The sequence below is a fragment of the Aythya ferina genome (genome assembly GCF_964211825.1).
Source record: "Aythya ferina genome assembly, chromosome: 3".
Lineage (NCBI taxonomy): Eukaryota > Metazoa > Chordata > Aves > Anseriformes > Anatidae > Aythya > Aythya ferina.
The window spans coordinates 66,883,748-66,944,695 of NC_140298.1; the positions used below are offsets into that span (position 1 = coordinate 66,883,748).

A 60,948-nucleotide genomic window follows, 5' to 3' on the forward strand; every position below is an offset into this window, starting at 1 on the left:
CGATGTAATGAGCCTGCACACATGTTTTGGGTCATGGGCTAACACTGATGATGTAAATTATACTCAGTGGTAGTCTTCTGGTACTGTACGAATACTAATGGATTTTATTCTTATGTTTGTTGCTAGACCCTGTATATATGCAGTGTAACTTGATGATGCTATTTGAATGATGTTGGCAAGACCAAATGTGTTGTAAACTCGTGTTACTTTTGCACTTTCCAGCAATATATTATTTTAATTTGTCCAAGGAATGGTATCAATGTGTTCCTTTTTTCTCTCTGAAGCATGAAATCTTGTAATGCATTCAGAGCTTTAAAAGTCTGAAATTGTGTGGAACTAAGCCATAACTCAGTCTTTGGAAGTGGATTTCTTGTCAGTATTCCAGAGCTGCTAAGGCAGTTTGCTGGTGAGTCACATTTGTATTTTTTTTTTTTTCGAAATCTTGCAGACTTAAAAGTGGCTATTATGAAGCTTTCTAAGAAAGAAAAAAGAAAACAACAAACCCTTTTGCCAGCACTGTAAGAGGCAGTTATATTGCTAGACAAATGAATGTAAATTAGAGAAGAGCAAAAGGGGGCATGAGAGACAGAATATGGCACAGATAGAATCTGGAATAAACTCAAACAAGAAAAAATGAGACAGAAGAATCATGAAAGCAACATTCATGATAATGTAGTGAAGGGAAAGAACAAAATTTGAAGTGACAAGTCTCTGTATATCCAAAATGGCTTTCCTCTCACATTTTTCAGCCTGTCTAGTGGCCCACTGCTGTGAGTCACACTTACTGCCTTCTTGCAATTCCCTGAAGTGCTATCAGCTATGGTTACTGCATGCAGTGGTTTATTCTGTAACCTTGAGCCTTGTCCCTTTAACTTTCACTGGTATATGAATCATTAGACTTGCTGAACTGCTGTCCTGGATTTAGGTACTTAAGCTCTGCCTCCTCTCCAAATGAGGCAGTTCAAATCCTGTCACCCAGTTTCTGAAGTGAGATTTGGGTGAGTCATAGGTGCTGAAGTAAAAAACTGGGGAAGCATAAGAAAATCCACACTCTTTTCAGCTGTTGCCTATCTTTAGAGCATTGGAAACCCACAAACCCATCACTTTGTTACTGACGTTATGGTTGCACCTCTACGTGCACCCAAAACTGCCCACCAGAATGCCTCATTCAAACCCATGCCTAATCATAATACATTTAAAAAAAAATTCAAATTCTTAATTAAATTCAAGTTCATCTTCACTTTGGTCCTCTGTTGGGCTTGTTTGCAGAACAAACTGGACACCTACTGGACGACTACAACAAGACCCTGAGTAAAATGCTATTGTAGTCAGTTCTTTTAAAATTATTATTGGAAAAGGAGGTAGTGTTCCATATTTATACAGTGGTCAGACTACTCTGGCTCAATGACTCATGATTTTCTTTCTTTATTTTCTCTGCAGTGATACAGCTCCAATAAGAAGGATGGAGAACATTTAATCCACATAGCGTAGCTTGGCAGTTAGGGCACCCTCTTAGCAGGAGTCTTGTGCCCCACAGGCTGTGGGAAGAACTGATTCCAGGTTTTGCTTCCTAGACAAGTGCTTGAACTCCAGTCCTGGAAGATGAGACATCTGTGGAAAGATTTTTAGAACAGAAAAAGACCTCTGCTTCTTCCTTTCCCTTTCATAACTCTAATGGCTGAAAAAGGCATCTCTTACAATGGAGATATGTATTTAGAACACAAATGATGATTCACACAGAACCTGAAGGGAAAAGAGGTGAAATAAAAGCAATCAGCCAACAAACCTCTGTGTGCATCCAATACCAGCTTGCTTTTCTCACCTAACAGTGTTCCACCTGAAAGCCAAAATAAAACAGGACAGATGGGAGCATATGAAGCACCTAGATTGTCATGTATAAATTCATATTCGAGCCCTTCACAAAGCATCACAATATGGCAAATAAAGCCATTCTTAAAATGAGTTGAAGACAGCAATTTGACTATAAATACATGTACCGCAAACAGAAGTAGAGGAAATAAATAGAAGACATTGTAATTTAGTAGTTATGCACAAAATTGTTAAGAATATAGCAGATAATAAAAATGGTTGTTCTGGTTCAGATGAAGGCTCACATAGTCCAGTTTCCTTGCATTGGTTTAAAGATATAATGTAAAGAACAGAGCATCTATACTGATGTTTTTCACACTATATCATTCTTGCTTGGCTATAGGAAACTAAGGATTTAATGGAAAAAAAAAAAGCAAAAGCAAAAGAGATATTGGAAGTTTACCACTGCTATTGAGGTTACTTTACTTGTGTTTTTTTTTTTTTTTTTTTTTTTTTTTTTTTTTTTTTTTTTTTTTCAGGGTTCCAGATTTAGAGTTTTTCTGTGTTGAATTTTATGAGTTGCACTTTGTCTAACCCCATAAGAAAACAATGTCACCAACAGTTGAATGGTCTGATGGTATCACTTTGTCCTTGTTTTCCAATATAATTGCCAAGTCAATAGCACCCTGTGTTTGCCTTCCCCATAAGGTGTTATTCACTTGTAGTTCCACAATGCAGTTTAATTATGTATTAGAAGCAACAAGGTACCTACATTAGTCAATTATATGGCACCCTCATGCCCCTGAACTAGCAGTCACTGTGATTTACACTTTAATTGATAGGTTATTTGGCAGAGAAATTACCAACATAGTCTCTGAAATTAAGCAAGTATTTAATTCTCCAGAAAGGTTAACAATCTTTCTCTCCCAGGAGCCTGAAAAACCTATATCTGTACAACAAATCCGGTGGTAATGTGCAATCCATATGCATGTCAAATCAGTAAGACATTTGAGCCTCTGTGAATGTAAACACATATGCCATTCTTTTTCCTCTTGACCCTGGGGGCCTGTACTGAAGAGAGAAGTACTCTCTAGTTGAGGATATTGGCTAAAGCATCCCGAAACTCCAGGCTCACTTCCATGAGACTGCTTCAGAAATGCACAGTGAGAAAATCCCTCATTTTGTGTTAGGAAGAGGACCATGCATGTTTATTTGCATCCAGTGTTGTGTAGAGAGCTCTCTCTTGTGTTTAGCTTTTCCAGGCTGTCTTTTCATTGCCAGTACATTGTTAACAAGTATGAGAATTTTCTGAATCACCCCATGTTTAAATTTAGTTTCAGAATCCATGGCAAGAGAGGGGAGTTCCCCAAAATAAAAAAAGTTTCTTCTTTCCATCCATAGCAATGCAGCTGTGTGGAAAGAGAGTCTCTGCTTGCCTAAGCATAGGAATTATAATGACATAAATGTGCCTGGCACTTTACACACTCCAGCTTGTGCTTGTCCACTGTAAGTAATAACTAAAGGCAGACCCCTAACAGCAGACCATGTTAAGCTCTCTATTTTGGGGAACTAGTGACAGGCTAGTTCCTATGTTCAATTATATTCTTTACCTTTCTTGCTCTCCCATTGTCCCTCTCCCATCATATTACTTCTGTACATATGTAGAAGGAATTTTGCAAAGGCATAGTACATTTTTAAGCACCATATTTACCATGTGCATGAAGACTGCCTGCGATGCATATGTACCAATACTTCTTTGCTGTGTGTGTATAATGAATCCATTATGACTGGGAAACACAGCATGTGCTGTATATGTACAGAGCTGTTGTGTCATACTTCTGCACTGATCCATTGTTTTTGGAAACCACTGGCTCTGCTGAGCAGTCACGGTGCATTTCTTTTTCTCAGCATGCACAATAAATATGGTGGCCTTAGGAGTAAGTAGACCTACCACTGGCAATCCCAGTCTGTGAAAGCCAGTTATCATTAGAGGTACATTTTTTGTTTGCAGAACCCTTGAGGAAACAGCTTTGGGAATGGTACTGACAGCCTGCAGCTTGGCATTTTTCTAGTCTATTTGATGCAAATGTTAGAGACACAGCTCATCAGTATGGTCTTGCCAGAGAATGAGAACAAAAAGCTTTTATTTTGTTGATGAACTCGGATCTCTACTGTGGGACCACAGAGTTAGAACAAGCTCTTCATATGGCTCAGTAAATCTCCAGTCCCTCATATAGGAAGTTCTGGTGTTACCAGAAGTCATCCCCTCACCCCAAGATGCTATGGTTACTCCATTCTGTGATAGGTCTCCTGCTCCAGAAAGATCTGTGTGTGCACCTGCACAAGAGTCGGGGAGCATTTGACATTTGCCACATCTGTCTTTAATGTTTTTTCCTAGGTCTCCATGTTGAGTGTTCTTTTGTAATATAGGTGAGGCTTTCAGAACTCTTTCTGAGGCAGCCACTGCCCATGTTTGATTTGCCTGAAGACACAAAAAAGAGGGTGGATGGGTATGTGCTTGTGTGCAATATAGACCATTAAGCTAAGTGAAGTTGTTCCACAACACAGTGCCACAGAAGTCCTACAATTCTCTGCACAGGCCTAAAAAAAGCTGAGCAGTTCACCACAAATCTTTGCATCTCATAGAAATCCAAGAGAAACAGTTTGACATATTTTGGCAAATCAATGTTGGCTGTGGAGGCAGGTTTATTTGCTTCTGGCTTATAAGATATATGTTTATAGTGTGGACTGAGAGAACCAGTCAATCCAAGATATAGGGCACAATTTGAGGGTTTCTGGGTAAAATTTAATAGTCTGTGATATACAAGAGTTTAGACTAGATCAGTCAGTTTTTAGTTCTGGCCTTGAATCCAACTGTAAATCACTAACTGATGTGCATAAACCTTAACCTGCAGTGATTTCCCCAGTGGCTGAATATTTAGGCTTTGTCTCCTGTCGATCTTCAGCTTCACTGCTGGTATGACCACCAAGGGAGCTGATTTGTGCCAAATGCCAGAATTATTGTGAGCATTCACCTGGGCAATAACAGAAATAAGGTCAAAAATATTTAGAACTTTTCAGCAGATTGGAGTGTAGTTTCTCTCAGTTGTTTTCATCATTGCTTCTTTCACAGCAGAAAACCATACTTTCTATTTTTTTCTCTGACAAACATTTAAACAACTCTCGAGCTCTCAGCAACATAGAGACTAACATCACTCCTGGATTCTCTTTCCTCCGAGTCTTACTCAGAACTGCAGTGTTTTGTCATGTAATATTTTGTCCATTTGTGAAGGAGCCTACTGCATACAGATTCAACAGGATAACCTCCTAATAAACTTTTGCTCCCTCTTTCTATTTTGATATTTAGATGACAATTTAATAAATGTATCAAAGAAAAAATGCTTAAGTTAAGCAAATAAAGTATCAAGAGAAGACACCAGACAGAAATCTACCTCAGAAGAGTCTACCTGCCTCATTCTGAATTCTGCTCTTGATTTCATATGCGTACACACACACATGCATATATATAAATCACTTGGGGAAACTGGTGTGCTTCTTTTTGTCTCATACACATATACACGTGCATATGCCCTTTCATAAGTGATGAGACAAAATTCTCTTCCAGTCCTGCCTGAGAACTCCTTGTGTTTCTGTGATATCAATGTAAAGAAAACAGAGCTGTATGAAGAAACGTTCCCACAAAAGACTTTGGTGTTTTGACATTTTGTTTCAATGTGGTTTTAAGGTCTCCTAGTGTTCCAGAAGTGCTGTTCTCCTAATCCTAGAGGAAGCTGATGAAGGCTGAACTACATACGTGCCTATTCTGCTCAACACACATAAGAGCCCAGCAGATCTTTTCTTTTACACTTTCTAGTCCACAAGACTTATGACAAAACAGTGAATTATTGTCCTTAGTGAAAGCAGAGCTCTACAATGATCTGTAGAAGTTATTACTAGTCTAATGGTAGATACAATTGTTCTCATTCCCCATGTAGCCATTTGCAGAGAAAAACAGATACCTTCACTGGTCTTCACAGAAAAATAAAAAAAGTAATTATATGAAGCTGCTGACGGGATGATTCACATTGAGAAAAAAAAAAAAAAAAAGACAAAATTACCACTTTCCTGTAAACTCTACTGCTTCTGTATGGTCTGTTAGTAAAAATTTCTGATCTTGCTTTACCGTGACAGCCTGTAAAGTCCAGCAGTTCAGGAGTTGCTTCAGAAGAGGAAAAGCAGTTCAGGCAGTTGAAGAGAGATGCACAACAAGGATTATGCTTACCAGCTGTCCCCTGCTTAGAAGTACACAGAAGTCCAAACTCTATTGCTCTGTTTTTTGCTTCCTCACTGCTTAACAGATACAGAGCATTTATCTCCATTTAAATATATCAGATCAGAACCATTTATCTGTTTTTTTTTCCTTTTTTTTTTTTTTTTTAGAAAATTTAGATATTTATTTATAAAATTAGTCTTTAAATTGAAATAATTTATTTGAAATGCCAAACTTATGCTGAAGCACAATTATTGTATTTTCATACAGCAAAATGTTTTGTATAATTTCAGTAGCCAATAGGCAAATAATGAGACAGACTATTGAAGCAACAGCCCTACTGGCATAATGAGAGTTGTCTATTTGAAATCAGTGGGATTACTTCTGTTTTTAAAGTGAACAGCTATTTAGGAGTCTGACCCAGAATCCATTAAAATTCTGTGTGAGCATTATATTGATTTTTGAGTAAATCCTTAAGTACTTTGCTAAATGGGAGGGCTCAGTACCTATAACCTGGTTTGCAACTCATAACATTACTACTTGCTGCTATTAAATTCTTACTCGTCATCATGTTCCACTACTGATAACTCATTGGGAGATCATTATTGCCATTCCCTATCTTTTCTTTTTTTTGGTCCTGTCTCAATCATGCATTACAAAATGTTCATCTTGTGATTTTCCAATTGAGTCTGCAGTCCAACTTGCTTTATTGAGAAGTGAGCCTTGCCAAAAGCTTGTCTGTACATGAAAAATTGCTTCCATAAAGTTTGAAATAATTACCAGCTGTGTCTTCTGAAATTCACAGAGGCTACTATTTATCATTATTCAAACTGGACTTTGGATTCTTGTACTTTGTGTTTTTATACCAAATTTATCTATTCTTCTGAGACTTTAAAAGTGCAATTTCTTTTTAAAGTCATTGGACTTCATGAAAATGATGAAAATCAAATGACCTTTTTGATGTGAGTTTAATTTATTTGAGTTTCCTGATCAAAAACTACTGGCCTGGATACATACTTGTGGCATACAAATTCATTTAAACTTTTTGTATCCTCGAGTTACAGAACACAGTAGGGAACATTCTCCAATATTCAACAGAAAGCTTCTAATACAACATTCTTATTTTTACATATATATTAAAAGTTATGCATGTTACATATGAAACGTAGCTGCTAGTTTGCCTTATTTACGCATACTGATGTGAATTCAATGTTAAATACTAACACTGGTTGCAATGTTTACTAGACAAGATACTGGACAAAAATTTCTCATGTGTACATGTTAGGACAGCTCCTTGCAATTTCTGAATCATCAGTTGATACTCAGTCCCCATACAGCTTGCACCTCCAATCTTTAAAGAACTTTTTTGCTCTAAGTCATCACATAGTGATTTATAGTCATAAATACATACACATATATATAGCCTCCCTTATTAGCCTTTATTAGCTTATTAGCCTTTCTGCTAATAAGCAGAAAACAATTGTGGAAGTAATCAAAAGTTATACATTATGAAATATAGAAAATTGATAAGGGAAGCTGCAAAGCTCAGGAAACATACATGGTCGGCAAGGTTCCCAGGAGTAAAAGGATGGGGATATGAGTTGAAAGAGCCATGGAAGGTGGAACAAAGTTCTGTAGTTTATTAGAAGTGATAAGGGATATTCTCAAGAAAGACTATGGGGGATAAAACTGCTGATGATAAGAGCCCTTAAGAGCAGAAACTGTGTTAGACCTATTTCTAACTTTGGAAAAAAAAAAAAAAAAAAAAAAAAAGAAAGAAAAGTCTGTCTAGATTTGCCATTGCCTTTACCATATAGGTCCTCCTGTTCTTAAGAAAGCTGAAAAGCTTAAAAAGTCTTTAAGTTCACAGAATCACAGAATCACACAGAATTTTCTAGGTTGGAAGAGACCTCAAGATCATCGAGTCCAACCTCTGACCTAACGCTAACAGTCCCCACTAAACCATTTCCCTCTCTACATCTAAACGTCTTTTGAAGACTTCCAGGGATGGTGACTCCACCACTTCCCTGGGCAGCCTGTTCCAGTGCCTCACAACCCTTTCAGTGAAGAAGTTCTTCCTAACATCTAACCTAAAACTCCCCTGGCTCAACTTAAGCCCATTCCCCCTCGTCCTGTCACCAGGCACGTGGGAGAACAGGCCAACCCCCACCTCGCTACAGCCTCCCTTGAGGTACCCATAGAGAGCGATAAGGTCGCCCCTGAGCCTCCTTTTCTCCAGGCTGAACAAGCCCAGCTCCCTCAGCCGCTCCTTGTAGGACTTGTTCTCCAGGCCCCTCACCAGCTTTGTCGCCCTTCTCTGAACCCGCTCAAGCATCTCCACGTCCTTCTTGTAGCGAGGGGCCCAAAACTGAACATAGTACTCGAGGTGCGGCCTCACCAGAGCTGAGTACAGGGGGACGATCACCTTCCTAGCCCTGCTGGTCACACTGTTCCTGATACAAGCCAGGATGCCGTTGGCCTTCTTGGCCACCTGAGCACACTGTTGGCTCATATTCAGCCGACTATCCACCATCACTCCCAGGTCCTTCTCTGCCTGGCAGCTCTCCAACCATTCCTCTCCCAGTCTGTAGCTCTGCTTGGGGTTATTGCGCCCCAGGTGCAGGACCCTGCACTTGGCCTTGTTGAACTTCATGCAGTTGACCTCAGCCCATCAGTGCAGCCTATCCAGATCCTCCTGCAGAGCTTTCCTACCCTCAAGCAGATCGACACACGCACCTAACTTGGTGTCATCTGCGAACTTACTGAGGTTGATTTAGGCCAATATCTACTGCTCACAGAAGGAGAGCCATCAGTCTCTGACACCGCTAAGACACACAGATATGAAAAGCACTGTTGATCCACAAGTTCTGTACAGGCTTGAAGGAGGCTGCCTGGGGAACTGATGATAGGTGAGAGTGGGATAAATGAAGACACGTTCAGAGAGGTAAGGAAAGGGTCAGAGATGTGTAATTCTGTCTTGAGTTAATGCTCTCTGTACTAGTCTGCACCACCTCTTTATTTCTCTTCTGAATTGTTCTCACTGATGACAATTAGCAAGTCATTGATGATCATTATCTTAATTCACTAGTTTATCTATACGTTTCACATACGTAACACTCTTTACTAAACAATCAAAACAAGCACAATTGTAAACAAAATATCGTTCAAATGCAACGGCTAAGCTTGACCTTTCTCAGCACTTTATTTTCTGTTAATTCCCTCTTAGAACTTGTGTGAAAAAGCTTAAACTACTAATCCTGGAAATCCATGGAAGATCTTCATGTCTTCCATGAATTTCTAGGGACACTAATGGAGTAAAGTAGTATATAATAATATCAATAGTAGCAATAGACTAATAAAAGTGGCAAGTATAGTAAAAGAGACCCATGGATAACAGACAACCTTAAGGGGACGGCACATATTGTAAGGATTTAGTTTTCTCCTCTTCAGGTACTTTTGTAATCACAGCAGGAAAGAAGATTGGGCTCTGATGTTTTATAGAGCTATATAAAGGCAGTGAATCCCAGCTACTAACAACAACAGTCTGAAAAACAGATAGATTTTCTTTTTCTCATAACTAACTTTGGAGTACTTAAAAGCAAGAACATGTCAATATTTGCATCCTTTGCTTACATTGTGTTTCTTTACCTTATTCTGTTAGCATCTGCTTTTTCCTTTAAAATCTTTCCTTTAAAGCCAGTTACCAAAAGAGGTAGGAAGATTTCACCACTGCATAACAGCACAACAGCAACTTAAGCGTATTAAAAAGGGAAGGTGTTCCAGTTCCTTCAAAGTGTGCATGTGAATGAAAATCTAAGATTGAAAGCCTTTTGCATGGTTCTGAATGTCTGAGATAAGTTTGTCTAGTTAAAAATAACTGAAACATAATTAAAGAGGGATGTTTGCAGCAGATGTCTGCATTTCAGACGCCACTGGGGACCCTATAGAAATAGATGGTCAAAACTTTTTTTTTCCAGTTTCAAATGAAACCCTGATAGCTTTTCATTCAACTTTTCCAGTTTCCCCTCCCCTCCACCTCCTTTTTTTTTTTTTTTTATATATATATATATATATATATGAAACCAGCAGGGTATTTCTGTCTCTTCTTTTGAAAACTGAAAATTATTTGTAATGTTTTTATTTAAACATCCTCCTCTCTTCTTCCTGCAGAAAGTGATAATAATTGAGGCTTTTTTTTTTTTTTGTCTGAAAAGTTACAATTCCCCACAGCCATTTAGAAAGAGAATTTGCACTAAAAATAACAGATATGTAACAATTATTTTTATACCATAAAATAAAAATAGAGCTAATTCACAGGTATAAAGCTAAACCAAAGCAAGACCTAAAAAAATAGGTGTCTATGGGATGCAGATAGCACTAAAATATTACATTTGTTTCCTGCTGCCAGAGAAAATCTTTACTGCTTTGATTTTACTTAGCAGCTTGAAGAACTATAAGAAAGAATCACTGCCATAAAATTGGCAAACTTTTTGTCAGATGTATAACAAAGAACAAGGTATGTTCCACACCTGTAATTTTCAGCCATGGAGATTTTAATCATATGAGATTTAATTGTTTTGGCTTCCAGAAAAAAGAGTTTGCAAATCTACTCAGTTAAGGCTGCTATGCAGGCTTGTATAATAAATCCTTCAAATTTTCTGCTCTGACCCAGGTCAGTGGTTTGCTCTTTGAAGCTGAAGATGCCTTCAATGCAGGTGTTCAAAAAATTCTTCGTAAAGAGATGTCTGTTTTAGAGCAAGCAGTATGCATTGTTACCAGGAATTTGTGCTTTATGGAAATACAAATTCAACGAAAGACATGCCACCAACTTTTAAGCACGTTGGAACAGAAGTTGCAGTAGGTCCTGAAATTCCTTCAAGGAGACTTTTTTTTTTTTTCCTCAGCATTAACTGTGTTTTAGCATTTATTTTATCTAGATCCCACTTTGATTGCATTTGAAAATTGAAAAGATGTTGTAACATCTCTGTATGATGCCTTGTTTTAAAAGGGTGACTAAGGAAGCTTCCAGACAAAGTATCACAAATCATGCCAGCATCATTCAAGAAACTATGATCCCATAATTTGCCTTCCTTTGCAGAGGGACAGGAAACAGATATGTGTCAATGCCTAATGCTCCATGGGTCTCAGCCTGATAGTGATGAAAATACTGAGAAGCATGGCATCAAAGGACTGAGCATAGATCTGTTTTTGCTGATTCTGCAACGGTTGAGGGGAAACCTTCTGGCAGAAGGGTGGTAGACACCACATTGGAGTGTCTTCTTTAATTAACTTGACTTGACAGGTGGCACAGTTTTAGCTGCCAAAGAAAATATCCACAAATCAGGGTAAATAAAGCTTCAAATTACTATAAGCAGAATCTCTCATTTGGCTACAGAGTTTTGGCACATGGACTTCCCACAGCTTTCACAAAAGTAGTGCTGGGGACTTCAGTGGGAAGAGGAAAACCCCCAGATTTTTTTTTTTTTAATTGTTTATACTTTCTCATGTTAGATCACAATCCTGGATAGGAAGAATTTTGATCTCTTTTCACTTTTAGAGTTTTATTTTTTTCTTTTCTTTTTTAATTGACTCATCAAAAAAGAAAACAGGAATCATCTTGCTAACTTCCACTGTCTTGCATATGATTGTCACATGTTGTGTATGATATTTTTGTTAATATATATCACAGTCATATAATAAATGACTATCTTACAGGGTCTGGTAGCTATTCCATGGATTACGAGTTCCGCTTCTGATCTCATATGGGTAGGAATTTTCAGGCATAATGTTTTACTCTTTGAAAACGCTGATTCAACAAAACTAGAAAAGATCTTGCAGGAACTTAATGACGGGATAAGCGATATCTCAGAGAAACTTTTTAGATGTGCTGTTCCTGTTGGAAAGAAATTGCATCTTTCAGATGTTCCCTTCCTGAGCAGAGGCCCTATTATTCTTTGTATTGCTTTTGGCAATTTACTTTTGCTAATTATTTCAACATTTATGAAATCTTAATATACTCAGTCCTAAGTTGGCTAACCTTGAACAACTAATTTTACTGTTTTCTAGAAAAATTCAGGCAAATTTGGGTAATTTTAGACCACTAAGTGAATTAGCTATAGACAGATAAAGTCCAAAGCTAATAATTTAATAACTTAGTAACTTAAGCACACTGAGCTGAAAAATCAGAGATATCAAACTAAGGGAACCAACTTTGAAAAACAGATCATGAATCTTTCCGTATGTAAAAGTGGAGCACGGACTTCAATATTTCAAAGAAAAGTAGTGTATGTTTTTGAACGATTATTGTTTTGTTTATTAGATATTAACATTTTTTTAAATTATTTTTAAGAAAAAGGTAACTTAGGGAAAATAAAGAAAAGCAATTTTTATTATTTCATAGATAAATGTTTGGACTTTATATTGTGCCTGAATGGAGCATGTATAATATGTTACTTCAGAAACCGTGTATTCTAAACAAGTGAAGACTCCCCATGTTCGGAAGCCAGTGGAAGTCCTGTAGGTCCTTAACTTGCTGTTAAAAACCTCATTTTTAAATTACGTGTGCTTCTATACTTTGTACAGGAACGAGTTTTACCCTTTATAAGCAGTTTTAAGGTGAGTGGAAAGTCATTTTGTGTGTGAAATCATAATGTCATAATAAATGCATGAGAAAACATGAAACTAGGATGCATATTAAGATAAAAGTGTAATATTAATTTTCCCTAAACTTTGGTTTACAATATGTCTTTATGTTAAATATTAAAAAATATAGAATATATAAAAACATTAATGCAGATTCTTTTTTTGCTATAACCTTTGTACAGCAGTCTGTATTTTGTATTCACTTGTGGTTGAAGGGAAGAATATATCCTGTTTAAAATGCTTAGAGAGTGAAAAATATTGAGTATTAAAATAATAATTACATTTTCAGAGCTTAGCAGAATTGGGACATCATGCATCACATGAGATTTAAAGGCAGCCACTGGAACAATTGGTCAATTAAAAGTAATCCCATACTTATGTTGTTTGTAGACACTAACAGAGCATTTCAGGGAAGTTAGTCAGAGAATGTACTGTTTTTGCTTGCATTTTAAACAGATCTGTAAGCTGAGAGAGTTTACAGTAACAATGAATTTAGAATGATGTCATAAACTGTGTGAACTTGAATACATCTGTGAAGGACTGAATGTCTATACTAAGAAAAATTAGTTGTCTGTGTTTTTTCTTGTCCCTACACCCCTGCATGTCAGTGACATATTGAGAATGCACCTCCCAGTATGAACACAGCTTGCTCTCAGTCCATGTCCTGAAGCAAGTCAGCGAGATGTCTCTGAGGAAAAAGGCTAGGGACACGGTAGTCCTGTGCTGGAGAACAGTATAGGCTGTGTGATTCCCTTCATCTTTTCCTGCATTATCCCCAAAGCCTCCCTCACACAACCCATGCTCAGACATGCCATGTCCAAACACTTGGAACATCTAACTGTGTTATTATCCTGTATAAGTGTGGTGTGCAGCCTCTGTGTTACTTAAGGGACACCTACCAACAAAAAGTATTCTATGGAAGAAGAATGAGTACCACACATGCTCAAGAGGCACACGGGTGATGTGCTGCACTGTGTGTGCACAGCTACTCAGCTCAGAAGGGCATGGTGGACTTGAGCAATGCAGGCACCAGCTCCTCTTCTGCACCTAACTGGGGGCCAGTGCTTGCCAGGGGGGTGATTCTGGCATAACCTGAATGAATTTCTCCCATAAAAGTTTGTAGCACTATTTCCTCCACTAATTCTTCTACTAGTAATTGCATTCATTCATGCAAAGTCAGAAAAAAACATACCCAGATAAATATTTTACCAGTTTCTACCCTCATATTTTTTGAGAGGCAAAGATTGTTCAGATAAAATTGTCATTCTGTTGAAGTAATTGGCAAAGCCAGCATTATTTTTATATGTTGAATGAAAACAACTTCAGTTGTATAAACTTGTTCTGCTTTGTATCTATCTGTCTTCTCATGTCACTTCTAATATTTCAGACATTTATTTTTTTCAGATAGAATTGTATTAATTCTGATAAAGAAGCCAAACTGAGCCCTGAACAAAAGAAGATTCTAGCTCTGACTAGATTCTCTTTATCATTGCTTTGGAACTGGTTCTCGTGGAAGATAAACTAATGTGAGGAAAAACGCAGTGCGCTATTGTTAATTTGTTCTTTTATCACCAGAAGATTAGTATAGCACTTCTTTTTATTTGTCATTTTTAAACATATTATTAAAACCCTCTAGAGGCATACACACACAAAAATAAACAAACAAACAAAAAAACCAAACAATTTTGGGCTTTCAATTTTTAAATTTCGGGATATAATTTAGGACATTTTTCTCAGTCATGTTTTTCCAAATTTAATAGTTTGTCTTTTTGTTAAGCTACATTTATTTATTCATTTATTAGAATACAGAGCAGACTGGGTATGTTCTTAAGACGACATAATATTAAATGACTCTGCAACTTAACATTTTTTTGGAATTCCTGTACACTTCTGACATGAGCATTTTAAACAATAGGAAAGGTCTGAGACCAGATTCCTTTATAAAAGTAGTCTTTTATTTTTATTTTTATTTTTATTTTTATTTTTATTTTTATTTTTATTTTTATTTTTATTTTTATTTTTATTTTTATTTTTATTTTTTAAAGTATTCTTAACCATATCCTGGGGTGATTCAAGCACGTCACTGCTAGCTGGTGGATGGAAGGGATCATACTGCTCTGTTCTGCCTTGATGTGGCCTCACTTTGAGTACTGTGTGCAGTTTTGGGCACCACAGTATAAAAAGGACGTAGAGCTATTAGAGAGCCCAAAGGAGGGCTACAAAGATGGTGAAGAGCCTACAGGGTAAGACCTGTGAGGAGTGGCTGAGGTCCCTTGGTATGTTCAGCCCAGAGCAGAGCAGGCTGAGAGCAGCCTGCAGCTCCCTTACTAGGGGAACAGAAGGGCAGGTGCTGAGCTCTGCTCTCTGGGGACAGTGACAGGACCCGAGGGAACGGCATGGAGCTGGGACAGGGGAGGGTCAAACTGGGGGTTGGGAAAAGGTTCTGCACCCAGAGGGTGGTTGGGCACTGGGACAGGCACCCCAGGGCAGTGGTCACAGCACTGAGCCTGCTGGAGTTCAAGAAGTGTTTGGACAATGCTCTTAGACACATGGCCTGGTTTTTGGGTGGGCCTGTCTGGAGCCAGGGCTTGGACTCAGTGAGCCTTGTGGGTCCCTTCCAACTTGGGATATTCCGTGATTCCATGATTCTAACACACTTATGAGATTAAAAAAAAAAAAAAAAAAAAAAAAAAAGGATTTCTGAAGGCAATATTTTAACTATTTTTGGATAGCCCAGACTGCATGCAGGCCATTTGGATGGAAATCCTGCCTTTCTTTGTTATAGGTCTTGGTAAATTCTATTGTTTCAGTCTGTAGCCATTCACTGTTTTTGGGTAGGGTGGAGAAGCATTTGGGAAGGGTGGAGAAGAATTTTTGGGAAGCGCGATTGTTTAAACTGCTTGCACATTTAGGAAGCATAGTTTTATCCTAATTAAAAAAAAAAAAAAAAAGTGTTGCAAGACCCATGATGTCAACTTTAACATTAAGCCCATCTGCCACCCCACTCTTAGTAAGAATGATAGGAATTCTGCCAGACTGAGATTAAAACAAAGATGATTTTAAAGATAAGTGCAAAACCACTTTGCAGTGATTCATTAAACTGTTAAATATATACTTATACTTACTTTCTGGGAGAAGGTGTTGCTGACATGAAATCTCAGTCTTGCTCAGTGATCTGCATATTCCAAGGGTATATGCCAAATCCATCATGTATCAATATTATGCTTTAAAAATCAGGCAGAGAGATCTGTACCCCTTTTCCTCTCCAATAAGAGAATTTTGGAGAGTAATCTCAAGAAATCCCTTGTTGGCACTTGTCCTTTGATATCTTCCTGGTAAAGGTGGAATGTTTGTGTCTGTAAAGAAGTCATACAGCTCATTCATAATGCTGTATCCCCTTCAAATGCCCTCTATGGTGGTTGGTCTGTGCCAGAATACAATATAATAATCTGATTCACTGACATAAGTGTTTCCTCACCAATATGCTCAGTAGGCAGACATTTTGAAGAAATTATCTGAAAAGTTACAGGATCTAATCCAATAAAGCACACACTGATAGTTGATGACCAGCTACCCATATACAAGTTGGGGAATGGCTAGCTAGGTAGCAGCTCTTCCACTGAGATTTTGATGTTTGCCAAATATGCATCAGCAATATTGTACTGTTCTGAAGAGAGCTGACATCATTCTCCAGTGCATAAACAAGAGTGTAACTTGCAAGGCGTCAGAAATAATACTTTCATTGCTCTCAGCAATGGAGACTGCAGTCCAAGAAAAATCTGAGCCAAATGGAAAGAGTCCTGAGGAAATCAGAATCAACAGAAGCCTAGAAAAATGTAATTATATGGTGTTCAGCCAAAGCAGTAAAGCCCAAGAGGGAACATGAGAGCAGTTTTCAATTACGTAACACTGTTGTAAAGACAAAGGGAATAATCTGTTTTCCATGTTTGAGAAGGAGGTGACAAGAAGTAATGTTTTTAAATTGTAGCAGATTAGATATTAGGAATATGAAGTAGCAGTAAGAATAATGAAGTAGAAAATAAGGTTCCTTAAGAAGTTGCAGATTATTACTACATGGCTCCCAACCAATACCTGTCAGGCATGACATAAGCTTTTACATTATCCTGAGGAGAGTGGGTGTGTTGATGTCTCAAGAACTCTTTTGAAGCCTCTATGTCTGTTATTCTGTGAATCTATGAGGTTTCTGAAAACAAAAGTCAAATGTTCTTATGTTCTTAGATTTTTCTCACTTCCATTTCTTTCTTTTTGTTCCTTGCCCCTTCCCTCCCCTGCCCCCCCCAAAATTTATCATCCTCATCTGCATGATGAGGCAAAACATGTTGCATGTGTCTTCCAGAATTATATTTATTAGTATGCAAGAAACTTTGAGTAAGAGGGGAAGCAACATAAAGGGTGTAATAAATATACAGCAGTTGACACAGCTCAGAGAGCTCTAGCTGATTGGTAAGTAGCGGACTTTAAATGTTCATATTCATGCTGTGGAAGACTCCAGGCAGGATTTCACACCCAGTTTGTCTTCAGTAGATATCCGTGTTGTCAGTCAACCTGATGGATCACTGAAGTGCCACTCAGTCAAACAAAATGAAGTCAGATCTTCTGTGCTGTAATGCTTGGGTTACTGTGATCACTGGAAAGAGAATCAAAGTTTCTACGTGCAGTGCCAAATATCTAAAAAGCATTATAAATAAAGAAGCATTGTTTGTTAGAAGGCAAAAAATAAATCTATAATTGCCCTCCAAAATGGCAGCTGAGGACTCAGTGTATGGCATGTATTCCAGCAGGGGTGAAGACCTCTGAAACATGATTTGACACAAAATGATTTGCACTTTGAGTGAGGTGACTGTCACCAGTATGAATGTGGGTAGAGATGACTGATTCAGGTGGGGTAACAAAGTCTAGCAGAACATTACTGGTCCCAGCAAAGAGACTAGTACCAACTGATATAGCTACTAATGAAATCCAGGAGAACTGGGAAGAGTTCAGAACAGTGTTGGGGCCAGGAAAATCCTAACTGAATTTGGCAATAATGCAATGGTCCTTGTATGTTGAAGAAGACAAATGCCACACAATTCCATTATGTGCAGAATGTGTATAACCCCAAGCTTTTTTTTTTTTTTTTTTTTCACTGAAGAACAAAAACAAATGCTAAAACTTTGCAGTTTCCTTGCCAGTTCTAAGGGTATTAGCTTGGAACATAAAGCTCATGCCAGTTTTCTTATGGATAAACACTGTGTCAAGGTGTTTATCTGGTGTTTATACATCTGGCGAAAGTAACAACTTAGGGCTTGCTAAAAGCATAGTTACACCACTGTCACAGTATTTGCAGTATTAATGTTCTCAAATAGCTGCTGTAAGCATTTGGTAGAGACTTGATGATTGTTCAGTTCTGGTCATAGAGCAGTTCTTGTACATCTTTTGTGATGATAGCCATGCTGGTATTGTAGGCAGAAATGATTTTGGTTGTGCAGATTCTGTTCCCACATGAGTGTTGGTTGGAAGAATGTGCTTCAATGTGCTTATTATAGTGTGTAGGAAATCCTAGACTGAAAACTAGAATAACATTTAAACAGACAACTTTGTTTTTGAAATGCTTCTTGGTCACAGTGTTATAGACACAAGTCACAGTAATTTCTTCCAGGTGTTTTGTCCCCAGTCCATTTTTATAACAACTTATGGAAGTATATAACTAAACTTATCATTATAAGAGAGGAATTTGCTACCTACTTCACCTTCCTATTAAGCTGTCAGCAGAGACAAATGGTTAATTTATTTTTTAAAACAGTTTTATTTTCAAAACAAATTTCTGTATCTAAAAAATTGTATTATTCTTAAAGTTAGTGTTTTTGGCCCTGAGGGTATGAATATGAAGCAAATATGCTGTTTTGCTGCAGTTGATTTCAAGGCAGTCTTTCTAGGTTATGACTGTTTGGCATGTAACCCTTCCCTTAGGCTGTGAAAACATTCCTCTGTAACCTTGTCAAACTAAGCTGAAAGCAGTTTAAATATATAGCAGGTAACAATTTGCTTCTTTTGCTTTGTTTTTTAAAATATTTTTCCATAAAATAATGATTTCAGGTCTTTAAAAATATGACAAATGATATTTGGCTAGCTCTTCAGTGCAAAGCTCAGGCTAACTGAGGTCTTGACATAAAAATTATTGCTTTTAATGTACTTTCAGTGCTTCACAATTATTTTTTTCCTCATACTTGTGCCTCTGAAATGCTGATCTGTTCTGCAAAATAATTTTTCAAAAATTGAGTTCTTCCAGAAGAAGTGATCATGATTGAATAGTATTTAGGTCTACCACTTCAGAGCTCTACTACCATACAGCACTGTTTGGTTGAGGTTGAGGGGCATTATGAATGCCATAAAACTAGGCCAGGCAGCACAGTGTCAAAATTTGTGCATCCTATCTAAAACTTTATTTAATCACTATGGAAAAACATCACTATGCAGTTATAACCAGACAAAGTGAGATTTAATTACAAGTTTTCTTTAAAAAAAGAAAGTGCCAGCAAAAGTTGTTTTATTTTAGAAAGGCTGAGCATATCTGTTTCTTTCCAAGAGGTATCTGCTCATGAGCCTCTCTACGCACATAGTACACGAGAGACAAGAATTGAAATTCTTGTGCTTGAGATCTGTCAAACTTCCCTCAAAGGAAATGCCATAATCATGAAGTATTAGGTGAGAGGAGGAGAAAGTGAAGCTTTAGAATTAATCACGTCAGAGAGAAAGAAAATGAACACAAGCACCAAATTTGGTAGCTTTAGAACAGCTTAGGGATGATGTATTTCTAAATCCATCTTAGACAAAATGCATTGACAGTCCCAGAAATCTATGCTAGAATCTAAGATTCCCCTTCCAATACAGGTCCCTAAACACCTGACCCCACTTTTCTTTTTGTTGGATGGTAGCATTAACTGTGCCATACAAGTGGAATATCCGGTTGGAATGACTGAGTCAGCAGCTTCCTTGACTTCATTTTTTGCATGGAAGTTTCCAAACATCTCTTCTGTACATGTCCATTGATGCTTAATTCCTAAGCAAGCTGAGCTGTGCAGAACTTGCCTGGTGCCCTGTCACCCCAGCAATGTTTAGGGCACTCTCCTGGCACACTGGACATGACCCATGTACTCCTGTCAACGGACTGCACTTAAAGGGGAATTTAAGGAAAATTAAAGTCAACTAGGAGCTAAGGCACACTGTAGGAAGAGGATACTGTAGGTTGGGTTCCCTCAGACAGAGAAAAAACATGCTTTTAACTTCCTAGCAGGTGAGCATTTTTAAGAGTGTGCTAGTGAGTAATAGCATCAATATTTTAAAGGGAGAGAATGACCGTTGATAAATGTTGTGCAAAAAACTTTGAATATTTTCAAAATGAGATTTTCAAATATTATACACAGAAATATGCCTAAATATCACAGAATCACAGAATTGTCTAGGTTGGAAGAGACCTCAAGATCATCTAGTCCAACCTCTGACCTAACACTAAGAAGTCCTCCACTAAACCATATCACTAAGTTCAACATCTAAATTTTGTTCAACATCTAAGTTCAACTAAGTTCAACATCTATTTTAAAGACCTCCGGGTTTGGTGACTGCACCACTTCCCTGGGCAGCCCATTCCAATGCCTAAGAACCCTCTCAGTAAAGAAGTTCTTCCTAATATCTAACCTAAACCTCCCCTGGCACAACTTCAGCACATTCCCCCTTGTCCTGTCACCAGGCACATGGGAGAATAGACCAACCCCCACCTCGCTACAGCCTCCTTTAATGTACTTATAAAGAGCGATAAGGTCGCCCCTGAGCCTCCTTTTCTCCAGGCTGAACAAGCCCAGCTCCCTCAGCCGCTCCTTGTAGGACTTGTTCTCCAGACCCCTCACCAGCTTCGTCGACCTTCTCTGGACTTGCTCAAGACGTCCTTCTTGTAGCGAGGGGCCCAAAACTGAACACAGTACTCGAGGTGTGGCCTCACCAGAGCTGAGTACAGGGGGACAATCACTTCCCTAGACCTGCCCGCCACACTGCTTCTTATGCAAGCCAGGATGCTGTTGGCCTTCTTTGGCCACCTGAGCACACTGCTGGCTCATATTCAGCCGACTATCCACCAATACTCTCAGGTCCTTCTCCGCCAGGCAGCTTTCCAATCACTCATCTCCCAGCCTGTAGCTCAGCTTGGGGTTATTGCACCCCAGGTGAAGGACCCGGCACTTGGCCTTGTTGAACTTCATACAGTTGACTTCATACAGCCCATCGGTCCAGCTTATCTAGATCCTCCTGCAGGGCCTTCCTACCCTTGAGCAGATCGACACACGCACCTAACTTGGTGTCATTTGCGAACTTACTGAGGCTGCACTTGATCCCCACATCCAGATCATCGATCAAGACTGAGGCAAAGAAGGCATTAAGCATCTCCGCCTTTTCCTCATCTTTTGTAACTAAGTTCCCCCCCCACATCCAGTAAAGGCTGGAGATTCTCCTTCATCCTCCATTTAGCATTGATGTATTTGTAAAAACATTTTTTGTTATCTTTAACGGCAGTAGCCAGATTGAGCTCCAGATGAGCTTTGGCCTTTCTAATTTTGTCCCTGCACTGCCTCGCAACATCTTTACAGTCCTCCCGAGTGGCCCGCCCTCTTTTCCAAAGAATGTAAACCCTGTTTTTTTCTCCCAAGCTCAAGCCACAATTCTCTTTTCAGCCAGGCCAGTCTTCTTCCCCGACGACTTGTCTTTGGGCACGTGGGGACAGACCACTCCTGTGCCATTAAGATTTCCTTCTTGAAGAGCGCCCAACCTTCCTGAATTCCTCTACCCTTCAGAACCGCCTCCCAAGGGACTCTACCAACCAGTGTCCTGAGCAGTTCAAAGTCAGCCCTCCGGAAGCCCAATACAGCGGTTTTACTGGTCCCCTTCCTGGCTTCTCCAAGAATGGAGAACTCTACCATTTCATGGTCACTCTGCCCAAGACAGTTTCCAACCACCACATCTCCCACCAGTCCTTCTCTGTTTGTGAAGGGAAGGTCTAGCGGGGCACTTCCCCTGGTAGGCTCACTAACCAGCTGCATCAGGAAGCTATCTTCCACGCTCTCCAGAAACCTCCTAGACTGCTTTCTCTGGGCTGTGTTGTGCTTCCAGGATATATCTGGGAAGTTGAAGTCCCCCACAAGAACAAGCGCTGACAATTTCACAACTTTTGTCAGCTGCCTGTAGAACTCCTCATCAGTCTCCTCATCCTGGTTCGGCGGTCTATAACAGACCCCCACCAGAATGCTTCCCTTGTTGGCCTTCCTGCTGATCCTAACCCATAGGGACTCAACCTTATCATTCCCAGCCTCAAGTTCCATGACATCAAAACTCTCTCTGATATAGAGAGCCACACCACCACCCCTTCTGTGTTGCCTGTCCCTTCTGAAGAGCCTATAGCCAGACATTGCAGCACTCCAGTCATGAGAGTGGTCCCACCATGTTTCTGTGATGACAACCAAGTCGTAGCCTGCCTGCTGCACAATGGCTTCCAGCTCCTCCTGTTTGTTACCCATGCTGCGTGCATTAGTGTAGATGTATTTCAGTTGGGCCATTGCCTTCTCTCCCAGCCTTGCCATTGTTCCCCCAGCACAGCTCTAACAAGCCTTGTTTCAGCCCTGTCCCCCTTCTCACCTAGTTTAAAGCCTTCTCAATGAGCCCTGCCAGCTCCTGGCCTAGGATCCATTTTCCCCTTAGTGATTGGTCTATGAAATGTGGAAAAAGGGCCTGTCCTCTTGGGAGGAGTATAGATGTGTTGTCAGGGCCTGCAGGGACACGACGAGGAAGGCTAAAGCCCACCTAAAGATGAGGCTTGCGAAAGTGATAAAGGATAATAAGAAGGGTTTTTTCAAGTACATGTATTTAAACAGCAAGAGGAAGACTAGGGATAATGTGGGTCCCTTGCTGAATGAGGGAGGAGTCCTGGTCATGGGAGACGCTGAGAAGGCAGATATACTGAATGCTTTCTTTGCTTCAGTCTTTGCTCCAAGGACACTCCCCTGGGACTCCTTGCCCCTGACAATAGGACAAAGGGTCTGGGAAATGAAGGGCTCCCCCCTGGTGGATGTGGGAGTGCTAGAATGCTAGAGTAAATGATTAGCTCTTTAAAGTCAATATATTTTTAAGTAGTTATCCACTTAAAAGAGGCTGCGTATTACTAGAGTAGAAAGGTAGAAAGGAATTACATGTGCTTTTCCTTCTGTTATGCTTACATGCACCGAAATTGAACCAAGGTTGTAATAATATACAGATTTTTTCTTCTTTAGTTTAATTCCTAAATGTACATTTCGTTCAATCCATTTTATAAATTTTAAACAGTTCTTTTATGCTACACACATGAGCTCACTCAAACTACCAGATTTTGTATCAGCTTCAGAGCTATTTGCTTGATCCTTTTTATGTGAAATTTGAAATGCATTTCATAAAGTGCTATACAATATATTAAGATGCACTTTTCCAAAATTAATTCCAACCCCAGTTTTAAGGATGAAGTATTTCAAGTAGATAATAAGTCAGTTTTTGCTTTGTGACTAGATCTTTGTAGGACCCAAAAATTTGATTTTAAAAAGCTTGAATCATCGTAGCAATGTATGATCATAACTGCCTATTTAATATAAATTGTATTGCATTGTATTGTATTGTATTCTGATCTGAGTTCAGAGTCATTAAGATAATATTTGAATGCTTTGTAATAGTACTGTAAATGGCACAATTGTTATTTAGTACATATGGGTAGTCTGTACATGTTCCACTCAGACTTTAGGTGTGATTCATCTAATCAAATGTCACATTTGTGATGCACGTGTCTAATCCTAACTGGCCCCTTAGACTCGTTTTGTAATCAGTGGAAGAACAGTAAATGGGTATGATTCATCTCATTCTAATACAGATGTCTACAATAAATCATATGAATTGTCCCAGACATAGATTTTTCCCTCCATATCTCTAAAGGTTAGCAGAAGAATGACAAAACCTTGTTGCCCATTTTGCCACAAATCTTCTACTATAGTGTGGTAAATTACATTCTGCTGAAGCATGAAATAACAAATGGTGGCTTGATTCAAAACCCAGTGCTACTTTTCTGTACCAGAAATATCTATGTGAGCAAACTGATTTCCCAGTGTTACTGACTTTGAGTAGTAGATTGAACAGACCCTTTGATATAAATAGGATCACTCAATCAGTACAGTATGATTGGGTTTATGATCAGGTATTATATCAGGTTACTCGTAAAATAATTCTCAGTTGCAGCTGGAAATAAGCTACATACCTGCAATCATTATTGCTAAAGGGTTTAGTCACCCTTTTTATGAGGTTCATGCAGCAGTTCAAGTCTCTGCAGTGTAATGGTGGTCACAAACTAAGGATGGCTTTCCTGTAGACCCAAGGGAATCTCAGGTATTGAATTACAAGTTCAGGTTTCCTTTGGAGAAAGTAAGTGTTTAAATAGTGTTTAAACATGAAGTACAAGAGGCAGACTCCCTTGCCCAACCTTTAGAGCCCATCACAGCAGACGTTCTACCTGCCTGAAGATTGGAATTGCACCAAGGTTTTCACAGACTCACTGAGTGCTTTTGTCATCAGACTGTTCATTGTTGTTGCTTACAGCTCTCACTCACAGCAGATTTCATTACAAACTGTTTCTTTTCCAAGAAACAGATGGTATTTTTCAGCAGAAAAATAATTAGTAAAGTTTTTGAACCTGTTACACTGTAAAATGTGAACTTTTCACTTAATTGGAATCTTGAGCTGACTCACTGAAAATACATTATTTTTTTGAAATAAATTAATTAATGTTGAGTTTTGGAGATAATGACTGATAACTTAGAGGGATGTACCCTGAGATTTTGCTATGTGAAGGATCCTGCACTAGAGAAAATGAATGCACAATTTATAATAGCAATCTTCCTTAAGAATGCCAGCATAAACTGGCATTTAAGCTCACAATATGTAAATCTGCAAAGAATTTCTAAAATTGCATGATACTCCATTTCTATTTATTTAAATGTGTCTCTGATAAGTGGCTAGTTAGCTTCCTAGTGGTGTATAAAATGTGCTGCCACAATGGTTTACTTTAAAAAAACTTGTATTTCAAAATTCCCTATGAAATATTGAAACTTAGAGAAAGGATTAATAGAACATTTTAATTTGTGCTTTGTGCTGGAGATAGTTGGGTGAATTCAGAGTTACCCTTTAATTTGTAAAAACATTAAAACAAACAAACAAACAAAACAACATTAAAAGTGTTCCAGCTAGAACAGAAAAATCACGAATTTTGCCTAATATGCTCTATTAGAGAGTTGGCTGTTAAAATAATGCAGAAGGCCAAAAGGCACAGTAAATATGTCTGACAAGTACATAATCCATGTTGCTACAGCTGGGCTAGAGCTGGTACACAAATTAATCCAATTATCTCTACTGGTAGCAAAACTCAAAGTCAAGGACATGTGAGGAAATACCTAGAAGCGTGCAGGTTTCTTCAAAACTTAATGCACAGTAAAATAAAGTAAAACTTTATTTATTCATCAATTAATTTTGTATCTTCTAAAATAAGATGGGAAAATGGCAAGGTTAAATATTTAATTAATGTAATTGTAGATTTAAAACGATTAGTCCTTAAAGTCCAGATCCTTGCACATTTCTTTTACAGCAGAATCCTGAACAAGATTGCATGGAAAAAAAAAAAAAAAAAAAGTGAGTCTTTCTTTCTGCTTGTATAGCTCTAGTTCCAAAGCAGGTCTATCACAATTTCATATATATATATTTTTTCCCAACCACACAAATCAGAAGGTGCTGAAATCAGTGGTGAAAAAAACAGACCCACCCCTCCTCTCAATTTTCTTTATGCCACTAGTGCTTAGTGAATTTTTAGACTTTACATATAAACTTTAGAGAAAATGGCATATTTCCCAGTAATGCAATTGTTAGTTCTCTCTCCAGCTAAAAGCAAGGATTTAATTTATTTTTCTTGTTTGTGAGCCTTATTTATTTAAATAGAGCAGATTATGAGACTATTCAAGTTACTTTTGTTCTCTTTTGCTGTTGGTCTAATGAATGGCAGAAGTTAAAAGCATCAGAAACGAAAAAAAAATAGAAAAAATCCTCCTCAACTTTAAATGAATCCATTTGTTGTTAATTATTTTCTCTCTGTGTTTTCCTTCTTCCTTAGTGAAAACACTTTCAAGAAGACCATGTTCAGATTCTTCAAACACTGAAGAACTGCATTTTCCTCCTTTCTTCTTTGTGTTACCTTCTCTCTCTTGTCCTCTGCCACTGTTCCTAAATGGACTAAAGGCAGAAAGGGATGGATTCTAAGGGCTGAAGCTACAAAAGGTCTGAACAGGATGAGAAGGCATTTCTCTCTGCTGCCTTCCCAGAGCCCAGGGAAGTGGGACAGCTGCAGGCAGCTGGCATGCCCCCAATTCCCTGCCAGGCTGACCAAGTTCTTCTGTCCAGCTCCACATTCCCAGCCCAGAAATCCCTCACTGGGAATGACTGTCTGTCTGGGACACTTAGTACTGTGGGTCTTTACTTGTGCAGCCTATTTCCAATTTTTTCCTCTCCCTACCCCTCAGTAACAACTTTAACTTATTGACAATTAATCCTATATAGAATCATAGAATCATAGAATATCCTGAGTTGGAAGGGACCCTTAAGGATCATCAAGTCCAACTCTTGACACCGCACAGGTCTACCCAAAAGTTCAGACCATGTGCCTAAGTGCACAGTCCAATCTCTTCTTTCTCTTCATGGTTCAGACGTGAAAGAATTAGGAAATCTGGGCTCACAAGCAAGACTTCCCGTATATTTTGATCCCGTATCTTAAGCCAGATAATGGCTTGAAATCTAGTCAGGAGAATCTTTGCTGAAATTTCAGTTTTATCTGACCAATTTCCTGCAGTGATGGGTGCAGGTTTAAGTGTCTTCAATCCTCCCACTTAGCTTGGAGCTTTAGACCTGGCCAAAGCCCTTCCAAATCTCAAACCACGAGGGAGACAAAGCAGTACACTACATCACAAAGCCAAGATAATGTTTCTTTGTCTTCAAGAAGTGATTTACAAAAAGCTAAGGAAATAACTCTGATATTCTCATTTCTCTACAGGAGACCAGAAGATAGGCCTGTCAAAGTGTTCAAGCATACTCCTAAATCCAGATGAATTGAATAGGCAGAAACAGGTGCATAAGTATTTTGCTGAATCAAAGTTGCAACTGCAGTATATTTAGAAAAGATAATGTTTGCAATATAGAAAAATCTGTTTTTTTCTAAAATGACTGTGTCCACAGGAAGGTAAAGGACATCTCTATATGGTCTCTAACATGATTTATTAAACACAGAATATTCCCCAGCAGAGCTTGTTGCACTGCTCAAGAAGACAAGGAAGCGTGGAGACATTGTTTTACAAATCCCATGTGGAAAGAATTCTTTAAAATGAAATCCTCATTGAAACAAAATGTCAGAAATACTTATGATAAAAGGAAGAAACCATTACTTTTGTCTTAAAGATCTTATAAAAATACTTTAAATAAGGCTTTTGTTATTTTTTCCTTTTCAGTACAAATGGCCTAAGCAAAGCACAAGCATGCTAATCTTCTTATCCCTCCTGTTACTATTTTATGAAAAAAAACACATCGATGAAGTTTAGAGCTTGAACTAAGATTGGAGCAAGTGGCCCAGACAATTCATAGTTATGCTATTACTTTCAGAAGTCCTTCTTTTCAGTTTGTAGGGTACCAATTACAAGATATTCTCTCACATCTTTTCAAACAGAAAAAAAAATATATATATATTCTATATATATTATATATATATATAATATATATTATATAATTTGGCATCAGAGTAGGTGTGGGTCATTGTTAGCAACACGATAAAGGCTCAACAGTAAAAAAATAAATCTGCATAATGACAAAACTAAAACTTCTTTCAGTATCAGGAATGTTCTCTGGTGTGCATCCTTCAGGTCTTGGTGATTAATTCCAATTGCATCCTTTGAAATAGGAAAGTACAATGGTAACCAGCCGGCTTCTCAAAACCAAAATGCATTAGAATGACAGCAACTTCTAAACTGAAGCTTGGCGAGGCGCTGGGAGTGATGCCACATACTGCGGGGCTCAGATGTGCTTTGACTGGAGGAGTGCTTCCAGCTTAGCACCACCAAACCCTGTAATGTTTGGGAGGCAGATGGAGACAAGCAATCTGCCACTGCCATCTGGAACCAAACCCTTGCATGAAAACAGAACTGCTGTGGAAAAGTCACAGAGCATATGTCCCAAGCAAAGATTGTAAAGTTTGGAGTCTGTTTTTCACATGTCTGTTGTCCCTAAAACTGACCCACCAGTGCCTTTTGATTGTTCATCATCCTGGTAATAAAGTGTTACCAACTGAGCATAACTGATGTCTATATCTGGAGTTTTCTTCCTCTCTTTCAGAGGTTTTTTTTTTTTGAAAAAGAAATCCAAAAATAACTCAAGTATCTTCAGTAAACTGACTTCCCTAGACATGAAATTTGTGTGATAGATGTTTGACTGAAGCAGTACGATTGGAGAATAAACATATGTGCTCTTGTTACTTTGAGAAGGTGCCTGACAGGTCCTTCCTCTAGCCAGGATAATAATGGCTGGTAATACAGTATTGTGAATGCAGACAGTGTGTGTGAAAAGGATGCTCAAAACTGTCTTGTCCATAACGATTCATAATTGTTAATAATGAAGAGAAGGATGACCAGATTAAACAGTAAGCAGGGACTTACAAAGACTAGCATTTTGTGGAATAAGATATAGATCGGTGTTTAGAAATTTATACATGTTTATGCTAACATTTCTAAGAGCCTAGTATTGTGTTAGATCTGATGTTAGTCCTTAATATATAGTTCATAGATTACCAATTAATATACAGCACTAATAAGTCAATGAATTTTTATGTTCTCACATGAGTTAAACTAAATTAATTCAGCAGTTTTTCCATGTGAAAAAACCTTCACTGCCTTCCTTTAAGCAATGGAGAATTTAGTGACCATGATAGTAAGGTCCATGTTAGAAGACATCCTCTCTCTCCTTTTCTCTCTCTCCCTCCATCCATCTATCCATCTATCTGTCTATCTACTTATCTCTCTATCATGCTTAATGATTTACTGTCCAACTGCTGCTCACTGTAGTCTGAATGTATGTCTTCAGGTGCCTTGACCCCTCCACAGTGCAGCCAAAGAGGTTTTTCCATCAGAGCTCCTGGAAGAAAGGTGGTTTATGTACAGAAGTGGCCTCTTCTGAAGATGTGATGGCAGGAGAAAGCAGGGCATTATCTCATCCACAGTCTGGGCATCTGCAGCTCAATGGGAGTCACAAGGCAGCCCAGCCCTCCCCCGGTGAAGAAGTTGTCATCTTTCCTATGTCATGTGTTCCATATTGTGTTCAAAGATCACAGAATAGGATCACAGAGTGCAACCTCCAAAGTGCTGTAAATATGTGCATAATAGGCCAATTGGGATAGGATGAGAAGATGGGGACTAACCGCAAGTGTGAGGAGGTGCATTTTAAGTGTTCCAGATTCACCGAGCCTCAAAATAACAAGACTGTAATCATAAATGGTCCTAGTGAAATGTTTGGTCCTAGTGAAACTCCTGAGATAAAAGCAAGTGGTCTGAAGAGAGAATATGACAAATATGAGCCCACAGTATGGTGAACACCAAATGTGAAATTCTGTCAATATCATTAGATTTTTTAACATTTTTTTCCTGATTTTCTTTATTAGCTGTCAATGTTCTAATAATATTGTTTGATTACATCCTGGTGCTGGAAATCTTGTGGTTTAAGTACTGGCAATGTGCAGGACTTCTTCCCTTCCTGAGACAAGTAAGAATGCATCCTGGGCATGCACCAAGTTCCTCCCAGTACTCAATGTAGTGAAAACAGTATTGAGCTCTTCAAGGACTAGAGAGCCTTCACAGGGCTTCACAGGGCTGCACTTGGATGCAGGGATTTTGAGAAAAGAAAAATGAAGGCTTATCCCTGAAATGTACATTTAAAAAAAAACAAACACTTAGGTTTAATAATTTCCAATGACGCATATTGTGAATTCACTTCTTTATTTGCAAGGACATGTACAAAGGTTAATTCAAAAGTAGTTTTCCTCTGAATAGGCCTTTTATGTCTCTCTCCTGCCTTCAATAGCTGCAGGAATGAGTGCCAGATGAGACAGCTGTATATCTACAGATAAAAATTGAAAGTTACCCCCTTCTGAGTCATCAGTAACTAAGTCTCTTGTGGTCATTAACAGTTTCCATGACTTCACACACAATGTCCTCAATGTTTGCAGCAAGTTTTTTTTTTTTTTTTTTTTTTTTTTTTTTTTTTTACTACCAGAGGACTATATTTTTTCTTAACGTCTTCTTCTGTCTCTGTACATTTGGTTTGTCTACGTACAAATAACCATAGAAAGGCAATGGCACAATAATGAAGAATATTTTTGCAGAGAATCCCTCCTCTACGAGCAATAACCTTTCAAATAGTGGAGCAGATCATCTTATCACAGCAACTTTACACTGGTACAATTCCAGTGACAAAGTCACTTCTGAGTTACACTTTGATGAAGGAAGTGAAATCAGGCCTAGCTATAGTGACCAATAAAATTGGCACATAGATAATACATTTTTTCAAAAACTTGACTTCGGTATATTTTCAATGTGTTTGACATCTTGTTCTGCCATCCTTACTTCCATGTTTATGCACCTCCAGAGACGCTTCTGGAAGTTCCCACTGATAGGGATGTAGAGAAATGGATTAATGTTGCTGCTGACATAGCTGAGGCAGATGGAGATGTAGTAGCTCACGTAGAAGGTTAGAGTTGGGTGAGAAACCTGAAGATTCACAAGCTGGATCACATGGAATGGGGCAGCGCTTACCACAAACATAATGACCAGAGCGAGCACCATCTTCATGACTCTTTGTTTGGGGATACTGATGTTGTAACTGCAAAATAAAACGATGCTAAGCATGGAAATTCAAAGTGAGAAAATGATGTCATGGATTGAACATACTGATGAATGGCAGTTATTTGAGACCAAAATCACCTGCAGTGCAAGCAAAGATCAGTTCTCAAAGACTTTTGTTGTTGTTGTTTGTTTGTTTATTTGCTCATTATTTTTTCTAAGGCTGAATTTGATGCTATGCCACACAAATACAGCAGAATTGTTTATGTATAATTGATGAAACACTGACAATTACTTCATTTAAAATGTTTGCCTGTTTTCAACATGAAAACTGTACAGTTTTGCAACATTTTTCAAAACTTGGCTATTAGGAGCTTAAGGAGATGGAGAAGAGAAGCAAACAATACCCCTGCCTGAGGGATTAAAAACCACACTAAAATGTAAATGAATTACCTTTTTCATGGGAAATTGGTAAAGCTGAGATCCAAAACACTTAGTCCCAGAAACAAAACTTGCTGACGAGGAGCCTGGAAACTGTATTTCAGCTTTTTTTTATCTGTCATTTTTGTTGTGTTATCTAGGCTTCCTCAGGCATCCTGTGCCTCCTTGTGAAATGTGGTATGGTGGCTGCTACTAGACTTGGAAGCCATTTCTTCTCAGCATTTCTTGAGACCTTGTTGGGCAGATGCCCTCCTGCAGCCAGAAGTATAGGGTTGAGCCATGGCTTTGTGCTCTCCACAGATAAACTGAGGACTTCTGCCATAATTTTCTTTTCTAATTTTAATCAGTTTCCTTCAAGCTGGGTTATCTTGCTTCTTCCACTGAATCTCATCCCTTATAGGGAACATAATGCAGCATCAAGTCACATGGAAAGTCACATGGTGCGGTGCCCACATGCCATTTTAGGGCTATTCCTTTTAGCCCGTTACAGGCTAGAAACCTACAAAACCTTTACAGCCTGCGCAGAGAATCTGAAATAGGAAGAACAATGAATAGCACTTCACCTTTCTGCTTTCTTGTTCTGCTGATACATATCCCATGTATAACATAAAATTAGAATGTAGCAAATAAAGTGGCAAAGGAAAAAAGAAAGTTGTTATAGTAAGATGAAGTGTATACCTGTAAAAGAAAATGAAAAGAGAAAGAACAATGTGATTACATGAAGAAAATTTCATAAATGTAAAGAAATAAAATTACGTTTTTCATAAAGTGATCTCTGTTTTGTGATTCATTATTAGAGATACATGGAACCTGTTTTTAGGTAGTAGCAGTTATTCAGAACTGTAAGCACATTTAGGAATAAAATCTATGCCCAGCAGTTTGAGAAATACTGTTAACTACAACAAGGCAACCACAAATTATACACCTTAGCTTTCCAAATTCTGCATGTGTGTGCTTTTTTTTCAGCACCTGTAATGAAAATTATTGCAAAATTCCATGCAAGACACAACCTTCTTAGTCCCCTGTGTGGTGGTTTTACCATGCTGGGCAGCTAAACCCCACAACCGCTCTCTCACTCCCCCTCCTTTAGATGAGAAGGGGGAGAAGTAAAGCAAAGAACAACTCACGGGTTGAGATAAGGATAATTTAATTAAAAGGAAATAATTATAATAATTAAATAAAGACTACCATGAACTAAACAATTTAACTAAGGGGAAATAAAAGGGAAAGGGGAAAAAGGGAGGAAAACAAACAAACAAAATAAATGAAAGCTATATAGAAGTTCAGAGGAAAGAAATTACTCTCTACTTCCCACAAATGAGCGATGATTGACCACGTCTTTGAAGCAAGGCCTCAACGCACGCAGCCAGTGTTCGAGAGGAGGACCGATGTCTTCTCAACGAGAGCCCACCCCTCCCCTCTTCTTCCTGTTTCCACCTTTTATTGCTGAGTGTGACACCACATGGTATGGAATATCCCTTTGATTGGTTTAGGTCAGCTGCCCTAGTGATGTTTCTCTCCTCACTTTTTGCCCACCCCCTAGGAGGGTTAGAGAAAGGCCCAATGCTGTGCCACTGCTGCTCAGCAGTAGACACAACACTGGTGTGATAACACTGCTGTTCCAGCTACAAGTACAGAGTATGGCACCGTATGGGCTGCTGCCGGGAAAGTTAACATTCCAGCCAGACCCAGTACACCCTGGTATTTTGCTAGCCTGATAGTAAACCAGTGGTGATGTAGCACTAATTGTTTTCAACCATTCTTGCATCGATCTACAGCATCTTTCCTATTTTTTTTTCCAGTCATTTTATTAAAATTTAAGATATTCTGATTCTATTTCTGCTTTATAAACTGGAGAATTTCCATTAAAGAAGGAAATTATATCTTTTTGTTTTAATATGGTCCTGACAAGTGCACATAGTTTTTTTTTTTTTTTTTTTTTTTTTTTTTTTTCTTGTCACTTTACAGATTGACAGCTTAATAACTTGTTAAACTTTCTGGATATTGAATTTAAGTTCAATGTTTTTTAATCCACCAGAGACTCTTTTAACTCATCTTTATACTTTTCTGTGTTAAAACTTCTGAAGCAGAATTAAACAAACCTCTGACAATTGGTCATGCCATCCGAGAGAGGATGGACTAGGCTGAATTCCCCAAATTCTTTCATCCCTGTTTTCCTTTGATTTTATCTGATTTCTTCAGGCCATTGGGGGTCTCATGTCCTTCACAAGTTCTTGAAAATAATCGCTTATATTTCAGTGTTTTTACTGATACCTTAAATCTTCACCAGTGAATTGCATCAAGCTTTCCTGACAGTAAAATATTTTACCTTCTGTACTGCTACATATTTTCTCCCTATTTTTCTGGTGTTCCAAAGTTAGAATTCATTCCATTAAAAATCCAGGACTGGGGGAGGGGGAGAAGAAAGAAAGAGCTGGAACAAAAGAGGCTTGAACACTTTTTTTACTTCCCCCTCCCCCCCTGGGATTTGTCTACATTGGCTAGTAGTACAACTGAGTAGTGCAAATCTGCATATGGAGTGCAGTTTTTGGTGCTGAGGACCTAGCAAATTATACTCATGTCGGGGAGTTAAACTTTGGATTTTCACTAATTGGATCCTGTGGATTGAGGACTGAGTACACAACAGTGGTTGGAGTCCATACATCAAATTTCTGGATCTCTCTTTTCAGTTTGATTTCACCTGCAAAGAATAAAGATCGTGTGCTTTGAGACTGATGAAAAATATGACCACAAGTATGGTAATTAGATACAACTGGGAGACTCACCCCAAAAATACATTCCTGGTCCAAATGAACATGCTAATATAAAAATACCCAGTATCTCCCCAGATTTGCTTTCTGTTCCAAAAAGGCTTCTAAAATTGTCCTTTATGTCCCTTGCTAGCTTTCATTCAACAAGCTGGTTTGAATTCAACAAAAAACATGATTCTGCTTGGCCATGAGACACTGGAAAGTTTTGTATGCAATTTGAGGAATGTTTAAATTCTTCCATGATTTATCTTTCAAAAATGAAAGTCTGACAAGTAAGGAAGGGCAAAGAGATCCCATTTGTGAACAACAGTTACCCAGACACTGGAAGAAAGGATAAGGAGAGATCCTTCACAATTACTTTTGCTATATGGAGCTGTCTTGCTGACTATGTCTTGCCCTCATTGCATGGGGGATGCCTCTATACTACCAATAAAATCTGAGTTGTTATAATATGAATGACACTAGGATCAGCTTTGGCCTTTAATTCTATTCCATCTGTCCTTCTGTCCGTCCGTCTGTCCATCTATCCATCCATTCATCTACCCACCTCTCAGGGATATCAAAGACAAAATGGGTGGTATACTCAACAGCAACTGTTGAGCAACAGCAACAGTTGTCTCAGAATATTATATGGTCTATAATATGGTCTCAGAACCTTAAATGGCTTAACAGAAAACATCATCAGGTCAGATCAAAAGCACAACTCTCTAAACCATCTTTGAACTTTATTGCTTTTGAGTAGACCCATACGGGGAACACCAGAATAAGTGATGCTACCCATAAACAAAAGTTGACTCAAAATGTCTTTGATCTTGTTCGCAGGTGGGTTAGTCGGAATGGCTGGACAAGGGTGAGGTATCTGTAAAATCAAGTAACAGAGCAATATAATAGAAAAACAGTAAAATATTTAGGTTAATATTGTTGACCTCAAAACATAAATTCAGAGAATAACCATTGCAAGGGAAGGAAGCTGCATTTTTTTAAAGTTTTTGAGTACTACATTTCAGAATAGCATTTATTCAAGCAGTTCACTTAACATTCTACAAGTGTTGTTATAACTGATTATGCTCTTGATCACAACATTCTTTAATTAATATGATGAGAGTTTTTAATAAATTAAAATAGATCAGAATGTAGGAGATAATGTAAAAACTCATACAAGAAGCAAACAGAGACAAAATCCAAGATAAAGTTAGTTCTGGAAAAGGAATGGAGATAATTTAATACATGCAAGACATTTTCAAATACAATTATACTACTTTCTGATATATTTGAGCTGTTGGATTGCTCAAGTCTGTTACAGTAGTAATTTAAATATTTTCTACCTTTTTAAATAGTTGCCACCTAACTGAAGATCCAACTGGAAAACTTCTCTACCTTAAAAGTAACCTTCAGATAGTGGCAGCTTATGATACAAAACAAATTCAGCTTCTGTTTCACGACCTTCACATTTTGTAAAATGTTAGGGTGAACTTTAATATGTCAGATCAAAGTGGATATAGTGAGCAATTTTTGAGCTGAAAGCAGATTACTAAATGCAACAATTCAAAAGCCAAAATAAAGAAAGGAGACTTAAGGGGAGGGATGTATTATGACTAATATGACTGATGCACAGATTAACAACTTTTTTGGGAAACAATAGTGTCAGACCACTTTAGAATAAATTCAGCAGAAGTAAAGAAACATAACAATGTTTTTTTTTTTTTTCCCCTTTCTCTTTCTGTCTTTTGCAAATACAGAATCTGGGATGCTGGGTCTAGCTGTAGGCCTATCCAGAAGGTACTGGGTGCAGAGAGTATGCAACAGAGGCTGAAAATGTCCATTGCTCTGAGTCTTGGTACTGCTTTGTAGCTCTCAAGCTCATGGAACTCCACAAAGCAACAAGAAGGGAAGAAGTACAGGATTGTTCTGAAGTGTCTTTGAGGTGATATAATCACAGGAGACTCCCAGAACCCAGCACAAACTGACCTCATTTTGGTGCTGCATAGTTGATCTCCAATGGACACGGCTCTCGTCAGCTGGGTCTCACGGAGGAGACCCTACCAAAGAGCTGATTCTTGTCACATTGCTGCCAGCAATAAGATCAGTTATGGTCCCACCTGATATGTGATGAGAGGTGTACTCCTAATGGCATCTCTACCTACCACCACTCAGACCATGGGAGACTGGAGGCTGACATCTCAGCCCCATATCCCTGTTGCTGACCCCCTGCAACAGGGAAAGTGCAGGCAGAAGAACCCAATCTCTTCCAAGAGGAGTTGGTGGGTGGGTAAGGAACAAAAGCATCAAAGAGAAATGGGGGAGACACAATTTATGAAGAAAACTCATTTCATCCCATTATTGATTCATAAACCTTCAGTTAATAACAAGCAATGCAGCTAAATGAAAGAAAGCTCCTGGATGTCAAAGTTTTACACAAAAAAGGGGAGAGGAAGATTTGGGGCATTCTTTTTGGTAGAAAATATTTTATGATGAGCCTCTACAAAATGAATCAAAAATTTCATTATCTCCTTTTCAACTACATCACAAACGCATTTTTACATGCATAAGGCCAGAAGAGTTTTACATAGTGGTAATGAAACATGTGGGAGGTAGATAAACTCAGTTTCTTTTAAAAAGACTGAAAGGTCTGAATCATAGTCACAGAACTCTTTTGAAATGGATTTTTTCTGAAAGTAACTGAAAATGAGTGATTTACTAGCTGTTATAAGAAAGGCAAATGACCAAGAATCTAAACAATACTTGGAAATTGTTTTCTTATGATTGGCAATTCAGTTTCTCTACCAAATTTTATCCTTCATGGCAGAGTATTTAAATTTCCTACAAGATGCAAGCATGAATCTGAAAAATATTACAGGTAGTTTTTCATTGATTTTTAGTGCTTGTAGAACAGAATAAATTGACTGTCCGACAAACAAAACAGTCAAAGCTAGTGTAATAGCAATGTTATGGTGGTTTCAGGCGCTATGTAAGGAGGCACACTTGTTCTAAAGTGTTATTGTCTGCACATGGAATCGCACAGCACTCATTCTCAGCTCTTTAAGAAGATTAGGAAGGTACAACTTTCTTGCTGAAGACTTTTTTTTTCGGAATCTAATATTTTTGGTGTGTTCTGAAACAAATAAGTAGTAACACAGCAAATGAAAGACTATATCAATCAGTGAACTACTTATCTTATTTACAGATCGTGAAAAAAATCCAGAAAAAAAAAAATAAACACAATAAAAGCCTGCAAGAGACAGTCAATAACAGTTGAAACAATTAAACAATTGAACGAATAAAAGTCAGCATAACATCATTCCTTATTAAAAGTATTTCATGAAAGAAAAAGAGGTGTAAACCTCAGTTGCTTGGTATTATAGCTCTTGGGCCAATGAAGGTTAAGAATTACTGCATAAGGTTAAGAAAGATTCATATGTCTTGTGATAAGAATTTATTTTCACTCTTGGTTGAGTATGAAATATAGTTTTTTTTTTTTCTTTTTTCTTTTTTTTTTCATTATTCAAATCGTGCAATAACCAAGTTCTTTTCAGTAAATAAGTTTAAAGTAATGACCATTATAGTTAGAATCAGCAAAAGGCATTTCTACTGTATGGCATCTTAAAAAACTACGTCTAACATCATGCTGTTATTATGTCATGATGGTAATAAAGAACAGCTTGGTTTTACTGTAGTTCTGTAACAACAGAAAAAAAAAAAAACAAAAACAAACAAAAACAAACAAACAAACAAACACCCACAACACCCACAAAGAACAACAAAATCACCACCACCAAAAAAAACAACCTACCTACAAGATACTAAGAAAGAACTTCTCAGAAATCCTCTGTATCAGCAATGTACGAACTGATTTGTATCATTCTTGGCACACCAACTCTCCTGTTTCACTGGCTGCCTCATAGAAATAGCTTCTGACACTGATACTGCTTACAGGATCAGTGTAATCGAGGGTAATTTACAGACTTATAAGGTTTTTAAAACTTATGATTAGTCCTGCTTTGCACAAAATTTGACCTCTTAGTCTCCACATAAGCATGGTGTACTATGTATGCTTTGAGCTTGCTTTCATTTTTCAAGAGCAGCAAACAGCATCTCCAGGCAAAATAAGGGAAGAATACAACCCTTTTGTAAAAATCAGCAGTGGAGATATTTCCAGATATCAATAATGAAGAAAGTTCCAGTGCATAATACAAAAGCCATTAGTGAATAAACTATGAATTAAAAGTATTTATGAGAAAATAAAAGTATGTAGGATGGAGATAGGACATATGGGGTTTCAAGCACAGAGAAGTGACATTACTAGCTGATGTGGAGTAAGAATTACAGCTAACCAGGCCCCCTCTTCCCAATAGCTGCATGAAGGGTGACAGGACACCATATTACAACCCATCAATCGCCTCTGAGATGTGCCTACTACTTGCCATTCATGGGAGACTGAACTTCAGCTGGTGTGTTCAGCTGGATGATACAAAAGTTCCTTAATGCCTTCATATCTTTTTCCTTCTTAGCAGGAAGGTTTCAGTGAGGTTTCCATTCTGTTTCACTCTACTTAAACTCACAATGTACCTAACCACAAAAATATTGGTTATTTGTTCTTTCATTAAGAACTGTGTATTGCACAAAGATTTTTGAGGTAGGTGAACAAACATACATCAGTATTTATTAGCAGGTTCTGTAGATGATGACATATAGTTAATTTTAGGGATGATAAAAATTAAAGGAGAGAGGGTAGAAAGGGAAAACTTTGGCCAGTGGGAAAATGGGAAGAGATACAATGGGGGGTCTCCAGACAAATATCCGTCTTGGGTATCTTCTCCAGTGCAGTGGGTGGTTCTCCTCATAATACTTTTTCCACAGTATCAATATAGTTTTTATCAGGACCCACTTTTCACAAGTTGTTTCTGTCTATGATGCTGTTGGTGCTGCTGGGAGCATGCTCTGCTGAGATTGCATGCTGCCTTGCTGTTAAGCTTGGGGCATGCATATTTTTGGGTCCACTAATATCAACCAGAAGTTTTGACCATGGGGTAGGAAAAGGGGGGGGGAAGAAGGGAGGATTCTCACGCTGGTGGCCGTCGCTTCCCATGAGAACCCACTATAACAATGCCGTTGGGTTTGCAGGTGCATGGCCGGGAGGATAACTCCAAGATCCCCAGCGTGGGAACAAGGGAAAGGGCTGCCCCAGAGACTCTGGGAAAGGCTGCCGCAGCAGCTTGGATGACTGGGCGCAGAGCTGCCAGTGGAAAACTGGCTACAGAGTTTCAGAGAGGGCTGTTAGCAATGCAAAAGGCCGCTGCGCTTAAGGCACCGTGTGACATGTGGCTTAATAGAAGGTATTGCCTTTACTCAAAGGATCAGGGCACAGTGCAGCGCAGAACATGCCAGCAGTGAATGCATCTCATGTTGATCAATGTGGCTGCAGTCTAGTAGTTCAACTAACAAAGTTAGTAAGAAAACTAACTGCATTTGGGTCATTGAAGACCAATAAGGGAAAGAAATGGCATATGGAAAGGAACCCTCTTGGCCTGGGATATGTGCTGAATCCATGTCTTCAGGTTTGAGAGGTACTTGCCACTGCCTATGTGTCTGTTGGCTCCGGTTCCTTATGTTGGGTGGACATCATCTTCCTGGGTTTACAGTTGGGTTTTCATAGGATTCTCACAAACGTAAAAGGCAGGTGAGGGTACTAAAATCTGGCGTGTATTATACTTGTATTTCCCTACATGTTGTAAGATGACTTTTCATATTTTCTGGATCAATTATTTTGCTCTACATTTTAACATACCAATATATGACTATAAAGAGATAGTCTTTCCCTGGGTTTCTGATTCTTATCATTAGTATTCATCAGAGCAAAAGAAAAAAAATGTTTTTTAATGACCTTGAAAATGAAAAGAAAATAATTAGACAGAATGGAATGAAAACACCACCACAAATTCAAGGGTAAAGGTAAATATAAGGGTAAATGTAAATGATTCTTTTTCTTGATAGAACTCAGACTTTTTCCAGTCTGTCAGTATTCTGATTCATGCAGAGAAATATCATAGCCTTCCACAAACAATAAGAAATAAATATCACCCCAAACACAAGCAGCTTTTGTCTTTTTTTTTTTTTTTTTTTTTTTTTTTTTTTTTTTTTTTCTTTTCGGTAGATTTCTTATTGGCTGCTTCAGTTTAGAAGTAATTCTCAATCTTGCCTATTGTCTGATGATATAAAATCAATTTGTGAAATAAAAAGTGAAAAGTGCATTTGGGAAAAAATGCTGTTTTGAAAATAAGGGTAATTTCTGCCTCAAACAGACAGTGGAGTTTAAAGGCACACGTGGCCCTCATCTGCCAAAGTAATTATCAGTAATAATCATGTCTTTTGTTCAGAATAGTCTGAAGAGCACTCACCTGAAACAAACAATAACAGGAGTGTCTGGGCTGTGTCTCTGATGCAGTGATGGACAAGGAGGCAGTGATGGAGCTTGCAGAGCTCCAGAAAGGTGCAGGGCACCAGGTACATGGTACCTGTTACCAATGACTGTTACTGAATTCTTTTTGCCTTTCTGCCAAGCTTGCTGTTACAATGCTGCTTGGAGGAAGGTCTATGAAATCAACCATCACCAAAGGTACATGGTATGATCATGAAACCCAAGATGACAGTCTGAAAGAGAAAATATTTTGTGGGACCATATGGTTCTAGTTAATGTAGCTAGCTCCACATCATCTTGTCTGATTTCTAGCAAGTCCATAAGCATGTGGTCATACTAATGTCATGCACATACAACAACAAGAAGGGAAACCTATCCAAGAGCTTAGATTTTTCCTCACTTCTTTTCTCCCTGCCTCTGGATATCTTAACCTATTACATGTGACATCCCATGGTCTAACATTATTATGTATTGCCACAGTATCGTATATTATTGTTGTTAATATAACTAATTAACATCGATAATCCAATTAATGCTAATCATGCATTATATGCATTGGTTTAAAATATTTGGACTGCTCCAAGAGGCAGCAAAGTGTACCACACTCAAAGGCAAATGACAGTCTTCCCAGAAGATGCAGCGAATGTCTTTTTCTTCCGGCTGGGGTGTTTATGGCTGCCTGTGAAGTAAAGCAAGGAGCAAAGGAGAAATGAGTGTGAAGACTGAAAAAATGGATTAGTCCATGGCAAATCAAGTGGTTCTGGTTTTAAATATCTGAAAGCCCACGACTTTCATAGAGATATAACCCACCCTACCAGTAATACTGCCTTGGTAAATATTAGAGCAATATTACAGCAATGGGCAAATCAGGAACATATTTTCTCATGCCTGCTGCTGCAAAGACTGGCAACACCTGCCTGCCTCTTCTCAGCTGTCACAGAGCTACTTACTCCAGATTTATCTTCCCAGCCTCACCTCTCCATTTATACATCTGAAACCTTAAGAGAATTGGCTAAATAAATATTTATGCAGCTATCTAAACTGACTGATTCCCTATGTAACTCTTCAACTCCAGGCATCTTTGCTCAGGGAACATTTCCCATGCACAGAGACACTTCACAAGTAGGATATTCACAAAAAAAGAGTATTTATTGTCTATTAAAATAGCCAACAGACAACCAGGACTACTGATCTCCTAGGCTAAGTGTTAATGCTCTCATTAACAGTGAAGGGGCATCTTCAGACTGTTTTTTTTTTTTTTTTTTTTTTTTTTTTAGTATTTGATACCTCTTCATGCCAGTGTTTCTCTTCTTGAACCTTTGAGATGCCAACTGTTTTCACCTCAACAATCTTATCTCTGGATGCACTTTTACCTTTCTTAGCATGCATAGTTCTAATCTAGCTATTTTCTCACAGCTTAGCGTGTTTTCCCAGGAGACTGAACTAAGTCTCAGCTGTGTCTGTATTCATCTGTGCTATACCTAAAGCAGGCTTGGGATTACAGACAAGTGAACCCCTACCAAGAGGTTTACACCTTTTCTTATAACCCAAGTTTGCAGAACTAGTCAGAAGGAAGTGCAGCCTGTACGAAGGGAGCCAAGCAGGGGCATTTTGCTGTTACATGCTCCACTGGATTCATGATACAGGAAATGAGATATGCTTCACAGACTCCTGCCAGACAAAGAAAATCTAGGGTGGGTTTTATCAGCTATGTCTTGTGGGCCATGCAAGAATAAGGAATGATGTGACTTCTGAAATTGCATTAGTTATTTTGGAGATTTAAGGCTTGGCTCTTTTTTTTTTTTTTTTTTCGAAACGACATAGGTAAAAAATTCCTTTGCTAGTTTAAAGACACTAACATTACTAATTGTAATTTAAATCCCTTTTGAATGAATATCAAATGGCTTTCTTGGAATGTTCCAGTTAACAACTTCAGTATAGGACATCACGTTGGACCGTGTTTTCACCCATCCCTCCTCTCTCACTAGACTTCAACATAAATCAATATTTGGAAAATAAGAAATGCTGCCTGCAGTGTACACAAGCCTGATTTCTCTTAGGCCATATTTGTATCATGATATTAGGAAGATTTTCTCTTGGTCTACATGACAGTAAATTACATTGGGATTGTTATCTACACGTGCCTACATGTGTCCTCATGCAAAGAAGATGTGAGTTGCTTCTCAGGAATTTCTCTCTTAGCAGATAGACAAATGTTCTCATAACAAGGTTTTATTCAGGTTTAATTTACGTGATGTTTGCCTATGACGTAAACATGAATCTCTATTAAAAATGCATTTGATATTTATTTTGGAAACTTTCTCATAAATTTTAATATACATGCAAAACTTGCATAGTTTTTACAATTATCCTTTGTGTGTTTTTCTTTTTTTTTTTTTCTTTTTTTTTTTTTTTTTTTCCATATCAAAGCGAGTAATCAAAAGCAAATTTTACCCATTGCACCCCTTATAAAATGACGCTTAAAGCTCCATGGAGAGAACAGCTGTTTTTGCCACTTCTTAAGATCTTAAAAAGAAATTCGATTTTCAACAGGAAATGCTGAAATAGTAAAGTCTCTGTTGGATGAGTGCGTGACATCGTTCTCTCGTGTTATGAAGATGAGGATTTTGGGGAATAAAAACATTATCCAGCAATATGACAGATATTAATTTGCATGTGGTAGCCATTTTATTCAGCTCAAGCTTCTTTTGGAAGTGCCTTCCCAGTTCTGACCCACTTCTGTCTTACTTGAGAAGTACTTTAATTTTTGAGAAATGTGAAAAAGAACGTGAAGCTGTCTTATGATGCATTAGCTATAGCATTATTAAGGCATAATCACATTTCTTGCTTTTATTGTGAATTTGTGATGATTTTACTGTCAAACAAAATCTGATAAACTCTGCTGATTTTTTACAAAACAGATGGTTTAATCTTTTCACCTAATAACAGCTTCCAGGTGGATTCAGAGGTGATTTTATCAAGCACTAAACCATTTGGGAGCTAGTTATCTGAAAACCCTTTGTCTCTCGCAGTACTGTCATAATGGGTATTAATGGGTCATAATGGCCAGTGATTGGGAGAGAAATAATTTGAAGAGCCTTCCCTAAGCAAATATTATTGAGATGGAAAAACTTGCTCAAAATAGCACAGGCTTACACTCAGTATTTACAGGAATATGGGGAAAAAATGTCCATTTTTAAGAGCTGGGTTTTATTTGGTACATAAACTAACTTTTATACTGTGTTTTGATATTTTGCCTTTTCTCAGTAGGAGACCATGTCTTTTCCCTGTCTTAATACTTACCTGTCCTTTGCATAAAGATTTTTTTTTTTTTTCTCCAAACAGAATGACTAGAGTTACTATTATGTGCAAATTCTTTAGAAACATAAGAAAAGGCTGTCTTCTATCACATTACTCACATGCAAATACAAAACAGAGTTTCTGAAATGCACTTCAAAGGAAATTATAATTTCTTGCCTTTTTTTTAACTGCAAGTTAACCAAATAATATTTCTGATATTGTTCGTTAGTTTAGCTTCTGTATAATAGCCACATATTATCAATTTCAAAATTATTTTTAACTTTCAAATTTCTACCTTCTGCTCTCTGTCTTACAATATTGTTTCTCCCTCTCTCTAGTGACTACATTGTAGTGACTACATTCCATTTCCATGTAAGCATTCTGTCTTATATGTTGCTGGTTCAATAGCAACCATCCTTCCCATTTATCCTGGCTCGCAAGTCAAAAGTTGTCTATTGAATGTCATCTTAAATGATTGACTAGTGTCTTGTGCTATGAAGGGAAGATTGTCTTCTTCATGCTCTCTCACATACAAATAACCTCTTTGGTCAAAAATAGACTTTACTTTCCTGATCCTGGCCATTTTTTGCTTAAGATCAAGACCACTGAGAAGCTGTTTTTGAAATCTGAAGTGATGAACAAAGCTAAAATTCTTGTTATACTCTTACTACATTTTAATAAAGATAACAGATACAATACATTTATGCAGGCTGCCTTGAAGCCATTTTTTTTAATCTTACACTGAAATGTTTGAAATAAATCTAGTTTCAGTGAAATCAAGCCATTACTAGAAGTTGGACATCTAAAGAGAATCCACAGAACAGTAAGAGTGGTACTGAGCAGGATCTTGCAAAACTTTGTGCATAGCATGGTGCTATAGCAAGAATTAAAATATTTATTCCACCTCCACAAATGCCAAAAAAGGAAACATGCAATTAAAAAAAATGTTAACCATGACCGGCATTACTTCTCTTTCTCAAATTACTACAGATTTGCATAAACACAGGTATTATTGTCCTTGAATGAAAGGTATAGACTGAAAATCTGAAAGCACATACCTGTCCAAACTCATTGCAGTCATAATGGCACTGCATGTAAGCTGGTTGCATGTGTCCAGGGAGGTAATGATGGTACAAAGAAGGCTGCCAAACACCCACTCGCCTCCATGTGTCCATTGGTGAATGAGGAAGGCCATGCCAATTATATGAACTAACTCTGCTATAGCCAGATTGCAGATGCAGATATCTGTTTTTTTTTTTTTTTTTTTTTTTTTTTTTTTTTTTTTTTCTCAGTTTTCTGCTTAGTTCTGCAATAAATTGGGGGACATGAAGACGATTCCTTGACATAGTTACCATATTGTTTCCCAAGTATGCTGTTGATATAATGGACCTTAAAACTGATCTGAACATAGGTGAGTACACTGCTGGAAAAAGTATTTTAAAGTCAGGGGACATCTGTCATACCAAAGATATTTCATAATAAACATTTTAGGCTTAAAATACATATATATATATAATATGTAGATTGTTCATAGCTTTGGTTTCCAGTGAAGTTTAAAGGGCTATTTAATTTATTAACAGTAATCCCTTTTCTCCTTTTCTCCTTTCAAAATTATAAAGAGTTCAAAAGAAAGAAAGGTTTTATGGAGATAGAAACTAACATAAATAGGAAGAAAGAGCAGGTGATCTGTAAATGTAGTTAATCCAGGGTTGAATCACTAAAAAATGCAGGCAGAACATTGTTGAGTGCTTGAGGTAAAATGGTACTGCTAAAAGAGGAAGGGTCCTCCAAGAAAAGAATAATATGCAGTCAAATATTTAAGGACAGTCTCATAAAGTTTACACCTACATAAGGAACACAATTGAATTAAAACTGTATGCACAGTCTTCACCTAAGTACTGAGTCTATTTTTACCAGTTTCATAATGTATTTATTATACAGTTTTTGTGTGAAATATGTGCTTTCCTAGATTTATTTCCCAAACTCTAATCTCTATCTTAATATACATTCAAATTTAGGCTTAAAGGAATGTTACACAGGCAGTTAAAAGAGCTCCTGACTTTAAATTACCGTATTTTATACAAATCAAGGGAAGAGACATAAAGCATTTTTTCAAAGCATCAATATTTATAAAATATTTTTATTCACAGAACTTTATGTAAAATGTCCTTACTCACAGTGTCCATATAGGAATGCTATGGATTCCTATGTAGATTCATACAGGAATCACCTTATCTAACTTCATTTACATATTAGATATCTACATGTAGCATAAGTTATTTGCCTGGAGTCCCTCTCAGTATCTCTAATCCATTTGCTATTTTTTGTTTGCTTGTTTTTCAACCTGTTCCAAAGTACCAGTTTGCTTGTCACTTTCACTGAAAGACACAGAAGGATCTGCAGCCGGGAGAACTCCTCCTGGCTGCCCACATACTGCATTCTCTATGACCATCATTTCCTAAAAGGAACCATGTGAGAAGAGTTCATCGTTTCATATTTTTTATGTTACCTTCATTGCATGTTATAAACTCTGAAATAACTACATTTCCAAAGACAGAAATTTAAGCAAGAGGGAAGGAGCCAGACAAAAGTATTTATTTCTAACCTTTTAAATAAATTATAAAGCATGATTCACTGCCATCTGGTTATGATGCTGAAACCAAAGCCAGACATCTATAAAGTATATCTGTTGGCACTGACGACTAGAACTTGTGGAGAGAATGACGCATATGTGATCTTTTTCCTCTAATGCCTACAGCTTTTTGAAAATTGAAGGATGTAAAATCTCCAGGAAAAGCAAAGCCCCAAACTGTGTTTCCTGTAAGACATCAAATGGTACCATTATGTTCAAACACATAATTTTCAGAGCATCTGAAAACTGCATGAACATGCCATTTAATTCACATTAATAGGGTAAATCATACAAAATGAGAAAAAACTTTTGAACTCTAAACAACAACTTCAAATTCCATGCTCTCAGACTTTATGTTAAATTTAATCAACAAAGAATATTTGGTGCACAGCTTAAAGCTACCAAACTTCTGCCAAAGGGGAGTACAAGGGATGGACATGGGAGATGTTTTTGAATACACATTAAATTTGGCTGAAATATTCCCTAGGTGTTTTGTGTTTAACTGAGACATCCAAATGGAACTGCCCAAGAGGTGAGATCACAACAGAGGGTGAGTAAAATTACCACCTCAGCAGTTCCATGGATAATGTGATGGGAAATGTTGCAATACCCACTCTTCCATGCTTTACACTGAGGTTTGGAAAACTATTCCTGGATAGGGCATAGGGCTTTCTTACAGATTTTTCTATAGTTCCCTGTACAGCCATAGACATTTTGTAGAAGCCACGATATTTAAATGGTAACCCATGCAGTAAACTTTATAACATCAAATCATTTTGGCTACATTTTGTACTTTAGAACAGCTTTACATTTTATTAAGGCAGGGGTGCTTGTGTTCTGCCAAAAATAGTCCCTTTACAAAAACAAAACAAAACAAAACCAACAAACAGACAAAAAATCAACCAGTCATATAATAGCTATAGCCTCAGTTTCAAATTTTTCATTCTTTCAGTAATTTCTTCTGTCTTACCACAAACTTGAAAGCTTTTCATCAGTTTCTCAAGCCATATTAACTGGACAATTTTTTTTTTCCACCCAAGGAAGAATAATTTGCATCTCTGAAACATCCAAGTATCTACCTATAAAAAATGTACAAAACCACAGCTGCTGTTCAGAAAAATCTGTGAATATGTCAAATCTGTAGCTAGTCCTATTCTCTCTTTAATTCTTCTTCTACAGATTAAACTAATTAAAAATAGATTTGAATGATCCCAATCAAATACAAAAAGAAATGTTGAGCAGACACAACACTCTGATAATCTGTGCGCTGGCTGTGACTCCAGCCACAACTTTGAAGAACATAATAAGTGCATTATATGTTGTCATCAGTCATTATTTATCCCCTCCAACTTCATTATGTATTGTCATCAATATTTATTTATCTCCTCCTGGACACAGATTCTTCACTAACTAGAAGCTTAAGTGTTAATTTACAAGTGATCTTCCAGGTCAAAGACAAGATGGTTTACAAATATCACACATCTACAAACACAAACAAATACCCTTTCTTCAAACAGGAAGAGCGAACATGTCGTGCTACAACAGCAGGTAGCACCAGCTGTAAGGTCATTCTTCTGTCCTCCCTACACTAAAAAATCTGAATGTTTCCATCTAACCAGCTCGAGCTGGAAGTGTTTTTGAGTTTCCAGCAGTGAGGTCAATCACTTCCCTTGTGCTTTCAAGCTTGGAGACCCTTGGGCCCTGAAAACAGCAGGTCCAAAAGTAGCAGCTTTTATAGCACTATGAGTGCTGCAGAGAAACAGTACTTAGGGGGTAACTTTTCCTATCTAAGACAGGTATATGTCTGTCTAAGGTATATGACAAAGATGGTATGAATAACCCTCTCTCCATGGAGACCCAGATGACTGGCTTGGTCAGTCAAAGTTATGCTGAAAAAAAATCATTGACACTGAACAGTTGCATAAGGCCTATAAAATTTTTGTAAGACTGAATCTTACCCTGTATCCATTATAAAAAACTGTACACAGAAATGACAGCCTTTCTATTCTACATGTTTGACTCCATGCCTTCTCTCATTCAACCATACCTGACAACAAATAGTTCCAAGTAATTCAACTATCTAATCTGTTGTATCAAAGATTAACAATAGCTATATGTTTTTCCAAGATTTTTAGTCCAAAAATATATTACTGCTTAACTGAATCTCATAGTCAAGCCAGATAACATCACTTAAAGACGTTTATGAATTACTGTGCCAGTGTCATCATGGGAAGTCCCATATTTCTAGCATTACTTTTAAAAATATGTATATTTTTTTTCCGAAACAAATAGAATCACAAAAATTAGAGTAAATTGTCAGCATAGTGTTTCATTACAGAAACTCTTAGCTTTTCTATCTCAGCTAGGCAAAAGAACAGAGCATGTGGGGCATGTTGTAGGGCGCTGAGTACATTGTTTAACTTTTTTTTTTTTTTTTTCCTGATTTAGGAAAACTAAGAACCTAAGATTGGAAGAGATAACCCTTGTCACAGCACAGAGTTATCCACTGTTGCAGGCAAACAAATTGTAACAGACCCTCTCATAACAAAGTAGTTTCATTGTAGAAATGATGTTTTTAACTTCCACTAATCCTATTGAAGGCAGTCACAAGACAACACTGCTCTGGAGAGTAGAAATTGCCTTCCAGTTATCAGTCTGCACAATAGCCCTTCTACCAGTCTTGGCCTTCAGTTTAAAGCCTTTTGGTGTATTTGGTCCTGATTTACAGAGAACAAGCATACACCTCTGAGACTTATTTTTATTTTTAAAACAAACTTAGCTGAATTTTCTTAATTCTTGTTCCTTCTGGTTCTAGCAATTGTTCTTTTCTGTTCTTTTCCAGACTAGGCTTCTCTTTCCTGGAAACAGCTGGTGAGAATTGTATTTCAGGCCTTGTTGTGAGCCTGAAGAATGGCATTAGCAGCTCCCTTTTCCCTCCGGAAAGGCAGAGCCTTTATATTACATACATTACATCTGTGTGTGCCTCTCATGCAGCTTTAGCCTACTGACAGCCCACAGCAATCCCAGGAGTTTTTCATCTGTTGTTTTCCAACTGACAGCAGTGCTTCCTACTTATTTTAAAAGAAAAATAAAATTCTGTGGCTTTGTGCTATTAAACATTGCAGTAGTTGTTTTGCTTTCATCCCTGTTTTATTCTTTATCTAATTCTTTCTTTATGACAGTCTTAAACTCCATAACATCAGCCAAATTTCCAGAGTATGACATTAGAAATACCGTTGACACAACCATATACTTTACTCCAGATCTCTGAGGGAAGATAAGAAATCTGACTGGCCCTACAATCAGTCCCTGAAAGTTCCAAGTTATTTCCCCTGAAAATCTTTTCTGAAAACTTGTTTCTTATTAACATCTTGAAGTACCATCCATACATTAACTATTTTTTTTTCTCATCTTGTAATTCTTGAACTGCTTGGATTTTTCGTTAGCCAAATCAATATTTTTCAGCATGATAATATATAACATCTGATAACAAAATCTCTGATCTGAGTAGATTAGTCATGCTGTAGCACTTTCATAAGTTTTCTGGTCATTACTTTACTTCCAGTGGTGAGTACAACTCCAACTGAAGACTCAGAATGCAAGTAATAAGTGCTGTAAGACTTATTTGCAATCTCTATTTCAGGAAATGTTATTTTAAGAAATGGTATTAGATATCTTATTAAAAATCAAGTTAATCTGAAAAGTTTTATTTATAGGTAATTCAAATTGTATTTGAATCCCTTTTTTCTTCTGCAAGAGACTATTTCTTCAAAATTTAAAGTTAGACTAATGTGGGTGATTGGGTTTGTCTGGATCCCATTCCACCCTCCAAACAAAACCATAGCTATTCTCCCAGCAGCTGGTCTGCCAAAGTCAGTAGATTTATATAAAACACTTGCTAGCAGAACTGCAGTTTGGGAGGCCAATATTTGTAGGTTGCTGGGATGAAGTTTATCATAGCCTACTGGCTGACACTGAACTCTTGCCGTGTTTTCTCCACCATTTTCTCTTTAATTTAATAGCAACATATCTCAACTCCCTCTATTATTCTCTAGGGATTAAATTAATTCACACATGGAGGGCCAGTCATTGAATTAATTTTTAAATTAGATATCAGTGCACAGGCATATATTACATGCAAGATTTGTTATGTCTTTTAGTTACTCTCTCACAGTAAATTGCAGATAATATCATTTTAATTCACACTTTAAAATGCTTGTCACTGGCTAGTGGACCTGCAAACTGGGGAGCTGAATTTCCAAAGTTCATTCTTTTTCACATACCTCCATCAGTAAAGCATTAGTTAGGCACTGGAATGGGTTGCTCAGGGAGGTGGTGGACTTACTGTCCCTGGGGGCTGTTTAAGGTAAGGTTGGATATGGTACTTAGGGACATGGTTTAGTGGGTAATATTGGTGGTGGGGGGATGGTTGGACCAGATGATCATGGAAGTCTTTTCCAGCCTTAATGATTCTATGATTTCTTACCGGTAAGTAAATAACTTGTTAACTAGAGAAAGAATTTAGCTTATTTCTCTCTTAGAAGTGCTGACTCTATAATGCTAAAAAACTTGAAATATATACATGAAAAAGTATGTTCAATAAAGAAAAAAGAGACATCTCTGAAGCAGAGTCATTGAGTAGAATCAAACCTGCATGATGGAAGGTGGGAATTTGACACAGTTATTTTTCAAACTGCAGTTGCATTTCAAATATATATTCATCTATAGAGTATGAGGTTTGTGGTTGTCCTTTTAACTGCTGGTAACTACCACATTAACTTTTTAATGCACTATTTTCAAATTCTTTTTCTATGTATAAATGTTCATGTCCATAAATTTGAATGCTTGCAATTTTATTGAGCAAATATGGTTTAAATTAATTTTTTTTAAGTCATTGTCTGTGTTTATTCCCTCTGTCTCTCATATTTGAATTTAAGTTAGACAAAGGCCTTTCACCAGGGGAAAATATCTTTGTTCTTTCTCAGTTTCCTTCCATTCTATTACTTTAAAGACTGTTTTTTAGAAACTCAATGATTTTTTTTTCTTCTCTATTCATTCATGCATTTTAAAAGTCATATTACGATTATGTCCATTTCAGACATACTGTTTCCATATTTGCTCTCTTCAGTGTTCAGATCATGAATTTAGTACTCTCAACTGCACCAACCATCAGATTTTTGGTAGTTTCAAGGGAAATTTACTAAAGCTCAGGGGCTGACAGACACCCAGTCCTAGGCTGGCCTTAGGAAATCTTTCCTTTAAAAACCTGTTATGTAAGGGTGGAGTCTATCTGTTGGAGTCCATCCCTTGCTGAGTGTAACATTTATTAGTTTATCCTCTCATATTTCTTTATGTTAATTTTTCATTGCAGATAATAGCCCCTTCTTCATGATTCATGCTTGTGGCTTTAGAGTCTGTGATTGTATGTGCCAGTTGGAAGACAGTTACTTATTATATACAAAAAATCTCCTCTTAATATTATGTGACCAGAAGATTTTTTTTTAGTAATATAAAGGATGTTTGGGTCAGATTTTATGACCCAAAAATCTTTAGCAACTTCAGCAACTTTATCTTCTCAGAATACATCAAAAATATTTTGAGGTATGAATTCTTGGCATGTGAGAATACTTGACTGGCACTAAGGCCCTTGTCTCCAGAAGCCAGATGCTGGAAAAAAGTATTATGTTCTAGGAAGCTGCAGTAAATGGGCAAAAGGTACATGGAGATCTTTCATTGAAATAATCTGAGGTAGAAGTACAGTTTTCAGTCTTAAAAAAAATTCTTTAAAAATTGTAGCTAGCACTGTAACCGAAGTTTAAAGTTTTGTCTATCTTTTTCTGGTGCCAGTAAGAAGATTGCTGTTAACTACAACAAAAGCCACAGAAGACATGCATTTCATTTTCCTTGAATGTTCTTGAAGTCAACCATGCACTTAAGTGTTTTCTTATAACAGAAAAGGCTAAGCAAGCCTATATTCCCTCCATCTGTTCTGTCTATAGTCAATTTATTTATTTGTTTATTTATTTTAAAATACATGTCTTTGCAGAGCAATTCACTCGATTAGTGTGGTCATTGTTTATTTTGTTCAGCAATAAATCATTTTACCAAATGTACTCAGTTCTATACCTTATTATTGTGTACACAATGAGGATATTTCCAGCTAAGCCTGCTGAACAGATAATCCCAATCAGAGAGGGAAGGACGTTTGTCTGCAGCACCCCAGGAGCTGGGAGGGGACATAGCCAGGACAGCTGGCCAGGATGGCCACAAGGATGTCCCACACCATGTGGCGCCATGCTCAGCAGTAACATATGGGGGAAAGGAGGAGGAAGGGGGGGCACTGGGGTGATGGCGTTTGTCTTCCCAAGGAACCATTCAATGGGATGAGCTCTGCTTTCCTGGACATCACTTAATAGTGAACTAATGCTTTGTTTTGCTTTGCTTGCACCTGAAGCTTTTACTTTATCTAGTAAAACATTCTTGCCTCAATCTATGAGTTACTGCACTTTTACCTTTTTGATTCCCTTCCCTGTCCCGCCTGGGGAGAGTGAGTGAGCAGCTGTGTGACATTTACCTGCCTGCTGAGGTTAAACCTCAACAGTAAGTTGAGTGAACAGTAAGAGTGAACTACAGTAAGTGAGGAAGAGATGCCATCCAAAGGGACTTGGACAGGCTTGAGAAGTGGGTCCATGTGAACCTAATGAGGTTCAACAAGTCTAAATGCAGGATGCTGCACCTGAGCTGGGGAAATCCCAGATGTTAGTACAGACTAGGAGAAGAACTTATTGAGACCAGCCCTGCTTAGAAGGACTTGGGTGTTCTGGTGGATCAAAGCTCAACATGAGTTGGCAGTGCGTGCTTGCATCCCAGAAGGTCAACTGCATCCTGGGATGCATTAAAAGAGGTGTGGCCAGCAGGTCGAGGGAGGTGACTGTCCCCCTCTACTCTGCCCTCGTGAAGCCCCACTTGGAGTACTGCGTCCAGGTCTGGAGCCCCCAGCACAAGAAGGATGTGGAGCTGTTAGAGTGGCACCAGAGGAAGGTCACAAAGATGATCAAGGGGCTGGAGTACCTCACCTACAAAGACAGGCTAAGAGAGCTGGGGCTGTTCAGCCTACAGAAGAGAAGGCACTGGGGTGACCTCATCACAGCATTTCAGTACTTAAAGGGGCCTTATGAAAAGGATGAAGGACTCTTTACTCAGAGAAATAATGATAGGAGTAAGGGGAATGGTTTTAAACTGAAAGAGGGGAGATTTAGATTAGAGGTGCTCTGTATCCATACTTCCTCTGACATGCTATTACCATGCAAAATCTGAGTCAGTAAGGAAAACAGCACACCTAAGTTCAACCGTAAAAGCAAAACCTATATGCTTAGCATTGTGAAGATAAGAACATTGTGAAGATAAGATAAATTTTATTATCATGGAAAGAAATTTTGTACAGTACAAAAGAAAACAAAACTTAAAAGAGAGCAAAGTAAATAGAAAGGAAGGAGCAGTTTTGGAAAAGTGAAAGAGCCCTTAACTGACAAGTCTAAAGACCATAATTCAAGAGCAGAAATTTGAAACTTATGCAAAATTGTTTAAAGCAGATACATATGAATTTGTGAAATCCAGAAATATGTCAGGTTTCTGAATCAGTCCAGAAAGCTGCACAAGGAAGCAAGTGAGGATTCTGATGATCTTTACTGCATTGTTTTCAAGATGAGATCTCTAAACTCTGACTTTACAATGGCTAAAAAATATCTTTTCTTTTTTTGTTGATGTGGCAACAAAGGTGGAGAAAAGTTAGCTGGTTATTTCTCAGAGTTTTTTTTTTTTCCAAGGAAATGACTATCATTTGCACTGAAATAAGCTATTCATCCTACTCTGATTAGACAGAATTTCATTATTTACTTCTGAAATATTGAAACACCTTCATTGCTTCTTTTCATATGCTTCCTCTGGCATTTGTGAAGATTTCATTGTTAAAGATTCTTAAAAAAAATCTGCCTATGAATTATTCAAATTAAGTATGATCTGAGCACTGTCAAGTATCTAATCTCCCACCTAAGTAAAACTGTTGTCTTGTATTATAAACCAATTTTAATGGGTATGGTAGGGCTCTGGTGATGTTGGGATGCTACTATGTTTGTCTTTCTTGCCCATGCTTCCCCTGAATTTTTGTAACCTCTTTGATGTGAACAACATGCCCTACATTACATGGCAAGAAGTTATAGTTTAAGCAGTTAAAGTAATTAGCAGCTGTGAGGGTGGGATGGGTCAAGTTAACTTGCTGGTACAGGCATGAGAGAAATGTCAGTTTACCTGTTTATCAACAGTGCCATTCTTGTAAGTGATGTAATTTTTCTTATTTCTGTGAAGAAAAATAAAAAACATGAGATTTTTCATAATCAGGAATGGGTTAGGTGTGGGTAGTTTTGTTCAAATGAAGAACAAAGGAGAAGGAAAGTAATTACACAGAGACCTACCTACTTGGACCAAGAACTGAAGAAGAAATTAGGACCATATCTGTCGCAGTTTTGTAAAGCATAGTTGAGACAGGCCCTTCCTGAACATACATTGGTATGTGCTTCATACAGTAAGCACAACTGCACCATGCTGACAAGACCAGGGCTGGAAATGGAAGGTAAATATTACTGCTTACATTTAACCGCTGAGGCTAAATGTATGAAGCAGCACATATAAAAATATGTGTAAACTGTTTAGGTATGACTGGAAACTGCATACTACCTATTACCTGGTCATAGTACAGAGTTTAAGAATGAGCAATGAACTGGGCACTGATCAAATCAGAAGGTAGAAAAAATCTCTGGCCAGCTTGGGAATATCCTGCCATTTTAACCCACTGAGATGGTCACAGAGCCAGGAGAATTGCTACTTTTGCATCCCCCTGTTCCCCAACATCACACATACAGCTCCAATTTATTTTTTGATTCACATAAGGAAAATGAAGAATGCAAATTCAGATCCTAGCTAAGTGATATCACATTTCCTTATCAAATGTAATCTTCCTTGGTCTTTGTGTGTGGTACATTACCTACCACTAGGAGAGTGAAGAAGCATTCTGGATGTCTCTCCTGTAAAATGCATTTCTTTTGTCTCTGCTTGGCTGCTCATGCAGTATACTGCCCACCCACTTGGAGTAGCAAGCTTCTTTGTTGTGGACAAACATTTTTATACTTTTTTGATGGATCCCTTTATTTATTTATTTATTTACTGGGGGGTGGGAGGTGGGCAGGGAGGTGGAGAGGAATGCACTGATTAGAAAATGTTGCTTGGTATATGACATTTTCATTTAGTCACAGAATTTTACCGACATTCCAGCAAAAGATGCTTGGAGATTTCTATGTAAGACCAATATAAATTCAACAGAAGAAATGATTCCATATAATTTTTCGATAAATCCCTAATTAGTAGGTAGACATTACAAACCAGATGTTTACTTCTCTAGTTCTGATAAATTAACCTGGGTTAAACTATTAAGGGAAGATGATTTTCTTCCCACAATATTACTTGACTTCATGTGAGTCTGATATCAAAATGCACACAAAATAAGGCAACATGACAGAAGAAAAAATATTTAAGCATAATAATCCCATTTGATTTTTAATCCTGATTTGAATGCAGTTATGTTGCACAATGGCCTTTGCAAAAACTTTCTACATTTTTTTTTTTGACTTGTTTTATTTTGTAAAAAATTTGCTTCTTCTTCAGTAAATAAGAGGCAATAAATGACCAACAGAAAAGGTCATGATGATTTGTTCCAATGAGTAGAAAGGAATGGTAAATTATAATTCCTTTAAAAAGCTGAACTCCTGAATATACCCTTCACATCTCATAAATATTTTCTTCATCTTACTGTATTCTTCTTTGTAAAACCATCATCCTAAGCACTTTGACTTAAATAGTATAAGAGCATCTTGTTCTCCAGTACAAGCTTTCATTTAGAGAGACACTGATTTTCGCCGCTCTCCCAGACAACTAACCTCTAATGATTCCTAAAGGCACACACATCTTTTCCCTGAAGACAGAGTTGGATTGATTGGTTGATTTTAATTATAAAGGAAAAAGAAAGAAATCCTTCCAAGTTTAGGAAACAGTAGCAACCTTGGTCTGGAAGCCCCCACACCGTGGCCGTGCCACTGTGAGCCTCCCCGGGGCACCTTCCTTCACCTCCCCACCCCTCCATCCCTGTACCCCCCCCGCTCATCCTGTGGCACCTTCCCTGCCATGTCCCAGGGGCTGCAGTGTCCCCCAGCACGCCCCGCTCCCGCTGCACCCTGCCGCACTGTGACCCCCTCCGGCTGGGAACTCACCTCTCGTGCTGTGCTCCTTGGTTTGCGGTCTGGCAGAGTCATCTTCGGCATGACAGGAAGAAGCAGCGCCTTGCTCCCAGTGCGCGGCCCGAGGTTGTGCCCATTGCTGAACGCTTGCACAGAATGTTAATATATATATATAAAAACCAAAACCAAACATCAAACAAAAACCCCAGCACAATATTTACCTTGGAGAAACAAACATACAAACAAGCAAATGAAACAACAAACACTCTCTGTGAATGTATTTTAAATATAAAGGAAAATACGATGCTTATTTCACCATCTACTCTGTTTCACAGCACTTATATCTATGCAGTTTTAAACCTCCCTGGAATATCAGGGATTTCTTCATAAGAAATCAGAAAGAAGAGCAGAGAGAAATAGCCATATCTGTCTAACATCAAAATAGTTGTCAAAGAACTGTGGCAGAGTTGCTGAATTATACTAAACCAGAGATGACTGGGCAGATCTGATTCAGGCTTTTCAAATTACGGCATCTGTTTCTGGTTGTGATAAGCTAAGGTAGTGACCTAAACATTTTTTTAATTCTTCTTCACAGGAGTGTTTGAATGCATGTTTTGGCTCAACTGATAGAGTTATTCCATTTTTTTTTAATTTATTTTTGGTAGTGAATTTTCATAGTTTATATGCAATAAGTACATGATTTGAATACTCCTGAAGCTAGGACATTGCAGCACTATAGCGCTGACAGATTATTCTCAGAACTGCTTTTCACACTTTAATGCAATTTTGGCAAAAATATTTAATATTGTTTGGAATTTATTTTTGCTGAAACATTCCTGATTTCTCCCACTTCAAAAGACAAATCTCAGATGATTTGATTCGGATTACCATCTCAGCTTCTGTAGGAAAAAACCTTACCCAAACATTTTGAATTGCCTTTAAAAAACATATGATCCCTCTATACCCACTCAGAGAAGTGCAGCTCACATAGGAGTATGAGAAACACAAACTGTTTCAGTAGAGTTGACACATGAGAAAGGCTGCTATGAAAAAAAAAGTCAGTTGGGAAACACCAAATGCTTTACATCCAAAGACAAGCAGAAGTCTCAAGGCTATATTCCTTGGTGATATACCCCTTTATAGCTCTAGAAAGGAGAGTTTCTCAAATTGCCACCAGCTGCCTTTTCATGCCCACAACGTAGCCAGCCTAGTTGCTTTTAGCTGCCTCAAGCACTTATACTGGAGCTCACTGCTCCCTGGTTCTTGTCAAATGGTCGGGGCTAAAAAAGTTTACCATTAAATGAAATTAAATGAATCTATGTCAGTCTGGCAAAACCAGGTTAGAGAGGTAAATAATATGCATATCACTGGCACATCTGTGAGAAAAGTAACCTCTGGAAAGAGGCAAGCAATAGGCAGCTGAAGTGGTGACTGCTCCAGCAGGAAGGATCAGCATGCTTTAGGCACTCTGTAGGCACAGGAGGGAAGCAAAGTGTCAGTCAGAGTACTCTGTGAAGATAAGTCCAAGTAAATCAGGAAAAAGTAGAGACAGCTAACCCATAACATGGACTGTAGGTCATATTTAGATGGTGGAGGCATCTGTGTCAGGAAGGAGAATCTTTGGGAAGCATGCTAGGGGGTGGGGAGAGACGAATGTGGGTCACTGTGGAAAATAAAACAGAGACAAGCTTTCAAGAAAGAGTGTAAAGAAGTAGCCAATGCAGTCCTTAGACATACTAACATTAATAACAAGAAGAACAGAAGGAGACGAGATACTATCTTGATTTGGTGCAAGGAGCATTATGCCCTTTTCATGTTTTTACAATATAGTCATTATCCAGAAGATTCAAAACAGCAGAACGACAATTTTAAACCCAGAAAATGAGCACATTGAGGGAGAGATCTGGGGTGAAGGGGAGAGATTTTCTTTAGCAAGGAAAAGATTAGAAGCTTATCATGTCATCAGTTTATGAATATCAACAAAATGAAAAAAAAAAAAAAAGAAGAAAAAGCTTTTTTTCCAGCAAACAGTAATGCAATTAAACTGATAGTCTGAAGACAAAATTAGAGAAAAACTACAATAGTAATAAGACATCAATTTGTAGCTAAGCCATAGGAACAACTTATTGAGTTTACAGGTATGATCTGCAACAATGAAACAACTTTTAAAGTAGTTCATATATTTTTCTGACATATAGCTCCTTACTCAAATGGGAATTAATTGCAAATAACATATTTTAAATTATTTTGCAGGAAGGCAAACAACTGCTCTCTGTTGATCTATTACCTTTCTAATCCATGAGAAACCTGATGACACAGTTAGGAAGTGTAGTATTTATCCCTTTGGACAAAGTTTGGGTACGTATTCATACATTCAGACTTTGCAGATACAATGACAGAATGGAAATCCTTGAAATTCTGGTAGTTTATGACTAACAGCTTTGTCTCATAACCAGTGACATGTTGCAATCTCAACTGCTCTGAGCCGCACAAAACTCACTATGGCTGGTTTGGGACAAGTAATGAAAGAAAAAGAATGGCTCTCAGTTGATTTTGGAGATGTTTACCTGAAATAGAGAGATAAGAGGAATAAGTATTTTGAATTAAGATTTAACTGGAGCAGAGACTGGTACTCTGGACTCTGTGTATTCATTCTTTCTCTTGTCCTCTTTTTCATACAGTGAGTTATAAGTATTTCAGGACAACTGGAAGAGCGTGAAGAGATGATAGAGTTCCCCAGAGTGCCCATGGTTAGGTCATGCTTATTGTAAACTCCCTTGGGCAGCACAGATTAATTTATTCCCAGTCAACCAAATCTGTAGAGATGTTGGATAAATCAGAAGAAATGTCATGATCATCTTTACTTTCTAAGAAAGGAAAGACGCTTTCTAAGAAAGGCAAAGTTGGAAATTTTCAGGGGTGGGAAAGGGAAGGGAGAAGAGCAGATGACAGTAAGGGTATGCTGACTGGGGAGAGGAGACTGCCTCCCTCCCTTAGGTGCTGGGAGCCTCATTCCCTTGCAGAAGCAGGTCACAAATCCTCCTCCGTAGCATTTCTGACTCCTGCAGGTTTTGATTTTTTTTTTTTTAGGTACTGACCTTTCCTTACACGTCATATGGAAATCTTATAGGATTGTTTATGAGGGAGTTTTCAACTTTTTTTGTAAATAATTCATTTTTATGAATATATTTGCCTGAAAATAGTTAAGAAGAAAGTTAATTTAAAATAACAACAACAATAACAACAAAATGTTTGACTTAGAATTTTCCCGGTGGCTGAAGTTTAACTAAAGCCTTGTACTTTATTTAAGATTAGTATATTAACTTAACAGATGCATATTTATTTGGGCTTATTGTTACAAGTTCTTTTTTCCCCTCATAGTAGTTTGCCTTAAAACAAACTTTCTCTGAGAGAAAATGAAGTTTCTATAATTTTGGTTCTAGTCTGTTGTTCTCATGCTCTGGCATTTTAGATGCCAAAGGAAAGCCTCATATATAATTCACAGGTGCTTATGTTGCTTATTATGTATCCCCCCCAACCCCAAGGTGCTGAAAGAGTCCAGATTGTACTTCTCTAAAAACGTCATGCCCTTCTTGATCAGAATTTCTTTATCATGTTGAAACGTCTACATTTTCATAAAGAATAACATTTGACACCCTGTTTCTTTGCAAATGCATTTCAAATCAGAAGGAAGCTTTGTGGTTTCACGGCACATTCAGTGCAAAGCCTCAAATGCCTAGTCTGTTCTCCCATTTCCCCATGAAAAGACACTGCTATGAACAGTGATAAAACTCTGCACTGCTTCCATCCAGTGCCCTGCTACTATTCTGTTTTACCTGTACAACACAGCTGGGATGCTTCAAAGGGCTACACCAATAATAAGTCAATACCACGAGGTGGTGCTGCGAAACAGTTTTCTACATCCTTTTTATTTCTGAGCGAAGTGAAGTAGTCTAAAGATCTACCCAGAAGCTAATTCAAGCTTGGTCAGTTTAATAAAGAAGCCATTCTCTTTGGGGAGGAGAACAGGAGAGTGTCATCTCTGCCTGTGGACCTGAGAATAATTCCTGACACATGAGTATTTTTATTGGGCTGAAATGTTTAAAAGATGGAAACTGTGCGTGCATGTTGACAACTACCTGCCAGACAAAATTAATACATTTCACTACCACTGCAAAGCCATGTCAAAGTGCAGGGTCCAGCCATCACCCTTTCTTTCACATAGAGTCAGGGGTAGCAATGAATTTGAATACTGAATTTAAAAAAAAAAAAGGATAATAAAAAACTTTTTAATAAGCTTCTCCTACCCAGATAGCAATGTTCCAGGTAGATATGTTTAAAGTAAAACTGGAGGAATTAGGGTAAAGGTAATAGTTTTGAATTCAAAAGCACAGATTACGCTTTTCTGACTCT

At 37.9% G+C, this 60,948-nt stretch overlaps 1 protein-coding gene across 1 annotated transcript; it reads right to left on the minus strand.

Moving 5' to 3' along the window:
* Positions 1–30,414: 30,414 nt before the first annotated feature.
* MCHR2 (melanin concentrating hormone receptor 2) lies at positions 30,415–52,545 on the minus strand (the record flags this gene model as incomplete). Its single annotated transcript, XM_084512165.1, is given in 7 exon segments — positions 30,415–30,730; positions 31,695–31,763; positions 31,765–31,809; positions 34,585–34,697; positions 34,701–34,761; positions 44,676–44,863; positions 52,357–52,545. Coding segments are annotated over 7 exon segments (981 nt in total).
* Between the last annotated feature and the right edge of the window lie 8,403 nt (positions 52,546–60,948).